The sequence below is a fragment of the Ascaphus truei genome, chromosome 8, assembly GCF_040206685.1.
Source record: "Ascaphus truei isolate aAscTru1 chromosome 8, aAscTru1.hap1, whole genome shotgun sequence".
NCBI lineage: Eukaryota > Metazoa > Chordata > Amphibia > Anura > Ascaphidae > Ascaphus > Ascaphus truei.
Window position 1 is genome coordinate 56,253,657 of NC_134490.1, and position 70,980 is coordinate 56,324,636.

Here is a 70,980-nt window from a genome sequence, read left to right on the forward strand (position 1 = left end):
GGCGAAAACCAAACACAGCATATCAGCACAAACACCTCATACCAACTGTCAAGCATGGTAGTGGAGCGCTGATGATTTGGGCTTGTTTTGCAGCCACAGGACCTGGGAACCTTGCAGTCATTGAGTCGACAATGAACTCCTATAGATACCAAAGTATTCTAGAGTCAAATGTGAGGCCATCTGTCCGACAGCTAAAGCTTGGCCGAATTTGTATCATGCAACAGGACAATGATCCCAAGCATACCAGCAAATCTACAACAAAATGGCTGAAAAAGGAAAGAATCAAGGTGTTGCAATGGCCCACTCAAAGTCCAGACCTCAACCAGATTGAAATGCTGTGGCTGGACCTTAAGAGAGCTGTGCATAAACAAATGCCCACAAACCTCAATGAACTGAAGCAATGTTGTAAAGAAGAGTGGGTCAAAATTCATCCACAACGATGTGAGAGACTGATAAAGTCATACAGAAAACGATTACTTCAAGTTATTGCTGCTAAAGGTGGTTCTACAAGCTATTGAATCATAAGGTATACCTAGTTTTTCACACATGGCTTCTCCATTTTGGCTTTATTTTTGTTAAATAAATCATGACACGGTGTAATATGTCATGTGTTGTTGTTCATCTGAGGTTGTATTTACCTAATTTTAAGACCTGCTAAGGAACAGTGGAATCCCACTTTCCGCTGAAACATAATTATAATGGCGACCAGCCACGAGATACGTGAAGCCGATACCCCCCCGGGCCCAAGACTTTCCAGAAGCCCTGCACATGGGCTGTCCGTTAATCTTTCCCGAACTGTCAATGCCAATAGCAACTTCCAGTCCGAGACTCACACCCAAGGTACCGTATCAAGTGTAAACTCCGCGTCCTTCCTATACCCCAGGGAAATCTGACGCCCTGCTCACGGGGTGTTCGTTACTCTACTCCGATCCACACCTACCCAGGGTAATTTTCAGTCTAGGGACAATGGTGGAGGCGCCCCTCCGAACCGGACCCTGCACCCAATGTATACCCCCAGAGAGTACGGGGCCAGTCTAGAATACGTCCCCAGCCGCCAGCCCGACTACCACCATCGCCTGTCTGTGGTAAACTCAGAATTAGGGGTGACCCTGCCACAACTGGTAGAAGCCCTAACTCAGTCATCCCAGTCTCATCACTATCGCAAGCTAGAGGCTTTCTCTGGGACCTGGCCTACACCGAGTTTGAGGAGTGGGGAGATCATGTGCTACAAGTGCTCCCAGAATGGTCCTGCCTGTATGCAGTAAAGAGGCAGCGGATCGTAGAGTGCTTGCGGCCTCCAGCCGCCCATATAGTGCGATTCTACCGTGAGTGTCATCCAGAAGCTGACCCTCAAGCACTAATCCAGAACTTAACCAAAGTTTACGGCGTTCCAGACGATGCCATCTCTCTACTGACCCGGTTCCACACCCTTACCCAGCTGTTCTGGCAAGAAAATTACTTGTTCAAGAGATTGATTCGGATTGTTGATCTCAGTCACGAATGCACACATGAATAACACCAACACCAGTTGTTATGAGTAAATATAATTTATTGGGTGCTTAGCTTCGGATATGCATCCACTTCACATTGCAACTCGCACACTGCCTGTAGCAGGATCCAACCCACTTGGCTTGCAACCTTCCGTTCTTGCCAGACCCTGATAAATCTAATCTTTTTGCCATGTCACTTAGGGGACACCAGCTCTCAGGGTGTTTTGGAAGCCCATGTTTACTCAGATCCTGAGCTACAGATATCAAATCAGGCAGTTTGACAGGGATGCTCCATCCCCCCTTTAGCAAAAATACCTAGTTTACTAAACATTTTGTAACAATAGCACACTATTGCAACAATCCCAAACCCAATACAATGCAATTATTACACACTCGAGATGAGGGACAATCCCATCCTCGTCGCCAAATATTCTGAAAAGAAAATTTTGTGTTCAAGAGATTGATTCGGATTGTCGATCTCAGTCACGAATGCACACATGAATAACACCCAACACGAGTTGTTATGAGTAAATATAATTTATTGGGTGCTTAGCTTCAGATATATTTCAGCATTCTATGGCACTCAGGATACCGCTCATGATGTCATCAACAACCAGGGGTCTCCCATCATCGGTTAAGATGAACTGCCTGGTCAATAGTTGCTATTCTGTGATCAATTTGTACTTTGCGCAGTCCTGACTATACTATCAGCTCTGGCACATTTGTAAACTGTAAAAATGTATCAGAGAATACATCCAGGCATTAAGGCAACGTCCGAGTTAGGCAGGCAGGAGGGGAGGCCCGCTCCCAGGGGACTCCCCCACACATCTCTGGAGAGCTTTCTCATAATAAAAGTAACTTTCCACACTGTATCCTGTTCATAGCAAAATTAACTACATTTAAGCATATCTGTAAGAGACAAAAGTTAACTCATCATGAACCTAGGCCAAGGGGTGAGCAAACTTTATGCCGAGCCCCCCTTTTCATCCATGAAATTTCTCGGGCCCCCCCTGCCTGATGTAATCAAAATCACATGACGTCAGCGCACGTGAGCTGGTTCAGCCAATGAGGGTGAACCAGCTTTGTGACGCCTCCGCCACGCGTCTACAAAAAAAGTATTTATAACACAAATGACATCACTAAAAAATAAATATTATATTTGTCTAATAGCGTCCCCATTTATGCTGTATTATTAATCTCTCTCTTCCTGCCACATTAGGACCTCTCAGGACCTCTCTTCCCTCTTCCACAGTCTCACACTCCTCTCCCAGTCTCTCCCTCTCCCTGTATTTCTCACTCCCCCTCCAGTGTCTCTCTATCCCTCCCCTCAGTGTCTCCCCCTCCCTCCCCCCACTCTCTTTCCCTCCCCGAGTGTGTCTCTCTCTCTCTTTCTCCCTCCCCCTAGTGTCTCTCTCCCTCCCCCCAGTGGCTCTCACACGCTCCCTCCAGCCATTGTGGTCTCTTCCTCCCACCAGTGTCCCTCCCTCCCCCCAGTGTCTCTCACTCTCTCCCTCCCCCCAGTGTCTCTCACTCTCCCTCCAGCCATTGTCTTTCCCTCCAGCCATTGTCTCTCCCTCCACCCAGTTTCTCTCTCTCCCTCCCGCCAGTGTCTCTCTCTCTCTCCTGCCAGTGTCTCTCTCTCCCTCCAACCTGTGTCTCCCTCTCCAGCCAGTGTCTCTCCCCCCCATCTCACACTCACTTCCCCTCCTTATGTCACACACACCCCTCACCATGTCCCACTCACACACTCACCCCCTCCCCAATGTCCCACTCTCACTCACCCCCCTCCCCATGTTCCACTCCCAAACTCACCCCCCCATGTCCCACTCACACACTCAACCCCCTCCCCATGTCCCACTCTCACACTCACCCCCTGTCCCCATGCCCCACTCACCCTCCCCATGCCCCACTCACCCTCCCCATGCCCCACTCACCCTCCCCATGCCCCACTCACCCTCCCTCCCCATGTCCCACACTCACACTCTCCCCCCCTCCCCATGTCCCACTCTCACACTCTCCCCCCTCCCCATGTCCCACTCTCACACTCACCCCCCTCCCCATGTCCCACTCTCACACTCTCACCACGCTGATGCAACAAGAAGGTGCTGCAGGAGCTGTGTAGCACAGCACCACCTAATGGCCGAAAGAGAAATTGCAGCTAGAGTCTGCTTTTTTCTCTGCTCCTGGCAAAATCGTAGCACGCTGCCTGCGCCCCCCTAAACAATCTTGTGCCCCCCCCCCCCAGTTTGTGCACCGCTGACCTAGGCCATCAGAAACAAAAGAAAACACCATTCTCATTACACAAGCAGCGGGAGAAGACGTGTCAGAGTGCCTCAGATAGCTTCAGTTGGCCCTATGGACCCTGGTAAATAAGGTTATCCGAGCGTCTGAGGCAGATGACTTCCATACCAAACAACTCCTGCGGGGAGCATTGCCTATGCACCCGGTCGCCATCTGAATCAGCTGCATCCTTTCTCCGGAACATCCTCTTCATTTTGAAGACCGAATGGATAGAGTGCAAGCTCAAGAGACCATCTTGCGGGCCCATCTTCCCAGAACGTCTCATGACTTTTCCAAAGGAGAGAGACATGCGACTCCCTCAAAGTAGTCCCACAAGAAAGAGACCAAAGGGGCGTCTGTTCAGAAGCCTACACAGACAGAAAGTGCCAAAGACACCCCTCCTTTAGCGGCGCCGGTCTCCCGGGTGCCTAGGAGGTTGGCTCCTAATCCTGGCCTCGACGCCAACCCCGATACCCGTTGCTACAATTGTGGCCGAGGTGGTCACTTCTCCAGGGACTGTTCAAAGCCAAGAAGACCCACAACAGGGGCCTCATCCTTCGCTGTGCAGCCGACAGAAATACCCTCCACATCATCGGAGAGCGACCCAGCAACCAGTCACGATGAAGCACCCCAACCGTATGCCTACAGTCGAGAGGGACCGGCAGCAATAAGAGTCCTCGTGGAAGGTATATACTCCTCGGCCTTGTTGGATACCGGGTCACAGGTGACCATTATCTACCGGCCCTTCTATGACCAGCACCTGAAACATCTGCCCATGCAGTCGGCAGAGAAGATGAAGCTATCTAGTCTTAGCAATGAAGACTAACCCATTAACGGTGTGGTGCAAGTAAGATTGAATATACCGCAACTGAACACCAACAAGACCCACCCCATGGAAGTGGAGGCTCTGATATGTCCCGAGTCCCGGGAACACCCAAGTTCCCCAATCATATTGGCGACCAAAGCTGATGTGGTGCGGGCCATGATCCAGGCTTATCTTCACGAGGTGTCCCACTCTCACTCACCCCCCTCCCCCCCCTCCCCATGTTCCACTCCCAAACTCACCCCCCCATGTCCCACTCACACACTCAACCCCCTCCCCATGTCCCACTCTCACACTCACCCCCTGTCCCCATGCCCCACTCACCCTCCCCATGCCCCACTCACCCTCCCCATGCCCCACTCACCCTCCCCATGCCCCACTCACCCTCCCTCCCCATGTCCCACACTCACACTCTCCCCCCCTCCCCATGTCCCACTCTCACACTCTCCCCCCTCCCCATGTTCCACTCTCACACTCACCCCCCTCCCCATGTCCCACTCTCACACTCTCACCACGCTGATGCAACAAGAAGGTGCTGCAGGAGCTGTGTAGCACAGCACCACCTAATGGCCGAAAGAGAAATTGCAGCTAGAGTCTGCTTTTTTCTCTGCTCCTGGCAAAATCGTAGCACGCTGCCTGCGCCCCCCTAAACAATCTTGTGCCCCCCCCCCCCAGTTTGTGCACCGCTGACCTAGGCCATCAGAAACAAAAGAAAACACCATTCTCATTACACAAGCAGCGGGAGAAGACGTGTCAGAGTGCCTCAGATAGCTTCAGTTGGCCCTATGGACCCTGGTAAATAAGGTTATCCGAGCGTCTGAGGCAGATGACTTCCATACCAAACAACTCCTGCGGGGAGCATTGCCTATGCACCCGGTCGCCATCTGAATCAGCTGCATCCTTTCTCCGGAACATCCTCTTCATTTTGAAGACCGAATGGATAGAGTGCAAGCTCAAGAGACCATCTTGCGGGCCCATCTTCCCAGAACGTCTCATGACTTTTCCAAAGGAGAGAGACATGCGACTCCCTCAAAGTAGTCCCACAAGAAAGAGACCAAAGGGGCGTCTGTTCAGAAGCCTACACAGACAGAAAGTGCCAAAGACACCCCTCCTTTAGCGGCGCCGGTCTCCCGGGTGCCTAGGAGGTTGGCTCCTAATCCTGGCCTCGACGCCAACCCCGATACCCGTTGCTACAATTGTGGCCGAGGTGGTCACTTCTCCAGGGACTGTTCAAAGCCAAGAAGACCCACAACAGGGGCCTCATCCTTCGCTGTGCAGCCGACAGAAATACCCTCCACATCATCGGAGAGCGACCCAGCAACCAGTCACGATGAAGCACCCCAACCGTATGCCTACAGTCGAGAGGGACCGGCAGCAATAAGAGTCCTCGTGGAAGGTATATACTCCTCGGCCTTGTTGGATACCGGGTCACAGGTGACCATTATCTACCGGCCCTTCTATGACCAGCACCTGAAACATCTGCCCATGCAGTCGGCAGAGAAGATGAAGCTATCTAGTCTTAGCAATGAAGACTAACCCATTAACGGTGTGGTGCAAGTAAGATTGAATATACCGCAACTGAACACCAACAAGACCCACCCCATGGAAGTGGAGGCTCTGATATGTCCCGAGTCCCGGGAACACCCAAGTTCCCCAATCATATTGGCGACCAAAGCTGATGTGGTGCGGGCCATGATCCAGGCTTATCTTCACGAGGTGGGCGAACTGCCCCAATCCACTCTGCAGATCCATCCAGTACTAAAAGAGTGCTATAGGATCTCGGCCCAAGAGAGATATGGTGAACTATTCAACAACGAGAAGGGGAGATTCCACCTGGGGGAGTGAGGCACATGGCCGCGGTGTGCAGCTATCCGGGCCGTGATGAGGCCGCCTGGTACTTCTCCCTAGAGACTACGCCCAAAGAAGATGCCAAGAGGGGGTACAAGATGGTCCCAGAGATAAGAGAGTGGAAGTCCTCAATTCCTGGAAAAATCACGGTGACCATCCAGAACATCTCACACCACAACGCGCTACCGTGCGAGACAAGCCTGCCAGGTTCCATTTTGACTTTGTGGAATCAACCCTGTCAGCAGACTGGAAGAACCGGCTAAATGCCAAATTGGAGGAGCGCTGGGAGGTGTTCTCCACCAGCGAGAAGGATGTGGGCTGCAGCAAGAGCGCCCAACACACGATCCGTCTGAACGACGCAACACCATTCCGGGAGCGGTCCAGGCGCATCACTCCCAGAAATGTGGAGGACGTTATTTACGTCCTATAGGAATTGGAGACGGCAGGCATCGTGACTGAATCCCGTAGCCCCTACACCTCCCCGATCGTGGTGGTACGCAAGAAGAACGGGTCAGTCCGCCTGTCCGTAGAGTACCGGACCCTGAACACGCCTACAGTCCCAGACCAGTATACTCTGCCGCGGATAGAAGAGATCCTCAACCCACTGTCAGGAAGCCAGTGGTTCAGCGTGCTGGATCTAAGATCTGGGTACTACCAGGTACCAATGAGCTCCGAAGACTAGGAGACAGCGTTTGTCTGCCCCCTCGGTTTCTATCAGTTTACCTGTATGCCCCAAGGCATTTGCAGGGCCTCGGCGACCTTCCAGAGGCTGATGGAGAAGACCATTGGAGATATGAATCCCAGAGAGTGCCTAGTCTACCTCTAAGGTATTGTGTTCGGAAGACATCTCGAAGAGCACGTGGAACGTCTCCTGAAGGTATTAGATAGACTGGGCAGCTGGCAGATCAAAGACCAGTCAGGTCCCATGCATCGGGGCCTCCGACACCAATCCCCTCACGCCTTAGGGTCCTGGCCTGTACACGCGCGGTGTGAACTCCAGTCGAAGGGTCTCACACCAGATCCACAGCAACAGCAGTCTCTTGTCACTGAGCACTATAGGGAAATCCCTACAGCTATGGGCAGTCCCTACAATACTTAAACCTGGGTGGCTCCGGGCCTATCTGGGGCCTAAAGGGGCAGTATATAGTCCTAGCCCAGGAAGCCACTAGCTCCATGGACATTACTTGCTCCTCGCTCCCCCGCGACCAACTGTCGCCTCTCGATTTCCGCAGAGGAGTCCTGACCCAGCAACGGCTGTTCGTACCTTTTTCCCCACGCGGGGATTTGTAGTCTTTGTACCCTCTCCTGAGATGGCCGATGCTCCGGGCGCAACTGCACATGCGCGCCGAATCAAAATGGCCACCACCACCACTCCTGCTCGATCCCGCTGAGCAATTCCCCGCTCTGGAGGCAGGGTAGGGGGACCGTAGGGGGCCTCCGCTACATATGTAAGAGGGTGTTCCTATTTGAAGTGTATAGGGGACACCTGATGTTTATGGGAGGTATCCTATTATGAGGACACCTGATGTGTGCAAGAGAGTGATACTTTTTTTACTAATATTATGACAACTGATGTGTACAACAAAGGAATCCAGTTTGATCATTATGAGGACAGCTGATTTGTAGCACCTAATAACGGAGTTGTGAGCTGTAATATTCAACAGTGGCACCATAACAATGTTGTCAGACATCAAGTTCTCTTCTGGGACCCGCCCCTTAGTGACATCACGGTGGTCTCTTGCCCTGCTCATCCACAATGCACTGCACTGGTCGCTCTGTCAGGAAGACGTGTTAGTACCGGCCCGCCCCCGAAGTCAACCCTTCGCTCTGTCTCTTGTTCGTCTCCCTCCCTGGTGACGTTCGGTTCCAGTGAGATGAGCGAGGCCGAATTCACTCCGTCCAAGCTGGGCACTAAGGCACAGTGAGTTGGGTGAAGTGAAAGGCATGTTGGGCGCCATGTTGGTACACCCGGAAATACGCGGTGGGATGCAGTGTTAATTGCACCACGTGTAATCCTTTTTTTTTAATTGGAAAGCTGCATTATATTTACAGCCGTCAAGGTTCTGTTGATTTCAACAGAATGTCTCAATATGACTGCAGAATAAAAGTCCATCAAATTTTGGGGGAGAGGGGGGGTGTTGTTCACATTTTTGTTACTTTGACTGTTGGACCCGAGCAGCTCCGCAGAATGTGCTGTGGGACACGACTTGGTCAGTATAGGATAACCACCTGACTGAACCTTGTATGTGACAAGCACAACCAGTCCTAAGGATGGAGCTTTCTGTCTTCAAGTTACCTGTCCCTGATACCTAGTAATGGTGGTCAATCCACTGCCGATGTTAAACCATGGGCAAATAAACAGAAGGTTAACTCCTCATTTTAGTCTTAGGCCTCGTGCATGGTCAGCGCCCGTGCTGAGGCGCGCTCACGCTTACCCTTGAGCCCCTGCAGCCGCAATGAGAGCGGCTTTAGCAGGGACTCGCGTACGCTTCAGCAAGTGTGCGGAAGCGTGGGTCTTAAGAAAATTTAAGTTTTGGTGCTCACGGGAGCGCAGGGCCGGTCATGTGAGCGATTCGCCCAATGAGGGCGACTCAGCTCCGTGACGTCACTGCCCCCCCCCCCCCCCTCCGACACGCCCCCCGGACGGCGCGCTAACCAAGGCCAGGGAAAGCACCCGCTTTCCCTCAGCACGCCTCCGCACGGGCTGAGTCACCATGGACTCAGCCTTAGATTTAGGCAACAGAAAAGCACTATACAGTTTGGTTAATATTAGATCACATACACAAATGTTTGCGTCATTATCCATTTCCTCTTGTTCATAAAGGCATAGGTAGCTAATCAGCAGGTCTGTCACCATTATGAACCCATGAGAGCTGACGGTGTGAGAGGTGCTGTAGCATGTCATGAATGTCACTCGTATGGACCCGTTGTCAGTAGAGGTGCTTCAGCCCTCTTCTGAATGTTAACGTGGGGATACTGCCCCCTCCTGTCTCTCTGCGTTCAATCTGGCAAAGAGATCAAAAACTTGTAATGTTTTTTTTTTTAATGGCAATAAATATCAGCAACCAAAAAAAGAGAGTGTACAGAGTACACAAAGATCCCAAATAATAGCGCACCGCAGACCAGAGTGGTATTAAATCGTGGTCCAGTATGTGCGGCTAAACAAACATTTAAAATAACTTTAATACAAATAAATGGATAAAACCGTGAATATTCCTAAATCTCTAGAAATAGAGAGAGACAAGCCTCTACCTAGAGAGTGTATGGGATCAAATAGACCTAGGTGAAAAGTGTCAATAATAATGCAATTATATGGTGCTTATCTGGTAAATCCAGAAATAGAACACAGTCCTGTTGTAGAATTTGTGGGGGGAGAGATATTAATATATCAATTTAATTGCCCGAAGTGTGTAGGAGGGGATGTTCCGCCATATATGGATCTGATAGTTAATCAGATAACTATAGGGAGTATGCTAATAGATGACTGCTAGGTCTATAAGGTAAGTAGGTATTGAAGTATACCTTAAATGAACACATTTACAGAACTAAAGATCTTCATGAATGGAAGGTGTATGGATCTAGGTACTACGTGTATCGTGTACCTATGATGTGCATAAGTAGTGACCTTGTAGAGGTACTGTACCCTATGGATCACCTATTTAGTGGGTACAGATACAAAGGACTAAACCTGTATCAAACTACTATAGCATATAGTTATATACGGTGGTATAATGTGAAGTGCGAATACTCTGCGCCTCTCATAGGTACCATAGATAAATACCCAGCTGCTATTGTAGGTGTATCTGATGTAATAAAGGAATCTAATGGTGAGCTGTTGCATCCGTGTGGGTATTCAGTCCAGGGAGAAATTCTCACCATTAATGTGGGAAGTAGACTCCATAGGGCCTAGTCTGCTATATTGATTCAGTGAGTTCACTGTGAGACACATGAATACCTATGGTACACTAGTAAAACCTTCTAAGGGTAGTAACACAGGTATGAGTAATCTGTTAATGCAAAGCAAAATAGTTTCTCTTTATTACTGTTGACTCTTAGGACATATATGCAACTGCACCAGTCTGGTGAATAGTGAGGCGGTGTGGGGAACACTGTTTAATGGTAGTAGAAACCCGATGATGGTGTGCTGAGGTCACAGCAGAGTGATAATGGAACACTGCTGTTTAAACCAATTCTAGCCGGAACCCTGTGCATGTTCGTGGAACTTCACATTCCAAATGGTGTTTAGTGTCGCAGCTTGAGGGACACTGTATGCACAAAGCTGGAAAACAGTGATATCTGCTGAATGACGGTGTGCTGCAAGTAGTGCAGGGCAAGGGGTAATGGTTGGTGTATATATTCTTATTGTAACAGTGCTCCTTGAATAAACCCCGAATTTCTACGTGAGTTCATAATATGCTGTGTACTGCGAGCAATACCCAAATGGCGGTATGCCACGGGTAGTGCAGGGCAAGGGTGAGTTGTTAGTGTGTATACTCTTGTTATTACAGTGCTTTATGGATATCCCCGAAGTGCTCCGTGAGTTCACGTGACCGCTCCAGGAACCGATTGGCGTCAGGTGCTTTGCATTAACAGATTACTCATACCTGTGTTACTACCCTTAGAAGGTTTTACTAGTGTACCATAGGTATTCATGTGTCTCACAATGAACTCACTGAATCAATATAGCAGACTAGGCACGATGGAATCTACTTACCACATTAATGGTGAGAATTTCTCCCCATTACAATAGCAGCTGGGTATTTATCTATGGTACCTGTGAGAGGCGCAGAGTATTCGCACTTCACATTATACCACCGTATATGCTATAGTAGTTTGATACAGGTTTAGTCCTTTGTATCTGTACCCACTAAATAGGTGATCCATAGGGTACAGTACCTCTACAAGGTCACTACTTATGCACATCATCATAGGTACACGATACAGGTAGTACCTAGATCCATACACCTTCTATTCATGAAGATCTTTAGTTCTGTAAATGTGTTCATTTAGGGTATACTTTAATACCTACTTACCTTATAGACCTAGCAGTCATCTATTAGCATACTCCCTATAGTTATCTGATCAGATCCATATATGGCGGAACATCCCCTCTTACACACTTCGGGCAATTAAATTGATATATTAATATCTCTCCTCCACGAATTCTACAAGAGGACTGTGTTCTATTTCTGGATTTACCAGATAAGCACCATATAATTGCATTATTATTGACGCTTTTCACCTAGGTCTATTTGATCCCATGCACTCTCTAGGTAGAGGCTTGTCTCTCTCTATTTCTAGAGATTTAGGAATATTCACAGCTTTATCCATTTATTTGTATTAAAGTTATTTTAAATGTTTGTTTAGCCGCACATACTGGACCACGATTTAATACCACTGGTCTGCGGTGCGCTATTATTTGGGATCTTTTGTGTACTCTGTACACTCTTTTTTGGTTACTCTACTTACTCCCAGGCAGCACGCGACCATTATCTGGGGGCTTGAGCAAGGTAACACATCTCTCGCAATAAATATCAGCAGCAGCACAAGACAAACCAGACTCCCTGAAAAATGCAGACCTCCCAAATCAGACTCTCAAGACATCACTGTTACAGATAGGGGAACTTACCAACATTTGTTTCACTGGGTTGTTAGAAAAAAACTTAAGAAGTTTAATTAAACGTTTAAACCAAGAATCTAATTTTCAAGAATAGATTTACTGGCAGAATTGTCCAATTTCTGAAAAATAGTAGGTATTTTTTTTGGCAGTATAATCAATGGTTTTCTTTATAAAAAAAACTAATAATAAATGTTGCCCTTTTTCAAAATGGATTTACAATTTTCTCTTAGTGGAACATTTAAAAAAAAAAAATAAAGATGAATGACAGATTTGACAAAATGTCAATTTTGTGAAATGTCTTCAATTTTGCCAAAGTTAGTTGGGAAAAAAACCCCACATGAATTCAGGGCAGATTCAAGCTTTTTCCCCATATCCAATTTCTACTTCCTATGTTAGCCTTAGTACTGAGTGTGGTACCAAAGTGTATTATTCCCATAATTGATGTAAGCAGTGGCTTAATAATGCATGCTTAAAAGCATGTTAGGCTAGAACATGATAGTGTTAGGTAGGATGAGTAGCTGTAGAAAACAACCTGTGTATTGCTTGGCAGAATGTGGTAAGAAAGAAGGGTATAATGGAAAAGGAGAGAATATAAAAAGTTGAGGTGGGTGGAAATTATTATCTTGAATTGTCCTTTACAGGTAAAATGAGCGATGGTGGGCATTGTAGTTTTGCTATTCTGTACTTTGTCATTGGTGCCTCCCTATTGTATTGGCTGTGTACTTATATGGGAAATTCATTTTACAAGGACCTGTCAGAGACAAATACAGGAGTAAACGCTACCAATGACATGCTGGTAGGTTGGCAATATATGGCATAAAAAGATGAGAGAAAGCGGCTTATGTCAGTTTATATGTATTTTAGCAAGGTGAATGGATTTACTAGGAAATTGGTTATTTTTTTTAACTCTGCGGTTGAGCCCTATATCTGAAAGCTTCCTTGTTTCCAGCGTTATAGTGATTCCAGCAGAATCACTCCACATTCTTGTTGCCTTCTCTCTTTACCCAGCTGGGACGCCGTCTACAGACGGGAACTTCGAACGTTCCAGGACTATGGTGATGAGGGCGAGATCTGGTGAGTGGAATGAAGAAGAAATATGATCTGTCTGAATGGTAATTTGCACAACATTGTATGTTTATTCAACGGGTTGTTTTATTTCCTTGTGTTGTGCTTAACAGAGGACACCATGGAAAATAGTAACACTGCCTCCCTTGTGACAGGTTTGGAGAAGGTAGTATGACTCGTATGATCAGGTGGCTGCATGCACGTAAGGTACCACTTGGTGCCTCAGTACTGGACATTGGCACTGGGAATGGCATGTTACTGGTGGAACTGGTAAGGATAACATGGATCATATAAAAGCTAAGTTCAGCACTCTGCAGCCCCATGCTCCATTATTAGTGCTTGGTCTCCCATTGACACCTTATTCTTACCCATCAGCATAGGTGCAGCTACTGTTGAGTACAGATGCTGTACATTTACAGTGCTATGTAGCTGTGCGGGGGAGGGGGAATGCATAACTGGGGCCGGGTATGAGCTGCTTGATACCGTCACTTCACTGCAGTCTGCCCTCACCGTAAGAATATGAACACTTGTTTGTCCTTCAGTAATCCCCATACCCCAAGATTATTTTCCATAGTTCATATTGTGTCCTAATTCTTTCATATTTAGATCCTCCCATTTCTGTTTTTGTATCGCGCTCCTTACAAAAAAGTGGGCCTATTTTGTAGCCTTCTGTTTTTCAGGACTCATCATTTGAGCATTAAGGCTTCCCCCTTCCAGACCTCAAGGGCCACCAACAGGTCAGGTTTTAAGGATATCCCTGTTTCAGCAATGGTGGCTCAATCAGTGGCTCAGTTGTTGACTGAACCACTGATTGAGCCACCTGTGCTGAAGCAGGGATGTCCTTAAAACCTCATCTATTGGTGGCCCTTGAGGGCTGGCGTTGGCCACCCCTGCACTATTTAGATTATACTTACCACTGTTCAACAAAATTAAATACTGCATCTTCTGTTGTCATTACAGGCAAAGTTGGGCTACAAGAGTCTCACAGGGATAGATTATTGCACAGATGCTATAGAGCTGGCAAGAAGCATATGTGAAAAGGAAGGTGTGTCCCAAGGTGTGCATCTACAGGTGAGATCACCGGTCAGCCCCGGTGCAAGTAAAAAAACCAAAAAATCCAGGTCCCTACCTGTGGTTGGGTTTTTCCACGGCGGCAGTGATGGAGGGAGCCCACCCAGATGGTGATTACAAAAGTTGGGCCTAACTTCCATGTTAGAACCACCTGAGAGGGCTGCCGCCGGGTAGGGCACCTTTAGAAATGTTGGAACACTCCTCAAGTAAGTGTCGGAAGAGCTATGGCTGGGCCCCTAAAGGTGGTGGGCCCAAGCACATATGGTCGTTCCGCCACTGGGCGAGATATAATGCCACCCTTGGGTGGGGGATATTGAGTGAACAGAGGTCACTAAAGGAACCATATAAGAATATATGTTCCACTGATCATGTGACTAAGTTCTACTCATAGCCAGACCAATAGACTATTTAAGTGCTGAAGGACCGTCCTGCTGGTTATCACTCTGGGTTAGTTAGAGGGGCAGGTAGTGTACAAAGAAGTAATTATGGCAGAAATTTTACCTGTGTAGGAGTTTTGGGGTTTTGACGTTTTATAGATACTCCGTATTACTATACGCCCCCAGCACATTCACTTTAATTAAATGCTGCTGTGACACATCTGTCTGTGTTGCATCAGGTCACAGACTTCCTGGACACCTTCTATACTTCAGAGCAGTTTGACGTTTGTCTGGATAAAGGGACGTTTGACGCAGTGAGCCTGGATCCCAGCAGAGCAGCAGAGAAGCGCAAGCAATACGTGCAGTCTCTCTGCCAGGTCTTGAAACCACATGGGCTTTTTATGATCACATCCTGCAACTGGACTAGAGAGGAGCTGCTGGAACAATTTGAGGATGGTAAGAGGCATATAAGGGTGCTGGGCATCACCAACCTCTCACCTTAACTTGCAATATCCACAATATTTGGGAGGACATGGTCTCCGATTCCTTATCTCTCTCTTAGATTCCTTATTATTATCCTCACCACCGGATTATTTTGTAACACAATAAAAGGCAGGGATGATTTTTCATAAGAAAAGAGAAACCGGAATATATATCTCCAACGATTAAAAGAGAATAGTTGAGGCATTTATTGAATGAATAGGAATGTTCTTCAGACATTTCATTTAAGTTCTAAGAGAGCGATTCCAAACCCCCTTTGCTTGTGGACTGTCTCACAGATAAGATCTTAAAGCTGCAGTTCAGTCTTTTTTTATTTATTTATTTTTTTATTAATTTTTTTACTTCAATAGCTTCATGTGGGCAATCTCTAATTACCTAAAGAACAGCATAGCTGCCGGTCAATTCGTTCTCCGTCTATTGATCGGCAAAGTTTGGCGACATCTTTAAATATGGGGAATGTAAATCGTTGCTATAGGAACAAGCATGCTTGTTAAAATAGAATACAAGAAAATTGGTCTTTCAAAGTTGTTTTTTTTAAAACAGAAAATGCTAAAAGTATTTTTTCTTACTACAGAACTGATTTATTAAAAAAAACCACACATGCAGGATATTGCCTGAACTGCAGCTTTAAGACTTACAAATAACAAGAAGCTATTTTATAGATTTTGTCTGGTCACACCCTGCTACAGCCCCAGTCACTTTGTGCGCGCGCGTCGGAGCGACTGGCGGCCCGTGCACCAGTTTCAGCCGTGGTCTGTGGTTGCGCATCAGGAGAAGAGCAGGAGATCGCGACGGGGGCGCAGCCATGACATCACGCGGCTGGTTCGCCCTGATTGGCTGAACCGCCGCCGTGACGTAGCTGCCACGGCAAAAGAAAAAAATATTGTCTTTTGAGAAAGGCGGTCGGTCGACATCGCGCTTTGTGCGCGCCCGCACACACCGACTGGGGCCTGCCCCATAGAGGGCTGTACTTGGTGTGCGGCGCAGCCACCGAGGACGAAGCCTTAGGCTAGTTCCCCGGGATATGCTGCAGCATGCGCTATGGCGTGCGCTGCAGGAACGCGAACTGCCCCTCAATTGGGCGGGGTCCACTAGCTGCCTTAGCCGCCGCGTTGCACGACCAGATTTTTCTGAAGACAGTAAAATTGTCTTCAGAACTGACGACGGAGCGCTGGGCACGCCCTCCCCCCCCCCACCCCTGGCGGTTCAGCCAATGAGGGTGAATCTGTCGGGTGACGTCATGGCCGTGTCCCCGGCCCCCTCCCCACCTCAATCTCCTGCAGCTCAGCCACAAACCGGAGATCACAGCTGCACGCGCCGCCAGCCTGCCAGGCGGGCGTGCAGCGCCGACACCGGGGCTGTAGCCATAGTGTTTGTCTTTGCCTGACTGTAATCACCAGCTTCCCTCACTGTGTTTCTTTGTCTTGCAGAATTTGAAATCACAGATGAGCTGCCCACACCTTCGATCAGTTACGGAGGGCAAGCAGGTCACAGCGTTACTGCGTTAGTATTTCGAAAGCGGACTGGCTCGTGAAATGAGGCATCTACTAGTCCCTGCGGGACAGGGGGATCACTGTTGCATTTTATTATTACCCACTCAATAAATACCGTTTTTCTCTGTTTATACTGTTACTTTGTGTGGCTTGCAACGAGACTGACAGTACGTTTGTACAATGTAATTTCCAGGGAATTAGACACAAGTTGGGTTTGGCATCTATAAATGTCACCTATAGCTGAGCACTAAGCACCTATTAGACTGTATTTAAGAGATCCTGGACAACGTAACATTCTATTGGTAAAACAGTAGGTCTCCATTGAAGTTTTTGGAAGCATGTGGCTGGGAAACTGTGAATGAGACTTCATAAGAGTGAGCACTAACCTCCAATTCTGGCATGAGGATACAGGATGGTTCCTTGGCTCCAAATGATCAACGACATGTTATTACCCCCTTTATTGCCTATATAATGTATTCGTGTTTTCACATCTGTTTGCTTGTGATATGTATGTATGTCTTTATTTACATAGCGCCATCCATGTACATAGCACTTTACAGCAGTAATATACGTGCCCTAATGGTAATAAGCACTTCACAAATAAAAGTAGACATTTAGGAAAAGGAATGTTTGCCCTGAAGAGCTTACAATCTAACTGATAAGTAGGGAGAACTAACAGAGACAGGAGGATGTTACAGAAAGTGCGTCTGCAAGGGGCCAAAGTCCGTGCATACAAGATATATAGTGTCAGCCAACGGAGCTTCCCACCTACCTCTACTCATTCCCCTTCTACCTTTCTCTCTCACTTTGAATCCTGGCTCTCTTTCTCTCCTCAGACTCCCCTGTTCTTCTCCTTGGGGACTTCAATTGCCACATTGATGACCCCTCTCTCCCTTGGGCTTCCCGCTTTCTTTCTCTAACCTCTTCTTTTGGCCTTCAACAGTGGACTGCAGCCAGCACCCACAAGGATGGCCACTACTTAGACCTGGTTTTCACTAAAAACTTTTCTCTCTCTGATTTCTCCATTCCCCCTTTTCCTCTCTCTGACCATCACCTCATCTCATTCTCTCTATCTCGCTTCTCCCCTTCTCCACCTCCATCTACCCCCCGGTTCTGCAGAAACCTGCGCTCTATTCACTTACCTGACTTTGAGTCCACTTTAAGCTCCACCTTCTCCTCTCTCAGCTCTGCTACAGACCCTGACAACCTGGTCAGGAACTACAACTCTGCCTTGTCCTCGTCTCTTGATCTACATGCCCCGCTTTCTCTCTGCCGCACTCGCCCTTCTAACCCTAGACCCTGGCTAAATTCCCACACGCGGATGCTGCGTTCCTCCACTCGTTCCTCTGAACGCCTCTGGAGGAAGTCTCACACTCTCGCAGACTTCCTTCACTACAAATTTATGCTATCCTGTTTCAACTCTGCCCTCTCGCAAGCTAAACAAGCCTATTTTTCTGCACTAATCAACATGCACAAGTCTAACCCACGCCGACTGTTCTCTGTCTTTGATACTCTACTCAAACCACCCTCAGCTGCCTCTCCTTCCTCTATCTCCGCTCAGGACTTTGCTGACTATTTTAAGGAAAAGGTGGAATCCATACGGCAGAACATCCCCTCTGTTTCTTCCTCCCATCCTACACCTCTTCCTAACTCTCCTCCTGCCTTCCTTGACTCTTTTTCCACTGTCTCAGAGGAGGACGTGTCGCTGTTGATCGCCTCCTCTCCCTCTACCACTTGCCCTCTTGACCCCATTCCCTCCCATCTCCTAAAACCTCTAGCTCCTACTATAATCCCTACGCTCACACACATTTTGAACTCCTCCCTCTGCTCTGGAACCTTTCCATCCTCCTTCAAACATGCAACAGTCATACCATTACTCAAGAACAACAAGCTTGACCCTACCTGTCTTTCTAACTATCGACCTGTCTCCCTCCTGCCTTTTGCCTCTAAACTCCTTGAACGTCTTGTATTCTCTCGCTTGCTCCATTTTCTCAACACCTATTCTCTCCTAGACCCTCTACAATCTGGCTTCCGCTCTGCTCACTCCACCGAAACAGCCCTCACTAAAATAACTGACGACCTCCATGCTGCCAAAGACAGAGGTCATTACACTCTGCTCATATTACTCGACCTCTCTGCAGCATTTGACACAGTGGACCACCCTCTTCTCCTCCACATTCTCCATACTCTAGGTATTCGGAACAAAGCTCTATCCTGGATCTCATCCTACCTCTCCCATCGTACTTTCAGTGTCTCTTCTGCTAACACCTCCTCCTCCTCTATTGATCTCTCTGTGGGGGTACCCCAGGGCTCTGTCCTGGGACCTCTTCTCTTTTCTCTGTACACACTCTCTCTAGGTGACCTAATAACATCTTTTGGGTTTAATTATCACCTCTATGCCGACGACACACAAATATACTTTTCAACACCTGTCCTTACACCTACTGTACAAACCAAAGTTTCTGAATGTCTCTCTGCTATATCATCCTGGATGGCCCTCCGCCGCCTTAAACTCAACATGGCTAAAACAGAGCTCCTCATACTTCCTCCCAAACCTGGCCCTACTACCTCCTTCCACATTACTGTTGGAACTACAATCATTCACCCAGTATCCCAAGCATGCTGCCTAGGGGTCACACTCGACTCCTCTCTCACATTCGCCCCTCACATTCAAAACATTTCTAAAACTTGTCGCTTTTTCCTCCGCAATATAACAAAGATACGCCCTTTCCTCTGTTGCTCGACTGCTAAAACTCTGACTCAGGCCCTCATTCTCTCCCGTCTTGATTACTGTAACCTCCTGCTGTCCGGCCTTCCTGCCTCTCACCTGTCTCCCCTACAATCTATCCTAAACGCTGCTGCCAGAATCACTCTACTCTTTCCTAGATCTGTCTCAGCATCTCCCCTCATGAAATCCCTCTCCTGGCTTCCGATCAAATCCCGCATCTCACATTCCACTCTTCTCCTCACTTTTAAAGCTTTACACTCTTCTGCCCCTCCTTACATCTCATCCCTAATTTCTCGTTATGCACCATCCAGATTCTTGCGTTCTTCTCAAGGATGTCTTCTTTCTACCCCCCTTTGTATCTAAAGCCCACTCCCGCCTTAAACCTTTCTCACTGACTGCCCCACACCTCTGGAATGCCCTTCCCCTCAGTACCCGACTAGCACCCTCTCTATCCACCTTTAAGACCCACCTTAAGACACACTTGCTTAAAGAAGCATATGAATAGCACTGTGGATATTCTGAACACGATACATAAAGCTTGGCCCCCTGCAGACGCACTTACCAGAACTCCCTCCTACTGTCTCTGTACGTTCTACCTACCAATTAGACTGTAAGCTCCTCGGGGCAGGGACTCCTCTTCCGAAATGTTACTTTTATGTCTAAAGCACTTATTCCCATGATCTGTTATTTATATTATCTGTTATTTATTTGATTACCACATGTATTACTACTGTGAAGCGCTATGTACATTAATGGCGCTATATAAATAAAGACATACAATACAATATGCTTCATTAAACAGGTGTGTTTTAAGATGGCCTTAAAGGTGAATAGAGGGTGATAGTCGGATATTGAGGGGAAGGGCATTCCAGAGGTGTGGGGCAGTCAGTGAGGATTTAAGCGAGAGAGGGCATTAGATACTAATGGGGTAGACCAGTGGTTTTCAACCGGGGTTGCATGGCCGCAAGGGGGGGAGAGCTGGGACAACTATCCCATGCTGTCCCAAGCCCAGCGACGCAGCGGCACCCCCACACAGTAGTGAGCCACAATCAGCAGCCGCTCGGTCAGTGCTGTACTTCATCTCTATGCCTGTTCCTGTTGGCGCCACTGACAGGGAGAGAGAGGAATTTGAGAGGGTGGGTGCTGAGAGAGAGATCACAAAAACCCTCCACAGCAAAGCAAATGGAAATATTACCGTATGCTCATTTGCATGTCTTAGACAGGTCTGCAACCCCGCCTTTCACCATTATCACACAGCACTTCCACTGCAGCAAGGGATTCTGGGAAATGACATGCAAATGAGCACACAGTGCCACCTTTTGCTTCAAAACCATTAACATGGTCCCCTATAGGCTTAAGCTTGCTGCAGGGTCACATCTTAGGGAGGACAGTCCAAGGGCATGCACCCTCGCCATGGCTTGGGCCCGATTGTGCTCATTTGCATGTTATTTCCCAGAATCCCTTGCTGCAGTTGTAGTGCTGTGTGCTGGGTGATAATGGTGAAAGGCGGGGTTGCAGACCTGTCTAAGGCTGCGTCCATAGAAGGACAAGCAGCGCTGAGGCGTGCGGACGTTCCGCGCTGAGCCCCTGCATCCTCAATGAGGATGCCTTGAGAGGGGGCTCACGTGAGCGTGCGGAGGCTTTGGAGTTTTCAGCCGAGCGCCAAGCTGAAAACATCCAATCAGCCTTAAGCAGCGTCAACGTCACGGCGCCGTGACATTGACGTCAGTGCGTCGCGGGCGATTGGCCCAGCGACGTCACTGCCCCGCCTCCAACCACCTCCCCCCGGCTCCCTTCGCACACGCTGGCTCGCCTGCAAGTCCGTGAAATCGCGCTGACTTAAGCAGGTGAGCCTCAGCGTTAGAGCGCATCCGCTCTCCTCACCCCTCTATGGCCTGGGCCTAAGACATGCAAATGAGCATACAGTAATATTTCCATTTGCTAGAGAGAGAGAGAGTGTGTGTGTGTGTGTGTGTGTGCGCGCGCACGTACCGAAGGGGGAGGGGGAGAGAGACGGGAATGAGGGTTGGGGTTTCCCAGAATTTCAAAATCGAATTCTGGGGTTCCCTAACCAAAAAAAGGTTGAAAATCACTGGGGTAGACAGAAGACATCCTTGAGCAGGACCTAAAGCAACTGTTCACGTTTGCAGGAATTATTTATACGCAGTTAAATTCTTTCGCACATTGTATTAGGTTATTGTTCCCCGGTTTGTAATTATTTTGAACCAAAAAGTGATAGGTCTCCATTCTCTAAACAAAATAGGTTTTTGGTCACTGGAAGTGAATAATCAGTGGGTGCTGCTTTCTACAGCATCACATTGCGTTGCAATCCAGGTTTAATTTATTACAGGATTGAAGCAGGGGGTCTCTGGGGCTGAACTGTTAATTTCTGATCACTCGGATGTCCTGCATCACTCATTCTTCATCCTGTAATATATGTTTTTTTTTCTTTTTTTAATGAAAGCTGGATTGCTGCTTTACAGTGGCAGCACCTCCTGCATGTTTATCTGTTAAAGATGTATTAGATACTGTTCAGTAGATTGTTTTCACCTCTGTAGTATTATCCCTGCTCACTGTTTAAGAAAAACAAAAGTAAACTATTTTATCCCTTCAAAAAAGAAAAGAAAACTGTCCCAACTCTAAATGAATATGGCTGCTAATCCCGTCTCACTTAGTGACATTAGCTGATCTTAAATAACCTTTTCTGAGAAGATTGCGAGATTTGTTTCTAATAAGATTCTTTGTAGTCTGCACAGAAAACAGCTGGAGTCTGCCTGAATTTAAATTGCCATGTGAACATTGTACTGCAGGCTTTACACCGCTTTACACCCTTTAAAACAAACATGAATCTAAAATAAAGAACAGATAGGTTAAAAAAAAAAAAAAAACCTAGAAATAAAGCAGGTAATCCGCGTTATAGGGTATATATGGGCAAACTGCACTTTTTAAGTCAATGTCCCTGTAGCATCATTAACTTGAATTGAAATATCATGTGTCCCCACCCGTCAGAAACATTAGCACCTTCTATCCCCTTCATACAAATCTCTTGTGAGCACAGTACAGCAGGGCCCCGCTCATACGGTGGGTTCCGTTCCAGGCCGCCATAAAGCGGTGCCCTACTGTACTGTATGGTATCTTTGAAAACAGAGATGCAGAGCTGTAAACCAACTGTTTCGCTGACAAATGGCATCTGACAAGGAGTTGTGCATGCACTAAAATTGTTGCTTAGTGACAGCCGGATACTTTGCTGCTGAGCACGTCATGCCGAAAATCGCCGGAAAAACGGAACAAGCGCCGAACCTAATGCATATGGGTATACATTGGGGACGCTGTAAATCGGAGCCCTACTGTACATGTCTCAACCCTACCCTTCCCAATCTGTTAGCATAGTGCGTCCACTAGAGCCAGGGATTCTGGGAAATGACATGCAAATGAACCCACACCTTTTGCCTCATGTCCATGCACCACCTTCAATCCAGAAGCAGTCAATGGACATGCCCATGTCTTTCAGAGACTTTTTTTTTTTTTTTTAAACCAAGTTGTTAAAATCCAAGAACTCCAGCTAGATACATGGGGGAGGACCTTGGGAAATTACTTCCACAGTGGGATAATCCTGGCTTCAGTTCACAAAACCGATTCTAGCCTGAGCAGCGTGAGACCGCCCACAAAACTACAACTCCCAGAGTTCCCTGCTCAGGGAAACGCGCGTGACGCCATGACAGGCCGCGGCGCGCAGCATTGTGGGAGGGAGCGGGCTCACTATCATGGCGGCTTCCATTTCTGGTTATACGTTCAGTTCCGTGTGTTATCACAGCGCCAACAGTGACTCGGACCACGTAAGTAGCGGGCTCTGCGTCATGTTTCTCCGGGGGCAGCGGGCCGCGCGTGTCAGGTGGAAGTGGGTGAGAAGGAGGGGATGGAAATTGATGCAGCTACTGGGCAGGGGGAGACCTAGTGAACGCCAGGCAAGGAGTGGCCATGAGTAGACTGTGTATGTGTCTTCCTGTGAGTGAGCTGTCACTGTGTCTTCCTGTGGGTGAGCTGTCACTGTCTACCTGTGGGTGAGCTGTCACTGTGTCTTCCTGTGGGTGAGCTGTCACTGTGTCTTCCTGTGAGTGAGCTGTCACGGTGTCTTCCTGTGAGTGAGCTGTCACTGTGTCTTCCTGTGAGTGAGCTGTCACTGTGTCTTCCTGTGAGTGAGCTGTCATGGTGTCTTCCTGTGAGTGAGCTGTCACGGTGTCTTCCTATGAGTGAGCTGCCACTGTGTCTTCCTGTGAGTGAGCTGTCACTGTGTCTTCCTGTGAGTGAGCTGTCACTGTGTCTTCCTGTGAGTGAGCTGTCACTGTGTCTTCCTGTGAGTGAGCTGTCACTGAGTGTAACTGTTTTCCTGTGGGTGAGCCGCTACTGTGCCTGCCCGTGGGTGAGCCGTCACTGTGCCTGCCCGTGGGTGAGCCGTCACTGTGTGTGTATGTGAGTGATGAGTAACAAGTTTGTTTATGTCAGTTAATGGTAAATTATTCAGTGTGATTTTGGAATTTGAGATGAAGACGAGCGTGTTTGAGTTGGAAGGTGTAAAATGAGTGTGGATTCTTCAGATGGGATATTGGATCTGGAGTGATTCTAGGCTGGAAGTTGGTACAGGATTTCTGCTGAATGAGCATAGTATTGCTTCTGAATTGGGGAATTTATCACAGCATTGATTTTGGATGGGCATGCTTCGTGAGGCTATAGGATTGATAGTTATGGCTGTAATTCTGTAATGAATTATGTGGAGCTGATGTGTGTATTTTGGTTAGAGTGACTTGTTTTTTTGATTAGAATCTTACTCGATTCTATGTCCTCTGAGTTAATGTAAATATGTAGCAAAGGGTTTTATTTCGGTTGCATGCAAATCCGATCGTTCATAACTTTGTTCCTTTTGTAGGAAGGGTTCCTGGTGGGAGAGGTGAGACAGGAGGAAACTTTCTCTATCAGCGATTCACAGATTAGTAACACAGAGCTTCTGCAAGTTATAGGTAAGTTCTGCCATAACTTGTACCTCTGCATAACTTTAAAGTTGGGGGCTGAGGCATCAACTAGTTTAGCCCCTCAGAGTATCAGGAGTACAAATAGTCTATTTTACATTTATCTAAATGTAGCACATACAAAAAGAAAAAGCGGAGAGAGTGCACTGAGTATAAGGTATATACATTTTTTTGTGTGTGTGTGTCCCACTGGGTGGATTACAACAGTAACAGCGTAGAAGATGAAAATGATAACAAAATAACTTACAAACTAGCTAAGGCGTGCGCAGGTCAAACCGGGAGATCCAGAAGCGAGATCAGGAGGGTAGATGAAAAACGGGTCCGGACTCACGATGCTCCATTGATCGCGTGCTCTTCTCTCCAACCGGTACCCCTCTCCAGCCGGTGGACGCTCACGCAGCAGCCCCTTGTTACATCAGCTCGAGCGCGGATTTCCTACCAAAAACTTTTCTTAAATGTAGAAAATGTAAAGACTTTTTCAAGTGCACTGTTTTTGTTAAAATGCACATTCCCAACATTGTAGTTTAATACACATTTAATTTCAGCCGGTGTCTTTATCTTTCAGAAATCCATAAACATCAGCCATGCACCAAACTGTTCAGGTAGGTTTTTAATAATCTGTGCTCTTATTCTGATTATATATTGTGATGAAGTATGAAGCCAATGTTGCTCTATGGAGGTAAATGCCTTAATCAGCGAGAGTAGACTTCTGGGTGTGCTAAATCGGGGGAGAAGTCAAGAATTGGTACCAGCTCTGTTTACGATTGCAAAAAAAACAAGTAATCTGCCCTGTAGCAGCAGTTGCGATAACTATTTCTGGGAAACTCTTTAGACTATCTTCACTTAATGGTTTTGAAGGGTTATATCCAGTGGTTGACAAATCACCCAAAAATCTACTCGCCGAACCAAAAAAATCTACTCGCCACCTAGTCCCCCACCCAATCCCGCCCTGCTTGGTGTCGGCCATGAGGAGGTCGCCACGGGGTCAAATCCAGTCGCCACGGGCCTGTATTTTAATGGATTTGTCGAACACTGGTTATATCAATCTGGCCCTGCAATGGCCTATAAGTACATTCATGAGCAAAGGAGCAATGTTACATAATAGAGAATCCCTGCCTAAAAAGCATTAAGGCTTTTCTCAATTAATGCTTTGTTTGCTATTAAAGCCAGTTATACAGTACGTGGATTGCATGCATAAACATTTCTCTTGTTTGCTGCTTGTAGTAGAGAGGATGGGGCCAGATGTCTGCCTAGATATAATTAGAGGTGTGATGTAGTTGATTCTCTTGCGTCTATAACAGTGTGTTCTCTTTGACAGTTTTTATGATTATGCGGGCACAGTGAACGAGGAAAGCCTTGATCAGATCCTCAAAGACAGACGGAAAGTACGATCGTTTTTTTCCTACTGCTTACTTTCACTTCACAGGAGAGACAATCTAGTCTTACAGCTTTGACAATTTAGGCAGGAGTTGGACCCAGGTTGACTGTAAATCAGTTTAAGGTTTACTGTTTGGTCAAGAGGCACGTGGCATTTAAGTCAAGGTATTGTAATATGATTGGAATCCAGGGCATTTTTGATGGTCAGCAGCTCAATATTTGAAAATTGTAGGCCAAAATATATATATATATATATATATATATATATATATATATATATATATATATATATATATATATATTTGTCTTTGTGTGCCAAAACAAATCCATACATGCATTTACAAAAACCTTCCCTAAAGGGTTCCTCTTACTTTAACTGAAGCTTAACAATGCCTATGTAGCAATGGTGTGTCGCTATATAACCAAGTATATTCTCTTCCTCATTCATCTCTACATAAGTGCTTGCAAAGAAGTTCAATCTTTTCCGCCTAAGATGTGCAGAAAAACAGGAAGTTATGTAAAATATCTCCCCCTCTGTGTATGGATTTATTTTTCCTGCAGCTGAATAGGCTTTCTTGTATTCGTGGCTCCCATATAGTTTTTGTCTCGAGATGCAGGATCTTTTCCTGGGATTTCTCTTTTCTTTGGGCTCCGACAGGTAGCTTACTTTTTTCACTTACTTTTTGCCCCGAAGGACAATAAAACGAGGCCAGAAAAGTTGCACAAAGCATTCTGATTTGTTTACTGGACAAAACAGGTTGTACCAAGGATTTCAGTGCTGGGTGTTATAGCAAAACACACATTTTAAAGTGGATTCCCTGAGCAGAAACACAGTATGCAATTTGTGAAGGAATTATTTTTTGTTTATGAGGAACATCAGATTTGTCTTATAAGCCATTCCATTAAAACAGAGGTAGCCAACTCCCAGTTCTCAAGAGCTACCAGGTTTTCAAGATAGCCCTACTTCAATCTTTGACTGAGCCACTGATTGAGTCACCTGTGCTGAAGCAGGGATATATTCTGAAAACCTGACCTGTTGGTAGCTCTTGAAGACTGGAGTTGGCTACCCCTGCATTAAAATTTACAACAATAATTTACATTGCAAGGTGTTTTAAGAGTTTCTCACCTCCTGGTCATGGCAAGAGCACTTAAGAAGATTACGATCTATCGTAAACGCTGCTGCCAGAATCGCTCTACTCTTTCCTAAATCTGTCTCCGCGTCTCCCCCGCTGAAATCCATCTCCTGGCTTCCTATCAAATCTCGCACTCAATTCTCCTCCTCACTTTTAAAGCTTTACATTCTTCTGCGCCTCCTTACATCTCAGCCCTAATTTCTTGCTATGCACCATCCCAACTTTTGCGCTCTGCTCAAGTATGTCTTCTCTCTACCCCCTTTTGTATCTAAAGCCTTCTCAATGACTGCCACACACCTCTGGAATGACCTTCCCCTCAATATCCGACTAGCACCCTCTCTATCCACCTTTAAGACCCACCTCAACACAACTGCTTAAGGAAGCATATGAGTAGCTCCATGGCTGATAATTAACACCTCATACATAAACCTTGGCCCCTTGCAGACGCACTTTCCAGAACGCCCTCCTACTGTCTATACATACATCCTACCAACCAATTAGATGGTAAGCTCTTCGGAGCAGGGACTTCTTTTCCTAAATGTTACTTTTATGCCCTTTGTGTTATTTATATTATTTGTTATTTATGATTGTCACGTATATTACTGCTGTGAAGCGCTATGTACATTAATGGCGCTATATAAATAAAGACATACATACATACATATTGCACTTTAGCGTTTGTGGAAGATAAGAGCTTACTGGGTGAAAGCAGCAGAGCTGGCTCTTGAAAATCCTTGGCTTTTCCTGATAGCTGCAGATCGGCAGGGTCAATTACTGACCCATTATTTGGATACAGAAAGGTGATCATTCATGTTATTACATCCCATCAAATCTCAATTGAGGTAGTTTATTTTACATACATTTCTGAGCAAAATATATATTTTTAGAAGTGTTTGAAAGATGGCGAATATGTCTCTATAAAGATCCAAAGATAATACATTGGTATCTACTGTGCAGGAAGTTATGCAACTATATACTTACCCATTTATGCTGCAAGTCAGTTCTCTCTCCTGTGTCACTAGCTCATATTAACCAGTGAAGGGGAAATGGGCAGTTCCACATGGCAAACAAAGGTTGTGTTTTTTTATTGTTTTTTTTTTTGTACAATTTATTAATGTAATGTAATTTCCTTAGATTTTATCCCTCTCAAAGTACAATTTTGACTTATTTTATTCTGGTGTAGAAATTAGTGTTTCTCTCCTCCCTGTGTCTGTTTTATTTAAATCACATGTCGTAATCAATGTTCTTTCCCAGTACCTCTTCAAACTAATAATAATGCCAAGCAAAAGAAAACGCCTGGATCAATATTTAGTGTGTGTGTGTGTGTGTGTATACTCAAGTTATGGTGGGTTAAAAAAGTGACAAAAACCCTCCACAGTAAAGCATATAGCAAATGGAAATATTACTGTAGGCTCATTTGCATGTCTGACAGGTCTGCAACCCTGGAAGTGCTGTGTGTTGGGTGATAATGGTGAAAGACGGGGTTGCAGACCTGTTTAAGGCCGTGCTTATAGTGCCGGAGACGCGACGTTGCCCGAAAACAAATGCATTGCCGCCGCCGCGTGCGCTTATAGTGCGCGCGATGGTGACGTCGCGAAAACTTGTAGCCGGCAAAATTTGATTTTTCAAGGGCTGTCGCATCACGTGACGGTCCTTGAACCAATCAAATTGCCGGAATCACGCGACGACGATGCCCAGCGAAATATAACTTTCGCCGGTGGAGACGTCACCCGTCGTGTCGCTGTCACCATCGACGGCCTAAGACATGCAAATGAGCATACAGTAATATTTCCCGTGTGTGTGTGTGTGTGTGTGTGTGTGTGTGTGTGTGTGTGTGTGTGTGCGCACATGAAGTTTACACATAATATTGCAAAATAGATTGTCAATATTGTAAAAACACTTCAAAGCACTGCAAGTTTAAAAATACTTCTAGTTCTCTGATTTTGTTTAAAAATTGCCAATACCCTTAGTTTGCGTTGGTCCTATGAGAGACTGCCCCTAAGAGTTACTGACATGATTCTGAGCATTATAGCTTTAAAACACGACCCTCCCATTCTCTTCTGACAGAACGTGATTGGCTGGTACAAGTTTCGGAGAAACACACAGCAGCAGATGTCATACAGAGAACAGATTTTACATAAACAGTTGACGCGCCTTCTTGGAGTCCCCGACCTAGTCTTCCTGCTGTTCAGCTTCATCTCTACTGCCAATACCTCCACTCACGCCTTGGAATATATGCTCTTCAGGCCTAACCGCAGGTACATTCCCTAGGGAGTCTATAATTACTGCAGTATGTACACTTGTCAATAACAACACAGGCAGAGACTGAAATATTGCAACCATCAAGTCAATCTGTGTATTTCAAGCCCCAAGGAACAAAAGTAGTTGGAGCAACATTAGAAGCATAAGATAAACATGCTTTCACTTTCTACTGTGTATTATCATGTAAATAATGATTGTTTACACTGCATCCAAAATGGACAAAAAAATGGGAATAAACAGAATTTGCCACTTGGACAAATGGAGAGCTGCATGAACTGGTGGCTTATACTGATACTCAATTGTAGGAAGGCAGCGGGCACTCGGTTGAAGAAAATATTTCTTTATTGAATATACATAGTCCTCCTACACGTTTCGGTCCCAGCTGCGATGGAAACGCGTAGGAGGAATAAGTATATTCAATAAAGAAACCCTTTCTTCAACTTTGAGTGCCCGCTGCCTTCCTACCATTGAATTAATTCACACAACGGGATCTACCATAGGATCAGACCCCTGACAGCATATCGTGCACCACCATTTATTTCTTCCGGTACAGTGAGTACGAAAAGGAATGCAATCTCTTAAATACCCTTTTTCTAATTATACTGATACTCGTTTCTGAGAAGCACAATTTAGTGTTTTTTTCCAAGGGTTTGCTACCTTTTTACCCAGTGCAGGCTGATGAGGACTGCCTGGCCTCTTTGTCCATATGTCATAATGTAATCTTATTTGATCTGAATGACATTCTTCTGCCTCTCCTCTATTTCCAGGTTTAATCAGAGAGTCTCACTCACTATTCCAAACCTGGGCACGACGAGTCAGCAGGAATATAAAGTGTCTTCAGTGCCAAACACCTCCCAAAACTATGCCAAAGTGATCAAAGAACATGGGTGAGTTAGCATATTGCAATCAAGTAGGTGGCACTTTGGGAATGCCGAGGCACGGATGAGTAGGTAAATGCTGTTTTCTGAATGGGAAATAGTGAGAGGTATTAATACACTAGGACTCTGAGCATCCAAATGATTGCAGTTTGACGTACTCCTGAAAGCCAAGAGGAGACAAACCACTGCAGGAGTGGCCTAACTCCAGTCCTCAAGGGCCATCAACAGGTCAGGTTTTAAGGATATCCTTGCTTCAGCACACGTGGCTCACTCTTCGACTGATCCAATGATTGAGCCAGAGATATCCTTAAAACTTTACCTGTTGGTCGCCCTTGCGGACTGGAGTTGGCCACTCCTGCACCATTGCTATGTGATGCCCTCAATTAAATGTGTGATTATTATTTCTCTTTACTAGTGGTCGTGATGTTATAGTACAACTACTTTTTCATTAACCCCAGAGGAGGAAAGTATCAACTTTGATCTCTCGTTATATCTCTGCTCATCTCCTGCGCTCTACCCATATTCGTCTCCTGTCCATCCCTTTCACCTCTACTGCTCTCTCTCGCCTTAAACCTTTTTCCCGTACTGCCTCTTACCTGTGGAACTCCCTCACACTCGGTATACGCCAAGCACCTTCTCTCCCCACCTGTAAAACAAACCCTAAAACCTCACCTCTTTAAATGAAGCATTTTAATAGCATAGACTCGTGGCTTCTGTCCCACACCAACAGTCGCTCCTATCTACCATTGTGACCACGCACTGCCATCTACTGCACCTATTCCCTCACCTGCTGTCTCAGAGTTTCCCAACATACCTCTTAGATTGTAAGCTCTCCGGGGCTGGGTTTTCCTTTCCTATTGTCTGACTTTGTTGCACTTATTGTACTATAATTCCCAGTACTGTTTTTTTTGTCTTTATTGTAAAGTGGTGAGTACACTGTGGGAGCTACATAAATAAAGGTTATACATACATACTGTAAAAATAATAATCTGTCCATCGAGTTCTACCTGTGCTAAATGTAGAGGACGGATACTTATCCTATGTTTTATATTTACAGTATTTTGATCTAGAGGAAGGCAAACAATAACTCCAGTGATACATTATCCAATTATGTCTTATAAGAGGAAAATAATAAATTCCTGGCTCAACATCCTTCCCATGTTTACTTATTTGATATATCCCTGTAAACCTTTCCTTCCCAACCTTTTTGTGAAAATATATATAGTATCTGCCATCACAGTCACCATAGGTAATGAATTCCACATGTTAATTGCCCTTACTGTAAAGGACTCTTTCCTTTGTTGCTGGTAAAATCTATTTTTCCTCCATAATGACTGAGCCAACTGTGCTGAAGCAGGGATATCCTTAAAACCTGACCTGTTGGTGGCCCTTTTGAGGGCTGGAGTTGGGCCACTCCTGCAGTGGTTTGTCTCCTCTTGGCTTTCAGCAATACGACAAACTGAATCATTTGGATGCTCAGAGTCCTAGTGTATTAATACCTCTCACTATTTTCCATTCAGAAAACAGCATTTACTTACTCCTCCGTGTCGCGGCATTGCTAAAGTGCCACTTTCCTCCAACCTCAAGGGATGACCAGGTGCAGTTTATACTGCCCTTGGGATGAATTGTTCTTTTGAAAGCTCCTTGTATTGTCTCCAATTTATATTTGTATATAGTTATCATCATATCCCTTCTTAGACGCCTCTTTTCTAATGCAAGCAAATGTAATTTAGCTAGCCTCTCCTCATAGGTCAGATCTTCCTTCCTGTTCACCTGGCAGCACCATGGGTAATGGGCTCCAGTCCTAAGGTAGGACAGCAAGTATGTTGCACGTGTCCTATATAGGGAACTTTTCCCTTTACCTGTGTAGTGTTTTTTCCTGTCCTACCTGGTGGTAGGAGCTTGCACTAAAGAAAGTGTATTATTTTTATAAGGCTTTCTCAGGGAGTGTCAAGCAGTCCGTTTCCCCATAAGGGTGGGTTACCTGGGGGGAAAAAAGGGGCTACAGCCACCATTTTTCTGGGCACAAAAGCAGCAGAGGCTGGTTCCCCTACAGAAGGCAGAAGTCGCTCATCTCTTTGGGGGCTTGTGGCAGAGATGTCGGCAAGCGTCCCCAGGACCTGCTGAATCTGCGTGTGCTCCAAGAGGCCATCGAGTGGAGGAAGGAAGGTCCAATATTGCGTCACCACGGAGGCGCAGTCTGGAGGTGTCAGACGAAATCCTTTTGCATAGCTGAGGCCACTTGAACACAGGACGGTATCGGGTGGAGGCGAAGCGGCTCAAGTCGCTACTGGTCGGCGTGTGCCACGTGGTCGGCAAGGGCGAATTTAAAAAAAGAATAAAATGACAGGAGACGGACGGATACTGGAAACAGAGTGCGGAGACGTAGCTTCTGAACAGATTGAGCCTTCACCTGCTGTCAAGTACTGGAAAGGGAATGATGCAGGGAAAACGTTTGAATCTGGTAAAACTGGGAGGGGGATTACTTTTTTCTTATGATATATTATGTATCCCACGGATGTCGGCTCCTCACAATGCAGGGCCTGAAGCCCCTCAATAACCCAGTAAAGGGGAGGTTAGACCCAAGAAAGTATTCACAAAGACAAAACATTTAACATGTGCAGGATATTGAACAACCTTTACCTGACGAGCATAAGAAAATATTATGCAATGCCTGCCTAAAACAACTGGCAATGGGAGAAAATCCCATCCACATTCAGGGCTTCCTGGGGTGGTTTTACTCAGCAATGCAGCCGATATTTCATAGCTTTAAATCTATCCATTTATAGATGACATGACTGCTTATGAACAAAGAGACTAGAGGCGTTACTTGGCTTTCTCAGGAATTGTACTAAAAAGCCTCAATAGATGCATGGCCGACTCGACAGTGGCCCGCAGGGCACTGTATCTTAAAGCTTGGATAGCAGATGCAGCTTTCAAAAGCTAGCTTTGTTCCATGGCAGGCGAAGTCTCATTATTCAGAGCAGAATTAGAGAAACTTGTGGAAAGATTAACAGATGACAAGGTGTGAGTGTTTCCCCAATACAAGAGGCAGACCAAGAGCCACAGATTGTTTTTTCGTTGCTCAAGACCTCAAGAGAAAGCAGCCTTCTCGAGGAATACAAGTCAAACAAGAACTTTACAAGGTATTTATCTTCCTCCACGACTAGACCAGGGGGAAGATCAGTGGATTTCTCAAATTTCCAAAGACCATCATCCATCTGACGTCAGATTTCCAAGAATCAGTCATCAAATAGGAGAAAGACTCCACCAGTTTGCAACCAATAGGCCTCTGATAAAGCGATTTGTCCAAGCCATTCAGAACATTAGACCTAGAATCAGAACCAATTCCAGCATGAGATTTGAATCTAGTACTAAATTCTGTGCAATGCACAGGAAGCATACATTAATAACCGGTCTTTTAAAATGGCGTGCCCAATCCCAGTGACGTCTGCTAGACGAGTCGGTAAAATACAGACCTTTCAATAAAGGAACCTTCTATGTCAAGTCACGAAGACCAAGTGGTGCTGAGGACAATTCCTCACTTTTGGCAAAAAGCATCATGTTTTTTTTTCCACACACATCCCGAGTTTATACTGCCTACATTGTGGAAACATCCAAAGAATGAGAAGGAAAGGAGGAATATACATTCACTGGATGTGAAAAGATGTTTAATGGAATACCTGCAAGGAACTCGGGAAGTCTCAGAACCTGTTTATTTTGTTTTCGTGGGGAAAAACAAAGGAGAGAAGGCTTCAAATAGATCTATTGCAAGATGGATTATACAGACTATACGCTTAGTGTATAAAAAATCCAACATGCAGATACCAACAGGCCTAAAAGCTCATTCTACAAGAGCGGCAGCAACGTTCTGGGCAGAGAAAGCACAGGCGTCCGCAGAACAGATCTGCAAGGCAGCTATATGGAAAAATATCCACACCGTTACCAAACATAAATTGGACGTACAAGCATCCCAAGAAGCAGCCTTCGGTTTTATAGTCAAGTTTTACAGGCTGTAGTAAATGAATTTCTTATTTGGTTTCTATTGCTGTAATAAGTCCCATGGGGCTGCCAGATGGACGGAAAGGAAAGGGAAAATTTATCTTACCAGACATTTCATTTCCTTCAGTCCATCAGGTAGCACATGGCTTTCCCTTCCCTCAGTTTATGGTTTAAAATACTTTTATGTTGAAGGGAACCATGTGTCTGAAAATGTATTTATCTAACCATGTATTACTATCAACAACACTGCACAGGTAAGGGGGGGGGGGGTGCCCCATACAGGGCAGGTGCACGTTACTTCCTCTCCTACCTCCAGGAGGTGGGGCCCATTACCCATGGTGCTGCCACATTTCCGGTAAGATAATTTTTCTCTCTCATCCCTTTTATAAATTTGGTGGCTCTTCTCTGCACTTCTTTCATTTTTTTTTTTATGGAGTTGTGCCTAAAACTGTACTCTATATTCAAGGTGTGGTCTTACTAATGCTTTATACTGTACAGTGTCAGGTTGAATGCAAGCTGTGACATTGTGAAAAACCTATTGGGCGGTGAATAATTACCACTGCCACCTAGATGTCAAAGTAAAGCTACAGGTGGTTGTTGTACAGTGTTGTTTGTTACCATGGTTACCAATTTCTCTGAAACGGTTCAAGCAAATTGGCTGAATTTAGTACAAGTTGCAAAATAATACATTTCATGTTCAGGAATCCAGTCGATGAGATGTACCATCGAGTTTAAAAAACATTTTGTTTGTTTTTACCACTTAAAAAAAATAATTCCAAGATGGGAAATGCACCGATTTTTTGGTTTAAACTTCTGACAGATTTGAGCTAAAATGGTAGAAAGTTACCCTCAAAATGTCATCAATCGGTTAAGGTGTTTGGCCTGTGGTGAGAGAGCACACAAACAAAAAAACAAGCACACACCCAAAGTGGCAACAAAATCTAGTTGAAGTGTTCACTTCGCTCATCCAAATACGGTTAGAATAGCTTTTCTCAACATTAAATAATTCTAGTGTCTTTTTAAAGTCAGAGAATCCCAATTTAATTTTTTAATCTCTCTTACAACTGTCACGTTGTGCAGAATGAATCTGCTTGGCAATAGGGACTTTTTTTTTTTTTTTCCCCTTCAAAAGAAATAACCGGACGAAAATAAACAATGTTAAAAATAATGTAGTATATGGGCGACACTTTAAAGCAGTCATTGTGTATGTTCTGAAATACCACCATGCGTTTCAAACTGAACTGTTATATTGTCTTTTCAGTACCAATTTTTTTGACAAAGACGGTGTGATGAAGGATATCCGGCTGATTTATCAGGTTTATAACGCCCTGCAGGAGAAGGTCCAGGTCAGTAGCTATGAGAGGAGGTTAGGGTTGGGTCCTGTTCGGGCAGAGCCTGCAGCTTCATGTCAGACTTGTCCCACTCTCTCTCAGGCTGTCTGTGAAGAGGTGGAGCAAAGCGAGAGGGTTGTTGAATCCCATCAGGCAGACGTGAAGCAACTGCGAGCTCAAGTTTGCCAGAGGAAGGAAGAGAAGCACCGCGAGCAAAGTGAGTTCCCTTGTCCTGGTTTCAGAAGGGAGTTGAAGTTAGATGATAATAATATTATTATAATCACAACTGAAGATCTGCTGCTTAGGTTTTCTGCTTCCTATTCAGCACTGCAAACCAAACATTCAACAAGTGTGTCCATAACAGAAATGGATAATGCAAGTTGTGCAATGTATAAATCGGGTAAGTTTGACCCACTTGGTCAGGGCATCTTCAACTGGCAGACTAAAGGGCCTTCATGTGGCCCTTGGACTTTCTGCTCCTGCTAATTTCATACTTGTTGCTTAGGCGGCTATTTTTCACACTGAAACTCACTTGTAACTAAGTTAAGGTACAATCTAAGTGGTATGTTGGTCAATTTACAAAGACAGCAGGTGAGTGAATAAGTGCAGTAGATGGCAGTGCTTGGCCACAATGGTTGTTAGGAGTGACTCTAACCATATAGTCCAGGCTATTTGGAGGGTGGGGAGAGAGCGTGCTTGGTGCCGAGTGTGAGGGAGTTTCACAGGTAAGGTGCAGTGAGAAAAGGGTTTAAGGAGAGAGCTGCAGATGTGAAAGGGGTGGCAAGGAGACCATTATGGGTAGAGTGTAGGAGACAAGCAGGGCATAGCGAGAGTTCAAAGCTGATATGTAGGAAAGAGCAGATGAGTGGAGAACCTTAAAGGTAAGGAAGAGAACGTTGTATGTGATCTGACATTTGATGGAAAGCCAGGTGAGGGATTTTAAGGAGAAGATGATTGGATACTGTTTTGGAAGAAAGTGAAATTATTCTAGCAGCCAACTGTTGGATTGATTTCATCAAAGAAAGATGTGAGGCAGGGAGGCCTGTTAGCAGTATGTTACAATAATCCAGACGGGAGAGGATAAAGGCATGCATTAGAGTTTTAGTAGTAGATTGACAGAGGAAAGAGGAAGAAGTGACACATTTTGGTTGTACCGTGAACGTGAATAGGAAATGGAAGAGTCAAATGTCACTCCTAGGGAATGTGCTTTGGCGACAGGATAGAGGGTAGTACCATTTACTGTGATGGAAAAGGGGGATAATTTGCCAGATTTAGGGGGAAATATGAGGAGCTCAGTTTTAGACATATTAAGTTTAAGGCACCATCCACGAGGATATAGCCAGGAGGCAATCCGAGATTTGGGACTGGAATGCCGGAGTGAGGTTAGGGGTGGATAGATATATCTCTGTATCATCTGCATAGAGATGATACCTAAGGCCAAAAGAGTTGATGAGGTCACCAAGTGATGGTGTCTGTAGAGAGAGAAAAGGAGAGGTCCCAGAACAGACTCCGGAGGAACACCAACAGACTGATCAACGGGACGAAGACATGTTGGAAACAAATGGTACAGATGTTATACATGTTTGCAATATATAATCATTTGCAATTCTTTAAACGTATCTAAAATTATATTGTATTAAACATGGCATTTCCAAATGTATTCTGATCTGGCTCATTTTGTAGAACAAGCAGAAGAGGGCTGAACTAGGTCATGTCAATACTAAGTGTGTGTGTGTGTGTGTGTGTGTGTGTGTGTGTGTGTGTGTGTGTGTGTGTGTGTGTGTGTTATTCAAAGTATGAAGCTATCATGAGTTGCAGAGTACCACAACTTGATTTTCATTTACAAGCCTGTGAAAAGGTATTTGTTTTACAAATGATCTCTCCATTTGTTTTTAAATAACAAATATTGTACAAATGGTTCTAAAAGGTAGATGAACAGAGCTTTTCCGCAATGTTAAACACGAGTGAAAGTGAGCACAATTCAACTACTGAATGAATACATTGTCATTTATTGTTGCAGTTTGTACTATAAATAGTACTTTCTTTACCCTGTGGGTGGTGATATGGAGTGCAGGTTTGCAACAAAACGTGGATCTGTGCTTTTATTTAATCAATAGCTGCACAAGCAGAAGGGAAATCCAGTGGAGCCTGTTTTAAGAAATGTCTTTTTCCCCAACACTGTCATTACAAAACATTGGGTAACCTTTTCACCAAGGATGTGGACATTCCCATGAGCATACTCGCTCGTACAAATTCCAACCCCATAGCACTTAAAAGCTCTGCACTTCCCAAATATAGATTGGGGCACATCAACCCAATGTTAAACCTTTGCTTATCCTTTTTGTAATTAAAAGTAGCAAGTATTGCAGGAGAGCGCCATTTGCTATTACCACATCTGTACGTCTCATTGCACAAACCTCATCAATATTTGATTGCTGGGAGAAGGAATGAGATTATGCAGATTATCACTGACTGGAATGAACAACCTGTAATTTATATACTGCGACGACATTGCAAACTGACATATCCTATTCTGCCTGTTACTTGATGGATAATCGCCAGTGTCACCCACTATATTGTTTATGTAGGCTAACTCGGGGGGTCCTCAAGAGCTCCCTACTTAAGCACAGGTGGCTCAATCAGAGGCTGTCTTTGACTGAGCCTCTGAGCCACCTGTGCTGAAGCAGTGATCTCCTGAAAACCTGACATGTTGGGGGGGGGGGGAGTTCACTACCCCTGGTTTAAATATATTTAGTTATTATCTGTTGTGCGATGCATAATGTGTGCCCTCCTTGTGGTGGTTAAATAATATACATCTCTGATCCCCAGGCCTGCGTCATGCCTTATTGCTGAGGACTGAGGAGACGGCAGACTGCATGTTGACATTACTCAGTGGACACTGTGCAGCTGCTGCTTCTAGACCTAAGGACCTTCCCCCTCCATACTTAGCGGAGAGCACAAATGCAGACGACAGCTTAGGGAGCCCACCTGACATGCCTCGGCCCCAGGCTGTAGGCTCTTCCTGCCACATCCTCCTAGAGCTCAAAGATGGTGGGAAAGGTGCCTCCAAGACAGCGGCGAGTGAAGATGTCGAGGAATCGCAAGAAAGTGACTATAAGAAGTTACGGCACCGCACAGAATCTCCTGACAGCGATATGGCAGAGGATCCGTCCCACCTGCCCAGCACACAACTTGATGCGGATTTAGCACAATACTGACTGCCCTTTCCTGTGCCAGAAACCACAACAGGAAATCCTGGCAATATGGAACATGGGCATCGTTTGGGTGTCAAAACAGCCTCCCAGCTGTTTACGTGCAGTACTTTTTTTGTTTTTTTTCTTCCTCTCAAACAGCTCCCTGTAATCACCGACCTCTGAATAATTAGCGCTTCTATGGAGCTGGAAGAGTAGATGGAGCTGCATGTTGTGTGTCTATGTAATTTTTGAGCCAGTACTGTGGACCTTGGGGAGGAGTGGCGCAGATTGAAGGGATCATTTAGGTATGAGCGAAAGGAGGGATGTCTAGAAGCTCACACTGGGCTCTGACCTAGAGACTCATTATAAGATAAAATCCTTTCAAATATCGATTTTCCTCCCCATAACTTAAGCAGTTAAGGGGGTTCAGACAAACTCCAAGGTTTAGCTAACTTGGAATGGTGTTTCTTAGCGATGTGCATCAAAGAAGACGATGCTACTGGAATATGTCCACCCATATACTGCACACTTCCCCATCTTCACCTACCTGATCTATGTATCGCTTTATTACTATCTCTCATATTAACTCTTTTTCTGCAAGTTTATCTGACCCCTTCCTGTTTTTTCAACCCGTAGGGTCTATACATTGAATGCATCGTGCACAAATATTTAACGTATTTACCCAGCTAAAGACTAACCCTTCACTGCATTGCACGCCATATCTTCACCCCCTCTTGTTCTGTAGATGTAGGATTTTATATGCTCATTAATAGCCCTATAACTTTAAGGAGTTAGGCTACAATTATATGTCCCAGTTTCGAATGCCTTATTGCTAAACAGTTTGGGACTTTTTTTTTTTGTGGGGGAGTGGGTTATGCATAGTTTTAATATATATATATTACACTACCTATCTTGGAAAACAAAGTGAGCACAGCTGCAAAAAATTGCAGAACCTCAACATATTGCCACCTACAATGCAGTGAAAACCAAAGTAACCGCACCCGGAGTAGCGCATAAAGACAAATGTTGCGATAATACAATATGTTAATGAGTGATCTAGCACCTGTCCTAGGGTATAGCTTCAATAAAAGAAAGGAACATGTTTTGGGGCAAACCTAAAAATAAAATCATTCATAGGCCTAACCTTTGGGGATATGCTTTCACAACGTTATTGACTCTTGTTATCCCTGAAATATTGCTGCGAGGTACCAGTGATTTAGCTGCTGGGTTTGCAAAACATGGCTAAAGGTGCAAGAGCTGCCTAGCACTGTAACAGGGAAGCTGTTAAATTACTATCTTTGTTCACTCACCATAATACAAATTCTAACATTCACTCCCAACTTCTTCTCCCAACATCCATTATGTGACTTGCCAGTAGTGTGGGAAAATGTTATGATTAGCTGCACTTTTTAATTTAATTTTTACTAAAAAAAAAAATGTACATTTTGCCTATAAATGTAGATTCTCTGGGGGGGGGGAAAAGGCTTGGGGGTGTAGCACTTAATTTTGCAAAGGGACATTCTGGATACAGAGGAGTCGAGTAAGGTTCTTTGCTGAATAGATTGCAGTGTGATGGCAAATCTATAGTCTCTATTCCTGAGTTTGCTGCATTGATTGCTCACACCCAGCAGGCATGGAAAATCACGTTACATGCCGATGAAACTTTTTCCAGGAAGATCGTAAAGGAAATGTTCATCCCGTTCTCGGGTGCAAGAATTTTCAGCCTTAAGACTGGTACAAATGTTGCAATCAGACGTAATAAATGTGCTTTCGTTTACCAAACCCGTGCCAGTCGCGTTCTATAGCAGGTGCTTGTGTGCTGTGTTACTTCTTCATATCAGAGAGACATGATTCAGTGCCTGCACAGATTCCAGCAATTCGGAAGAGAGGCCATTTACCACAATATTTTTGCTTATTTTCCCTACTAGTTCTAGGTTTTTCTTCAGACACACTGTGTCACTTATAGTACCTGTCTAGTAGGGTTTTACTTGAAGCTTCAGATGGTGCATTATCCATCTTGTACTGCAAAATCTGTGGTCTCTCCGGAGTCTTCACCCCACAGGAAGACATCTGTGGATTCACATGGACTCATCAGCTGCAGTTGGGTTGCAGATAAAAGATGCAAACTAGATTGTGTTGGCTAAAAAGAATTAAACTGTAGAGTAAAGAACTAAACAATATATATAATTTAACCTGAAGTTATGCGTGGGCATGCAAGTGAGCTCATTAAGGCCCAAAGTTAATAAACCGTCCTAAACCATCACTTTTAAGTTCCATTCACCTACCAAACAATGAAAACCAGGGTGCTTATAAATTACACATTAAAAACTGCACCAGTCTTTGAAATGTAGAACAACAAAATGCTATTACAGAAATATTTTTTCTTGTGTAGCTGTGTATAATGCAGAGCTGTACATAGAATTTGGCAGGGAAAATAGCCCTTATTCTATAAAGCGCACTATATCCCTGGAAAGTCCTATTGAAGTCAATAGGGTTTTTCATGCGATACTGCGAGATCTACACAATCACACATTCTTGAATAAGGGCCAATTAGTCTTTGCCCCAAATAGGCAAAGTATTGAGTCATAGGAAGATAATGTGACTTGGTCAAGGTTGTAAGAAGAGCCGACATTGGGATTTGAACAGGCTCACCAGTTTTAAAGACCAGTGTTACCACGAACGGGGTAATTCTATAATGTCCACAGCGGTCTGACTTCGAACAATATAGTATTTGCTATTTTAGCGCTAGCTATTGCAATCGTAGTTCTGGTATAGGCCTCTCCAGATTTCTGACTCCTTTGTGTTTACCTGAAGCTGTTTTCTGTTGTGTTTTCGCACTACCTTTGCTAAATGATTATGAGGCTATGTCTAAAGAATACCTTTTTGAAAATTAATTGAACGAGTACATTGCGACATACTCTTATTTCTCATCGACAATCATTAGTGGCATAGTCGCTATGTCGTTATTCCTGTTGTTACATTTGACGCACATTTTATAATGCTTTGTATGGTGTGCGTCGTTCATACATGTGATGCATTCAGAATTGTTTGCGTCTGCTTGCATTTGCTTCACGCCAAGAAAAAGTTATTGGACAATTTTGATGCATTTATGGCAGGGGTGGCCAACTCCAATCTTAAAGGGCCACCAACAGGTCAGGTTTTAAGGATATCCCTGCCAGAGCCACCTGTGCTGAAGCAGGGATATCCTGAAAACCTGACTTGTTGGTGACCCTTGCGGACGAGTTGGTTACCCCTGGGTTATGGTGCATAATAGTGCTGCATTCTTGCTAGTTTTTAATTCATATTTACATGTGTGCCCCATCAGCAACTTCTAAACTCCACCTCAATCACCTTTTCTTTAGTGAAAAAGAAGTTGAGGTATATACACAAAAAAATGGTTCTATACATTGCTGCACCAAGATGCATGAATTTGTTACTCTTCTGTGCGTTACTTTTACACCATAATTGCTTGTAGCAACACTTTATACATATGCCTCTGTGCTTCCACTGCCTCGTCTGGGAATAGTCTTCCCACACACTTAAGCAGTTTCATTTCAGGACTCTGTTCTACCATTTGTTTTTCTTTGCAAAAAGTACTTAATTTGTACCTTGAAGATGTTAGAAACTTAAAGGTAATTACTTTTTGGATAGATATTGCACAAACTTGTTAGTATCTGCACTTCAAAACTATAACTTACTATCTTTAAATCCTTTTATCTAAAGAACATTCCTGTAACAACATAGGATAGACATCACTATCACACCTAATTATGCTGTGTCAACTTTAACTGAGTGCTGAAAGTCATATCTCTGTCAGCAATCATGAGAATTTCTTATATATTGTTGACCATGAGGCACTTAACTGTATTCATCTAGAAGTAATTAATGTCTTGGATGAAGAGGGATAAGAGCATTAGACATTATTAATTCATATGAAATGGTGATGCTATGCTCAATAAACAGCAATACAAGGATGGGTGCTATTGGGCTGAACAGTGTGTACTGGGTTTCCTACTATTGGTGCACTTGAGGCCAATATAGTGAATAGATGTTAGTGCCCAAGTGAGATCGACTTCCAATCAAATCGTGAAGCTCTACAGTGGAAATGTGTTGTTGTGTCTTCCTGTGCTATGCATATTTTGGTGCTTCCTGCATACTTATGTCGTCCTTATTAATGTGCATTGTTGATCAGTATTGCGTACCTAAATGTGGTTTATGCTTGTATTTTTTGTATGCTGGAGTCACTTGATATGTGTATACTTTTGTTGTCTTCTGTGCATATACCTGTGTCGTATCTTCATGTTGCTACTTGGCATTGTATGCATTTTAAGTAATTACTTGTGTGCATGCTTGTGTTATATTGTATACACGTTTGTGGGTACTTGTGTTGTGTACAGGCTGGTGTTGTTACAGTGCAGTGTGTATGTTTGTGTTATTTACATGGTTGTATAGTTCTTGTGTGTTGTGTCTGGGTGGTGTTGCGTTTGGGTGCTTAGGTTCTTGTGCCTGTGTGTTGTGTTCCTGGCAGTGGTGTTTTTCCTAGGTGGTGTGTATGTGTAATCCCTGGCTGTGGTGTTATTCCTGTGTAGTCCCTGGCTGTTGTGTCTGGGTGTCTCCCATGATTGGCAGCTCCTGTTGCCATTAGGACAACTGAGTTGTTATGCTCCTCTCCTGTGCTGCTGTCATGACGTCACCTTCCCAGCCGTTTAAAGACGCCGCCTCCCATTGGCCGCCCCCTTCCAGCAGCCCAACCTATCACATGGCGCGCCGGCCCGAGGTGCAGTGTGACGTCACGCGGTTCCCGTCTGCTTTATTTTGCTTCGGTCTCCGGAGCCGCCATTATAGGAAGGACTGGACCGAGCCGAGCTGGAGAATACCGGGCCAGAGCGGGAGGGACCGGGCGAGAGGCACCGAGAGAGGTCCGGTCCCGGGGGTGAAATGAGCTGGGCAGGGAGCCCGGCGGCAGGATAAAGCCAGGTGAGTCCTTATCGCGACATTGAGCCGCCGGTCGCGACATAAACCCAGCAGTCGCCCATATGAGGCAAAACACACATTCCGGGGGCCTACCCAGACCCTCCTCCAAGTCACTCCCACACCTCACTATGGCGCATGTGAGATTGCAAGCTCCTTGGCCCAGCAGCCTCCGCACTCCCTGTGGGGAGACGTTTATGTGTACATCCCCATACTGTGCTGCGGGGACATATATATATATATATCTATCTATCTCATCTAGTTAAGAACTATAGGGTCTGGGTCCCTGGGCAGCCCCCGTTGGGGTCAGTCTCATCCCTAGTTACAGCGATTGTAAATGCCAGAGGTTGTGTGTCCCCAGCGCTGCAAGGGTTAAATGATGAGAGGGGGGCGCTCTGTAGTGCGTCGCTGGCGCTGAAGGGTTAATGAGGTCCGGTCTATTTCCCACCCATGGGGCAGGTAAAGGGGGCAGCCTGGTAACGCACAGCCAGAGGTTCCTTCCTGACGCCGGCCAGGCCCTGTGTTTACACCAGGGGGGGCTTCGTGCTATTGTCATCACCTTCTCTTTTTTCATTTTTTTTTTATAAGCTGGAGTCCTGTTTCAATGTCAGGGTCAGCTGCTGGTGACCTTGGGCAAGTCTGTTTATCTTCCCTGTGACCCAGACACTGTCAGCATTATATAGCAATACGGCTATTTTTATTAAGTCTAAGGGTTATGGACTGATGCATGGTTCACGTTATCTGCTAATATGTTGTGTATGTGTGGTCTTCGTGTTTGGAAGACATGTTTGAGACACCCTGGCCATACATTTATTTAAAAAAATTAAATTAATACATAAAAATGTAAAGCTAGGCTATATTAATATTTTATAAATGCAAACAAAAGGTAATATGTTCTTTGGGATCTTTTAAAATAAATTTCAAATTCTATATCCATGTTCATCCCAAGCCCTTGCTGAATTTGCTGCCTCTATGCTTGTGTTGACAGCCTATTTCAGTAGGAGGAGGGGCTGGTTGTAAACAGTGTATCCTGCAGCTTCCACCCAGTATGACTATTGTGTGAGGGAATGAGAGAATCAACACACACTGTGACCCCGGCATCTGCCTCTGTTATGACATCTGATACAGCCTTGTGCCCCACTGTTATTTTACCCATAATGATTTATCTTGGCCTGTGCAATCCTTCCAGGGTTTAGCTTTCTGCTTTTAGCCTGTTTACAGAGTGGATATTTTAGTTCATTATTTATACCCCATGCCAATGAACACGTCAACTTTATATATTATGTTTACTGTGCAGTTATTGCCATTGAGTATTTTATCTGTTATATTTTTATGTTGTGATGTAATCGTGGTGAATGGCTTGTGACTCGATTGTAATCATCAGTAGAATATTTGCAGTGTAATCCGTGATCTGATCCTGCTGTGACTTGTACACAAATGGGGCATCTTTAGGACTAGCGCCTGCAGTGACCGTTCTTGGTATCCTTTCATTGGATCATTGCCGCATATGACTATCCTGGGCAATTTGGATGTCACTTGTTGCTTTGATGCTTTTTACGTCAGTGAAAAAGATTGCTTACGTGATGGCATTTATCTAACATAAACAGAATACTTGTTGTGCGTCGTACTTAATGGGTGTAACAGAACATAATCATTGTCATAATCATAATCAGCCCTCACTAAAATAATTAATGACCTCCATGATGCCAAAGATAGGTCATTACTCTGCTCATATATTACTTGACCTCTCTGCAGCATTTCATACTGTGGACCACCCTTTTCTCGTTCACATTCTCCATACTCTTGGTATTCGTAACAAAGCTCTACCCTGGATCTCCTCTTAACTCTCCCATCGTACTTTCAGTGTCTCTTCTGCTAACACCACCTCCTCTATCGATCTCTCTGTGGGGTTACCCCAGGCCTCTGTCCTGGACCTCTTCTCTTTTCTCTGTACACACTTTCTCTTGGTGACCTAATCACATCTCTTGGGTTTAAATATCACCTCTATACTGACGACACACAAATTTACTTTTCAACCTCTGACCTTACACCTGCTGTACAGACCGTTTCTGAATGTCTCTCTGCAATATCATCCTGCATGGCCCTCTGCCGACTTAAACTTAACATGGCAAAAACAGAGCTCAACCTCCTCCCAAACCTGGCCCTATTACCTCCTTCCACATTACTGTTGGAAGTACTGTCATTCACCCAGTAGCCCAAGCACGCTGCCTAGGGGTCACACTCGACGACTCCTCTCACATTCAAAATGTATCTAAAAACCTGCCGCCTTTTCCTCTGCAATATTACAAAGATACACCCTTTCCTCTGTAGTTCGACTGCTAAAACTCTGACTCAGGCCCTCATTCTCTCCCATCTCGATTACTGTAACCTCCTGCTGCCTGGCCTTCCCACCTCTCCCCTGTCTCCCCTACAATCTATCCTAAATGCTGCTGCCAGAATCACTCTACTCTTTCCTAAATCTGTCTCGGCGTCTCATCTGCTGAAATCACTCTTCTGGCTTCCTATCAAATCCCGCATCTTGCACTCAATTCTCCTCCTCACTTTTAAAGCTTTACACTCTTCTGCCCCTCCTTACATCTCAGCCCTAATTTCTCGCTATGCACATCCTGACTCTTGCGTTCTGCTCAAGAATGTCTTCTCTCTCCCCACTTTGTATCTAAAGCCCTCTCCCGCCTTAAACCTTTCTCACTGACTGCCCCACACCTCTGGAATGCCCTTCCCCTCAATACCCAACTAACACCCTCTCTATCTACCTTTTAAGGTTAAGTCCCCGCTAGCGCTCAGCGGGCGGCGCTTGCGGCTGGGACTTACATATATAGATATATGTAACGCACTTACCAGAATTCCCCTCCTACTGTCTCTGTACGTTCTTCCTACCTACCAATTAGACTGTAAGCTCTTCGGAGCAGGGATTCCTCTTCCAAATGTTACTTTTATGTCTGAAGCATTTCTCCCCTTTGTGTTATTTTTATTATTTGTTATTTATATGATTGATTGTCACGTGCATTACTACTGTGAAGCATTATGTACATTAATGGTGCTATATAAATAAAGACATACATAGTTACACAGCACTGCATTATTTATTTATTCTCTTTTTTTCAGACACAAGTTCCTGCCCATACAGCTTACAACGTAATATTTGGTTTGCCGAGTTACAGAAAGAAAGTAAATTGCCCAAGGTCAGTTAACGACTTAATTTACCCTTCGAGTGCTTAAGAAGCCTTTGCATGTATTTCTTCAGGGGTTACAAACTCGGCAAGTGTGGAATGGCTCGTCCTTCTCTGGCACCTCCAGCTCTCGATAGGTTAAAGATGCATATATGTGGAGTTGTCCTTGGCAGTGCCACCACTGGGATTGCAATTGCTTAGTAACATAGTAACTGAAAAGCAAAGTCCCACAGTGCATCAGGTCTGTCCCTCCCATTGCACTCTGCTTTACTGTACAAAGAATGTTCCGCAAGCTTGTAAATAGCAAGATGATGTTTCACAAATTCCGCCCCCAGACTTTCTTGGGCTCGCATCAAATTCCTTCCTACACCGATTCTTTTCATCTTGGGATGAAGTGAATTTAGTGCTGGAGTGCCATCCACAATTTGTGTGAAAATGATCACTATACACACACACACCTGAATCATCCAAACATATTGGGTGAGAAGGAGATGCTCGCTGTGTGTGTAATACAGTGTAGGCAACGAATTGGCATTCCAACCATGAGAAAATCGCAAACTGCAATCCTTCCTATTTCATGAGTAAAGAAATTACCTATTTTCTAGTAAGGCTCTTTAACTAGCCTTTCTATTGTTTTCTGTTGCAGCAGTCATACATATTGTTTTTTTTTTTGTAGCCTATAATATTATTTATTATTCTATCATTTGAGAAGACCCATTTCCCCTCAAAACACAGAACAATTTGTTTATTGATGAAAGAATGTATCATGCTGGTCACTAAATTGTACTTTCCTGAGTATTCCACACTCCATTGCTACAGCATTCTTTCCTCTGTTACATGTAAGCTCCGACTTACAAATGTTTTATATTTCATATTTTGTGGTATGTATGATTGGGATGTGTGGACTTGGGAGTTCTCAATAAAAGAGGTTGGACATACATGAATTTAAAGCTGCAATCCTGGCGCTATAGATATATATTTAAAAAAAAAATGTAATCTTGCCTGAACCACGGCGGTTCCCCGACATCCGGGTTATACGCTGATTCAGGAGCTACGCAGCAAACCCAGGCTGGACCAGATGTCCACCAGGCAAACTGAGAAAACAATATGGCTGCCAGGGTTCGTTCCAGCTGCCAATAGAAAATACTTTCTACTAGTGAACATGGCGGCCATGTTTGTAGGTGTTTTGTTTTTTTTCTAAACAGGACCCGAAAACTAGAAATATAGATCTCCCAGATCACCAATGAGCAGGACCACCACTGAGCTCCAGGGGGCCCCCTGGTACAGGTAAGATTTACTCATTCATCCAAAGTTTTGCGCCAGAGAAATTCTACAAATGTTGCCAAAGGCATGGATAATATGTTCAGAAGAGTTCCAAACATTCCTTGTTGGGTCCTGAGGACTGTGATTACAAGCAAGAGCATGATAAGTCTAGATGACTGACATTAATCTTCTGATATAGAGTCATAGAGAAATCGTTTGTCCGATCCGTGGAAACTGTTCAGCTTTTTATTCGAACTTTACGCGAATCAAGATATATTTTTCTTTCCAAAGATTGTCCAGGCTCTGTAGGGCTCAGGACATTATTTGTATGTTGCTTCAGAGCATGTGATTACCAGATGACAACTGTAGTAAGAAAGCTGCCTGTCGCCAGTGGAATGAATTCTAAGAAAGGAACGTGGTCTTCGAATTACTTGTCGCCTTCATCTTGCTTTTCCATAGAGTCCAACACAGGGACTGAAGTCTAGGGATTTCTACTCAACAGTTCAAGACAATGGTGCTGATTAGCGAGGTTGAATTAGTCGGGGGGGGGGGGGGTTGTTTTTGTTTTTAATGTAAGTTTTAATTTTCTTCTTTTGTGAAGTTCTCCAATAACTTCCTTTTTTGTAGAAAATTTGATTTGAAATCACTTCACGGGGAGATTTTTAAGTATGATTGGAATTGTCGGTTGCTAAAAATCTGTTTTCTAACAGAGCTCTGGTCCTTGGTATGTATTGTAAACCCTGAAAGATCCTTGTTGATGCTTTTCACAGTATGCAAAGAAGGCAATGATATCCTAACATTCACATATGAAACATGCTTTCTCTTTATTGTGTCATTATTGCACAGTAGAGTGGAGCTGCAACCTGCGTGTTACTGGCCTCTTTGGCACCCGAGGGGTTAAGGCTTTCATCTTCCTTTTTTGGTTTTATTTTTTTCCCCGTATTCTCTGCTTCTGTTCCTGAAAAATCTCTTAATGTGCTTTTTGATTTCCAAAAAAAAAAGTTAATTGTGTCAGCCTCACAACTGCATCCAATAGGAAGCTGTGACATTATCCGGGAATGGCGCTGCCGCTTTCTATTGGATAACCCCAGACACCATCTTGTTTCCTTAATTCCTTTGGCAAATTACAAGCTACGTATCTCTGGAACGTGGTCGCCCCTATAGAGTTCAGAATAGTGCAGTTCAACACCCAAGCCCCTACTTTATAAAGACCAAGATGGGGGAACTGCTGCTTTTAAAGGCTTCCCGACGGGACTTTCAATTGTATGTCTTTATTTATTTGGTATGTTAATTCCAATACAGCTAATAAAAACCCGACAGGCTCGTGACTCCATTACACACACAGAATACATTTTACATTATTATACAGGTAAATCATTTCAACAGGTTTTGAGAATTTCTTGTAAGTGCTCTAAATATTAAACGGGTTGACTTATCACAAAATGTGTACACATATAAAGCAGCAATGTGATTTATTTATTCCCCCCCATGAGGAAATATATACATATATCTGTCTATATCTTTATTTATTTTTTTTCTCTGTGGAAAAAAGTTGATTACTGTTAAATTGTATGTATTGTATGTCTTTATATAGCGCCATAAATGTACATAGCGCTTCACAGTAGTAATACATATCATATAAATAACAAATAATATAAATAACAGATCATGGGAATAAGTGCTTCAGACATAAAAGTAACATTAAGGAAGTGGAGTCCCTGCTCCGAGGAGCTTACAATCTAATTGGTAGGTAGGGAGAACGTACAGAGACAGTAGGAGGGAGTTCTAGTAAGTGCGTCTGCAGGGGGCCAAGCTTTATGTATCATGTGTCCATGATCATCCAGTGCTCTTCATATGCTTCTTTAAGCAGATGTGTCTTAAGGTGGATAGAGAGGGTGCTAGTCGGGTATTGAGGGGAAGGGCATTCCAGAGGTGTGGGGCAGTCAGTGAGAAAGTTTTAAGGCGGGAGAGAGCTTTAGATACAAAGGGGGTAGAAAGAAGACATCCTTGAGAAGAACGCAAGAGTCGGGATGATGCATAGCGAGAAATTAGGGCTGAGATGTAAGGAGGGGCAGAAGAATGTAAAGCTTTAAAAGTGAGCAGGAGAATTGTGTGAGATACGGGATTTGATCGGAAGCCAGGAGAGGGATTTCAGGAGGGGAGATGCGGAGACAGATTTAGGAAAGAGTAGAGTGATTCTGGCAGCAGCGTTTAGGATAGATTGTAGGGGAGACAGGTGAGAGGCAGGAAGGCCGGACAGCAGGAGGTTGCAGTAATCGAGACGTGAGAGAATGAGGGCCTGTGTGAGTTTTAGCAGTTGAGTAACAGAGGAAAGGGCGTATCTTTGTGATATTGCGGAGGAAAAAGCTACAAGTTTTAGAAACGTTTTGAATATGAGAGAGAGGAATCAAGTGTAACCCCTAGGCAGCGTGCTTGGGCTGCTGGGTGAATGATCGTATTTCCAATAGCAATGTGGAAGGAGGTAGTAGGGCCAGGTTTGGGAGGAAGTATAAGGAGCTCGGTTTTTTCCATGTTAAGTTTCAGTCGGCGGATGGCCATCCAGGATGATATTCCAGAGAGGCATTCAGAAATTTTGGTCTGTATAGCAGGTGTAAGGTCAGGGGTTGAAAGGTAAATTTGTGTGTCGTCAGCATAATGGTGATATTTAAACCCAAAAGATGTGATTAGGTCACCTAGAGAGAGTGTGAAAAGAGAAGGGGTCCCAGGATAGAGCCCTGGGGTACCCCCACAGAGAGATCAATAGAGGAGGAGGTGTTGGCAAAAGAGACACTGAAAGTACGATGGGAGAGGTAAGAGGAGATAAATAAAAGATACTGTACTTGTTTGGGCATTTCTTTGACATGGTTACCTTGCACATTATTAGAAAATATTGTCTGAATACTACTGTGCAGTGAAGGTGCTTTGCTCTTCTTTATTTTTTTTTTTAGATTTTTTTTTTGGGGGGGGGGGGTTATTGGTAGAAAAAAATGGTATGATTTTATAGCAAATGTTTCATTTATTTTTCTGACCTTTTTATCGGTGTCCAGTATTGGTAATCGGTCTCGATTTTTTTTAAATTCCCTTTTATGTCTCACAAAGGGGCCTGTACGGGTTAGAGCACCCAACTACCACCACAGGCAATGGGTGTTAATGCATGATCGGGTCTGCTAATCCGTACCAGCACTTGAATCTGCCCTAAAGTTGTAGTAGATGCATTGGCCCTGAAGAAGTGTGGCTATGACGTTGGTAGTGATGCATTGTTTTTTGTGGCCAGATGCGAGTTCTCAATGGGTGAAATAAGTGATCAGAGCTTTTGAAACCCCTAAAACTTCCTCTACATGTGTACATTGTTCCTCTCACTCAGTGATGTGTTGCCCTTGATCTGTTGGAGGGATTTTTTTTTTTAATTATATATTTTAGCCCTTTTGTGCAAGTGTGGATATGAAATGACATTTCACTACCTTTTTAAAGCAGCAATCCACCCAACACACTTTTTACAATACTTGTTCTTCTGCCCTAAACTAGGGGATCTTCCTGAGCTCATCCATGGTCCTCCAACCTCCCATTCCCAAGCAACACCAATAACAAGTGGCTTGCTTTTTTGTTTTTTTTGCCACCACCGTGAGCCTTGATGGGTTTCTATTTTGTGTCCGCTGGTGAACAAAGGGTCTCATTGCTTGGGAACTGGGGGTTCTGCTCTGATGGACATTCAGGTTAGTTAAAAAAAAAAAAATAGAATAATTGCGAGAACTGCCGACTGCTGCTTTAAGCCACTGGTCACTGTATTGATACTTGGAGCCATATTTACAGAGGCTGTGCCATTTAACTGCACAGTATGTGACGTATGGCTTAGAAAATATGGCCATCTAGTGTGTGAGCTCTTTGTGACCTTAGATAAGCTGCTTTATCTGCCTGTTAATCAAAATCTGGCACATTCATAGACACCCAGCGATTTCAAGTACAAGGTGTAAACAATGACTGTTTTTCAAATCCTATTAGGTGTCAGATCTGTATTCACAAAATTTGGGTTTCAGCAATGAGAGGGTTGACACTTTAGGCATATCTTTGCCTCGGCTGCCAAGTGGATCTTTACAAATGTCTTTGTAAAATGTGTGTCGTCATTACTAGATGCAGAAAGCAGACGGAAAGCTTTACTGGAAGCCTATCAGCACACAAGGACGTATGTATAGGCCTCGATGTTCTAGTTGTACAGTAGCAGTGGTCTCACTTTTATACCATGTTTGATTAGCAGTTAAGTGAAAGCACTTTGCCATGTAACCTCTTCTCTACTATTCTTTTGCCGTTTAACATTCTTTATCTGTTTTTCTTAAGTGAGGGTCATTTTAGTTAAATTCTTTGGCCAAAGCATGTTTAGCTTAAGAGGGGATACCTTGGTGGGGGTTGCAAAGTCCTAACATTACTGTACCTACAATAGGCTCTCATAACCTCTCATGGAGGGAGAACTACCTTTAATAGATTGGTCACTCACAGTTGTGTAACAGGAACGGCAATGTAAAAAGGTGGGATGAAGGTGCTTGAAGCCAGGGGGGTATGGGGGGAGTCACAAATCTCCATTGTTTACCAGTAGAAATTGCAGTCCTTGTGAAGGACCAGTCTATTCTCCCTCCATTAGAGTTTGGGGGATTTTTTTTGTGGGTACTGTAGTGTCAAGACTTGCAAAAGTGGTGTTACCATGGCATGGTTTGCAAGCTTAAAATGCTTTGACCAAATAATTTATCTAAATGACCCTCACATATGAAGAAAAACAGAAGTATTTAACTATATGATTTGTCATACTGCGTGTAGCATTGAGGCTTTTTGTCTTTTGTTATAGTACTTGAGGTCACACTCCTTTTTTGACACGTGGTGGGTTTGGGTTTTTGAGCTTAGAGGCTGTGTTTGTAAGACTTTGTATCTCTACACACATAGGGGGGGGGGGGATTCTCTTATCTCCATTAATGCACCGAAACCCTACCTTAGCTGCCATTGATCGCAGTACGTTAACCCGTACCAGATGTTGGTGGATCTCCCCTTAGACTTGAAAGTTGAAATGTGAAGATGGCAAAAACAAGTATAAACTATACAATACTCTTTCTAAAATGGAGTACCTGTCCTTTTTAAGGCGTCGTTAAGAGAACATAAGGTTTTGCAGCAAAAAGTTTACAGAAATGGGACACTAGTGAAGGATTCTGATTTGGGATGGAAAAGGGACTAGCTAGTGGAATTGCACCTATAAACCCTCAGACCCACATTCTAGTCAATTGCTTGTATCTAACTGCTGTTGAAGCAAATATTTTTCTCATGCCTTTAACTCTGATGCTGCCAGCAGTCCTCTGCTTTACCATGTATTGCAGGCTGATGGACAACCAATGAGTTAAGACACTGTGCAGGATACTAAGCTGCATGAAATCTATAGAGGTAGCTGCAGCTGAGCTGCTTTCTGCCAGCTGTGCCACAGATGGAATCATAAGCAGCCAGCTTTGGACCAAGCAACTCTGACTATATCGCTAGCTCATCTAGATCAGTGGTGCTCAACTTCAGTACTCCAAACCCCACAACAGATCAGGTTTTAAGGATATCCCAGCTTCAGCACAGGTGGCTCAATGAAATTGAGCCACCTGTGATGAAGCAGGGATATCCTGAAAAACTGATCTGTTGGGGGTCTTGAGAACTGGAGTTGAGCAGCACTGATCTAGATAATCTGTGTATTCTGTTTTCTCGTGTATGTCTGATCCTCTTTCACCAAGAATGAAACACCTAGTCTGTTAATCTACTGTTCTGTTATACTGAGCTTTTAAAGTAGCAGGTTGCTTGAGGTCACCTTGCGATTATGTAAAATTTGTCATCGGGTTGCCATATTTTTTAATTTATGAACTCTAAAACATGAAGTTTAATTTTGAGTTTGTCATCAAGGTGTGTCTTGGCAGGTACGTCTGTAATGCTTATCTTCAGTTACTCATGACATTCCTGTAGGTGCTATAAAAGAAAGAGTATGTATATTAAATAAGGTCTCAAGTTTTCTGTTCCTCTAATAATGCAACACCACAACTGATCAAGGATGAATTTGAGAATGTGAAAGGTTCATTGTATGACACGGACTTTGGAATGGTTGGAAAGGTTTTGTGGAATGTTGGACAGCAGAAGGTGCTGAGGAAATTGAGCTCTCTGTCCAGATGCACACTATCCATGGAGTCACTGATGGAGTTGGAGGGACCTTCGGGGAGAATTAAGACCATAAAAGGGAAATAAATCTGAATGAAAAGGAGGAGCTGCAGAGTATAGTGATAATAAACAGGCAATCCAAGCGGCACTTTAAAACACATTTTTTTTTAATTTATTATATATGCAGCCTTATTACCTTTTTGAAAACTAATTTCCTAAGCTCCCGATCGATTAGTTCTCCTGTGACCGATCAGCAAAGATCCTGCTTCCCAGGGTTCACTAAATGGCTGCCTTTCCGTATCAATCCTTCAGTCAGTGTAACTCAACAGCTGCAATGTATCCTAATACTACCAAGGTAACAATGTTTAGATAATCTATTGCAGTTTGCAGCTCAAACGCCTGGGAATATTGGCAACACGTTACCACAAACAGGAAAGTGTTGCAAAGATGTTTCACTGCTGGGGAGTTGTGCTAAAGCTATAGAAATCAGTGGGTTATCAGTATATTAAAAATAGCATTGAGTTGAATTTAAAAACTTAAAAGGTAGTAAGCATTATCTCGAGTGTGCAAAGGGGCGGGTGCAAGATTTTCTTGGGGGGGTGGGGTGAAGGGGGGCGCGGTTGTTAGAGGCCCCGCGCTTCCCCTAAAGCATTTAAAATAAATGCCGGGGATAGTGTGAGGCCTCTGCAACTTTTACTTTCCTTCCAACGACGCATCTCCATGGCAACCCAGCATCAAATTACATCACATGACCCAGCAACGTCCTTTGACACGAGCCGTGAAGGGAGGGGGGTGCGAGCCGGAGTGGAGATGAGACGGGGGGCGCATGTAAGAAACTTTGCGCACCCCTGCATAATCTAATACTACAGACCTGATTTTAATAAATAAATACGGCCTATTGCATGGATTGTTTCTTTGTAGTGAATACACATTATTTCGGGTAGTTGCTGATGTAGTTTATTTGTTGTGGAGTGAATGTTTTCTCATACAGTACTTGTAAAGAATCTTAAAACCGATCGACAAGCCATTGTAGACTCTTAGATGCTTTGGGGGTCCTTTGCAGCTCCTCTGTGCCCGATGTTGTGTGGTTTCTTCTTTTTTTTTTTTTGTGGGGAAATACATTACATCAGGGATACAGTCACAAATACATTGGACATGTGCTGACTCAAATGTACATTTCCATGTATTTATAGCACCTTTACACAAATGATTAATTTAACTATTTGTCGTGTTTATTATGGTTGAGATTTCCATTGCCACATTATTTTCTGTTCTGTGGTTATTCATCATAAACACATGGCTTTTCCCAGTAGAGCTGCATTAGAAGCAATTGGTGGAAATTATTTAAATATCTTTGCACACAGCGAGCCATATGATCCTCATAGCAGGTAAAAAAGCTAAACCTAAATCGCCTAATAAAACCGATTCAGCTGATATATTAACATATGACTGTTATTCCCACATCTTCCCAGAGAAATAGGCTTCATTTAAATAAATAAAAAAAATTGTAATACAGTATCTAGCATTAGTAGTATTTCTTGTTTGTCATATGATTTGTATGTATTAATCATGCGATATAAAGAAGTGCGCTCTGGTATCAGAACCTATAATGCTGTGCTCCATGTGACACTAACTTTAAATTATAGGTGATGTGATCGTTATGGCGTCTCTTAAAATGCGTGTGTTCCATTAGCATGTTGCAGTTAATGATTTGCTTGTCAACAAGTAAAATGTTGGTTGCTGTTGGAGCCTTGTACAGGGATGGAGATAGATAGATTTTTTTTTTTTTTTTTTAATTACAAATAGCCACAGCCCAACAAATCACTCCAGCAAAGACTCCTTCCTTCTAAACCTCTCACCCATTCTTTACTAGGTACATGTAAAGCTGTATTTAACCAATTTATGAGATGACAAAATAAATAATGTATAATACGGTTCTGGACATAATCTGTTTACAGCTGCTGGGTGGGGTTGAGCTCTTAACCTATTTGAATAAATGATTCAGCAGTGAGGCCCATAATACGAACACATTGTGCTGAACAAAGATCACATCTTGTTTGCTGTGTGTGGTTTTTATTTTGTTAATTTTTTTTTTTTTTTAAATGTTATTTATTCCTTCTCTTCCCTTTAAGAGATCCTCTTGTCTTGTCCTTGTCTTAAATTTTTTAATCTGGTTCCCCGTTCACGACATATAAGCATATGAAGTGTACGGGATGTTAAAATTGAGCTCTCCCCAAAGCCCAGTGCATTGGGGAGGTTACGTTATCATGGTAACGAGAAATAAAAAAATATTTATATTTATTATTTTATTTTTACATTTTAGTAGGCCCTGCTCGGGGGGAGCAAGATGCTAACCTTGCGTTAAACTCCTAGGTTTCTGGGAGAGGGGGTTGTTACTCCGATGCGTTTACAGAAATGTATTCACGATTACCTGACCAATTACAATGGGAGCAGCTCTTGGAGGTGGATGACAGACCTTTGTTTTTATCCCCTCCTGTACATGGTCACCCACTGTTAACAATCATTTTATTATGTTTTTAAAAATACCACCCTATGATTCAGTGTGGTGTTTTTTATTTATTTTTTGTACCCAAATATTAATCTGATCCAGAATCTACTGGATGATTTCGCAGTTTAATCTGTAATAAAGTCCATAGAATGATTGTAGCTTGGTAAATTACTGTAGGTTTAACAAATGATATACATCGAGCAATCTTGCATAAGGTCAAGGCCCCACAACGTGACACTCCCTTTATCCATCTGTACCTGACATCCCAATATACATTTTTCTATTGCTCATCAACGAAGAAACTGGGATAGGAATTACAGTGGCGAGTACCACGATTTGCCTTGATCTTAAATGCAATCCAAGCATTAATAGCCCATTTACCCCTTTCCTGTCGCACTGCAATTTGTGGCTGGTCCCTCTGGCAGTGACTGGGTTAAGTGAGTATTTTCAGGCTTTTCTTCTCATTTTCCTGATTTTGCCGATGCATGCAAGTCAGAGCCATCTGTGTGCCATGCATGGGTCAGTTTGCAATTCCCTCTATTATCCCGAGCTATGCACGATCTCCTAACAGCCCTACTCTTCTTCTTACGGCTATAACAAGCTGAGGATCTCCGTACAGAACCTGAGACGCACAGAATGGGGGAGGGAACCCCAAGGGCGAGTAGATTGACATAGAAAATTAGAATGAAAGACGACCCGGGACCCATCAGTCTTTAACCTATTAATGTCCTATATGTGTACAAAAATAAACCCTGCACAGCAGCCTTTGAATACACAGTAACTACATAACCTCCATCCTGGGTCAATATAATCCTGCTCTAGTAGTTTTATTTGCCTCAAATGAATACCCCTTCCTCTCTTTTTTATTTTTGTTCTGTTGATATGTTAATTATGACTAGAGCACTTGGTCTGCTATGTTTCCACAGACATTTAGTGACATTACTGGAACCCATCATCCACTTTTGTGCATTGATTAGTTTGTCTGGTCGCTTACTAACTGCATCAATCCCAATTGTTCATTCAAAGGTGCATTACAACTTGCTCATTCTGCAACTTTTTCTCTAAAATTCGACATTGATTTCATGTTTAATGTTTGTCAAATACTATTCTGTTTTTGGAGGAAACCCATTTAAAACTCTGCCCCCGTTTTGTATTGTTTCAAACTTCTATTGGTTAATTTCTTATAATACAGCAACTTTGGGCATTATAGCAGTGTTCTAGGTTTGTTTAATAGCTCCTAATTGGCCTTTAATAAAGTGAAAGCAGCAGATAGTCTATATTTTGTGCTATTTGCTTTTGTACCTTCACAACTAGGGTTTGCAATATACTTTGGATATCTTTTAAAATGGTAGAATAGTTGATGCATGGCTGACGACTTCACTTTATTCTAATATGGCAAATACTTTCTTGTGTTCAGTACAGGCATACCCCGCTTTAAGTACACTCACTTTAAGTACACTCGCGAGTAAGTACATATTGCCCAATAGGCAAACGGCAGCTCACGCATGCGCCTGTCATCACGTCCTGAACAGCAATACCGTCTCCCTACTTGTACCGAAGCTGTGCGCAAGCAGGGAGACTATAGAGACTGTTACAAATGCGTTATTTACATCAGTTATGCACGTATATAACGATTGCAGTACAGTACATGCATCGATAAGTGGGAAAAGGTAGTGCTTCACTTTAAGTACATTTTCGCTTTACATACATGCTCCGGTCCCATTGCATATGTTAATGCGGGGTATGCCTGTATCAGACGGCAAACAATCCCCCCCCTCTTTTTTTCCCCCCTCCCTGTCCTTGCAGCCACTTGTCAAGTTTCTAAAAGTTATGTTCACCTTCATTGTACAGGTGCTGTATATAGAAAGTGCCCTCCATGTTAGGAGCTGCTATTGGGGAACAAAGTAAGCGGACATTCACTGCTTGCCCAAATCTTGTTTTTCACTGACAAAAAAAGATTGTCGGTTGCAACAACACATAACTTTGTCAAACTGTTGCATACTGTTCCAACCCTATGCCCTAGTTGTATGGATAAGTCTTTCAACGTAAGAATGTGGATCTTATTAATGCTGTGGATGGACTCTGTTCCCTTGAATGTTGGCAGCGTAATGATCATTATTGCACTCTGTCTGGGCTCTACACCGTATCACGCCCAAGTTATGATTTGGTCCACAGACAAGTCTGTTTTTAAAATCGTTTTGGACCGCGACCGCTTACGTCACACGTTGCCATCGCTATAGTGATAGTTGCACTTTTGTGCAGGAGGGCGACAGGGGAGGTGGCCCGTGACGTGGCCCGTGACATCACGCGAGCGGTTCACCATTAATGGCTGAACGGCTTCATGTGACGCTGACGGCACGCAGCCGCCGCACCAACACAAAATCGACTGACTACAGCGATGTTGGTTGCCATATTGCTGCACAGCGCCGCCGCGTCCACTATGGGCACCCGTGACGGACTTCATGTCTTTGTTTTCGGGCTGTGTGGCCTAAGGTGTGTGTTTGAAAAGCCGCTAATTACTTAATTCTCAAATGAAACTGAACAAGATGGTGGTTTATTAAATTCCACAGATGTATTACTTGGTATTTAAAATGAGAAACATTTCAATATGATTTTACATTTTAATTGCCTTCATCCATTGTTGGAGTAGAACTTGTTTAAAGAGATCTCCGGCTTAATTCTGTAGGTGTGTGTGTGTGTGTGTGTGTGTGTGTGTGTGTCATTTAGCTTGCCTTTCGACCTTGAATGCTGTTGGGTGAGACGTCTCCATTGTTGGGTGGGTAATTAGTTAAAGGAGGAATGGATCATACAGGTTTTTTGCATTAAGTGAGCGTGTTTGGGTGTCCTATGATTTGCGACTAGCTTCTATTTTTGCTCCGTGAAGTAGGTGTATTGTAATTCAAAGGATGACATTCTCTTCTGGTGATGGACACGCCACTTTCTATGCCTGTGTAACTTGTTAATTGTGAATTCTACCTGTACAGGTTGCTGCTCTAGCTATTTCCCCCAGCTGGTGTCCCTAACTTTTCATCTCTTCTGCAGCTTCCTGACTGCTACATACATCCTTACTTGCAAGTGTCACCATGACGGAGCATGGCATAAAATGGGCTTGCGAATATTGTACGTATGAGAATTGGCCATCTGCTATCAAGTGCACCATGTGTCGCGCCCAAAGGCCGAGTGGTGCCATTATAACGGAGGAGCCATTCAAAAGCAGCACCCCTGATGTGGGTACCATAGAAAGAGGAGGTGGGAGCCCTTTGATATGCCCCGATTCAAGTGCTAGACCCCGTGTGAAAACTTCATATACTATGGAAAGTGGCAGTAAATGGTCATGCCACTTGTGTACCTATCTGAACTGGGCTAGAGCCATCCGATGCACACAGTGTTTGTCCCAGCGCAGGACACGCAGCCCTACGGAGTCCCCTCAGTCATCTGGATCTGGTTTACGGTCCATCCCCAGCCCCATTGATCCATGTGAAGAATATAATGACCGAAATAAACTAAACACTAAGGGTCTGCACTGGACTTGTTCTGCTTGCACTTATGAGAACTGTGCCAAAGTGAAGAAATGTGTTGTCTGCGACCACCCTTCTCCCAACAATATGGACGCTATAGAGCTGGCTGATGCGGATGAAGCCTCCTCCCTTATAAATGAGCAGGACCGTGCTCGCTGGAGAGGCGGCTGCAGCAGCAGCAACAGCCAAAGAAGGTCCCCACCCACTTCCAAGCGAGATTCTGAGATGAAAATGGATTTTCAGAGGATTGAGCTTGCCGGGGCAGTGGGCAGCAAGGATGAGCTGGAACTGGATCTCAAAAAGTTAAAGCAAATCAAGAACAGAATGAGGAAGACTGACTGGCTATTCCTGAATGCATGTGTGGGTGAGTGATCCCTGTTCTATTTTTAATCTGTAATAGGGAGTATTACTTTTGTCTCACTTTCCAAGTAATCTGCAGGTCAGTAGTAGATAATTATACACACGTGTCAGAGAGCTCGTTGTATATGCCACGGTGTTTGTTTCTATACATTTTGGTTTCCCTGATGTAACCCCATTTGCAATAAGCAGACTGGTGGTAGATGCTGCTCCTTGTCAATGACAACACCCACCACTTAGTGTTGTGCATAATAGAATAGTGAGTACATAAAGTTCTTTCAATGAACAACTGAAAATGTAAATTCTTCTTGGAGCAGGAGTGACCAACTCCTGTCCTCAAGGGCCACCCACAGGCCACGTTTTAAGGATATACCTGCTACAGCACAGGTGGCACAATCAGTGGCTCAGTCAACTGAGCCACTGGTCGAGCCACCTGTACTGAAGCAGGGATATCCTTAAAACTTGGCCTGTGGGTGGACCTTGACTGGAGTTGGCCATCTGTCTTGGAGGTTGCTGGCATTAGATTTCTCATGTCATGGGTGCCTTTTTGTACAAGGCTTTTTATCCTCTCTTAAGATATTTCCATTTTAAAGAAGAGTGTTTCTCTGCACTTATCCCTCCCCCAAATCATTGTGGCCAAGCAGGTTGAATGTCTACAGAACTCGGTATGTTGATGTAATAGGTATGTGTTAAGGAAATGTTCACATCCTTTTGATGTGCTTCCACCCTCCTCCCCCCCTCCCCCCCCCTCACACACCTGCCCTGGGAGGTGCTGCTCTTTAAGGTTAGGCCGTCCTCCAGGAAACACATTACAGTACTGCATTTCAGCTGACTGAGGGGTAGATCCTGCAAAAAATGATGTGTGGTCTGATCTCTACTTGCTTCCCAAGTTCATGTGCATGTTGGACCTTGTATATCATTTTATACATCTGTAGAATATGGTAAAATGATATACGTTTGTCAAGCCTAGAAGCATAACGAGAGGAAAACTTGTAACCGTACAGAGCGGTGTTTGTACTGGATGCAGTCTCTTGGGCTCCTATAAATATCTGGTGTCTGATGACTCACCAGGCCTGCCAGTGTGAAGTGTCTGAGCAGGCTTTGCTATTGGTTTATTTCCATGTTTTTCATCAGCATTTAGTGCATGTTTTGTAGATGGATTTGATATTGATCTGTTTTGCAAGAATCATAGTCCCACCTCTGCTATTCTTGCATTATTCTCTGATCACAGAGCTGTGCCGCTTGCTGACAGTCAGCTACTCGGACACACTGCCCATGTATCAAGTCTGAATCTCATCTAAACTGCAAAGTGGCTGAGTGTTCCTGTCTCCGACATTTTCTTGGGTTGTTGTATTTCATTTCTTATCTCTTCTATACCCCTTTGACACCTAATCTCCTACATAGAAGGGATGCTGTATATTAATAGCCCAGTGTCTCCACATCCCGGTCAGCAGCTGCCGGGAAGGTGCACAGAGGGGAGACTAAGTTTTGTCAGTCATCACTTGTCGGATACAAGCAGTAACTGAAATAGCTTTTTCTGTCTGAAATCCGTGCTTGTCCATACATATCAAAAGTTCCTGGTGTTGTAAACATTTCACTTGCGGACACCAGGCTTTGAGCTGGACTCTCACTCCCTGCTCACTGACACAATATACAAACTCATGTCTTGGCATAAAGGAAGCTGTGCAGCTATAACGGGCTCCCTTGTTCATGTGCTGTCATTACGCTGTGTCGGGTGGCCAACTCCAATGCTCAAGGGCCACCAATGGGTCAGGGTTTTCAGGATATCCCTGCTTCAGCACAAGTGGCTCAGTGTAAGACTTGGTGCTGAAGCAGGGATATCCTGAAAACCTGACCTGTTGATAGCCCTTGAGAAATAATTGGCCACCCCTGCACTATGGACTTTCTAGGCAACCTCATAGGTTTATTATTCACTAAGGTTGGGATTTTTCCAGTGTATCCAGGTCACATGGTTACAAAGCTCTAACCTGCCTATTGTTAAAGCCTCGCCTTCCCCCCCGCCCCCCCCCCCCGGCCTATTGAATATTGACGTGATATTTTAAAAATGGATAAAACATGTAAAAGTAAAAAAATATATAATGTATTAAAACTTTTTTTAAAGTACTAATAGTGTATTTAAATATTTATTTTCTCCCTTTTTAGGAATTCGTTTGTCATCTAGCTTTGAGATTAAGAGGCTATAAATGTGGGCTAGGTTTAATACGTGAAATCTTAAACCTTTAAGATTTTGTTTGTGCATTTAATATGAAGGCGGCTGGTACATATGAAGTTAATAATTTAGTAATTATAGTTTCAATGTTTTGTAACATTGCAATGACTTAAAACAAGATGCATCACTGCTTAAGTGACTATCGTTAAATGGTAACTATAGTTCAAGCCTGTTTTTGTACAGTAAGTAGGCTTTCAAATGATTATATCAACAAAATGGTGTACTTTATATAGGTACATGAAATGGGAAAACTGATCAAGATCATTTTAAATAAAGGATTTCTGTTTAGTAATCTTTCATTGTCGTGTCTTAACTGTCATCTATAGCCTGCTGTAATGAATTAAATCCAGGCATTGCCTGTTCCTATAATAGTAGTACGAGGTGCTCACTCTTAGGGAAGATTCCTTTTCTACAGTTACCTGTTTGCTGGAATTTGTAATGTTAACGTGTGCGTTCTGTCCCGCAGGGGTAGTGGAGGGTGACCTATCTGCTGTTGAAGCATACAAGTCCTCAGCAGGAGACATTGCACGGCAGCTCTCTGCAGATGAAGTTCGCCTCTTGAACCGTCCATCGGCCTTCGATGTGGGTTACACTCTGGTGCACCTGTCTATTCGCTTCCAGAGACAGGACATGCTGGCCATCCTCCTGACCGAGGTGAGTGATTCCCGGCCGGTGTCAGGACCTGGTTACCTCCTACACACACCACTTCCACCGAAGGGACAGAATGCCTCTAAGATACCTGGATACCTGCTCATTATTTGCAGCTATTTCTATGCTGTTTTGTAGGGGGGTACTGTAATCTGTACAATTCAGAAAAGTGGCATTTCGCAGATTTATTGGACTTGGTGGGAGTTTTTGTCCCCAACTTTGACCACTGTTCCTGCCATAGTCTTGCCAGGCCTCAAAAAAATAATTTTAGGAAGAGATACATTGAGATATTTCAAATATGTGCTTGATATTTCATGCAAGTCCTGGGACATATAATGGCAGTTGTGATGAGTAATGTAACCAGGAAGAATTGGTGTTGTGTACAGCAGGAGTGCTGGAAAAGGTGTAATCCAAAGTGGGTCAAACAATTATTTCCAATGGTGGTATTTTAATTAAAGGGTGGCCAGTTAAATTGGAAACTAGATGCCCTTGTGATGAATGAGGCTGTATTGGCATACTTAAGAGACGAGTATTTTGTTGCAGAATTGTTGGAGCTTTTTCTAATTTCTAGGTGGCTCAGCACGCAGCAAAATGTATCCCGGCGATGGTGTGTCCAGAGCTCACAGAGCAAATCAGGAGGGAGATTGCAGCTTCCATGCACCAGCGGAAAGGGGACTTTGCCTGTTACTTCTTGACCGATCTGGTAACTTTCACGCTGCCTGCGGGTAAGTATCTAGGTGAGGAGTGTTGGAGAGTGGTTGTTGGCAATAGACGTTGTATATGCGTTGGGGTCTGCAGGATGGTAATGACATTTTTTTTTTCTATGTCTGAGGTTCTGGTGTTTGCTTATGGAGGGTATTAAACAGTGTCTGGTGTGGGAGTTTTGGGGGGGTGGAAAGGTTGGGAATGCAGGTGAAATATTGGGTTGGAAGTTTGCGTTTGTATTGGCAAGGTGTTTGTCTGACATTTGGGTTTTGTTGGGTGAAATGCCATGTAGTTTATGGTAATTTTCTAGTACTGTGGATTTTGTAGAAATTAAAAGGGTAAGATGGAGCGCACAGTGGTGTATTGCTGTATTGCTCCTCTTTGTTCTTCTGGTGAATGATCAGTAACCGTCCTCTGTTTTGTGTAGATATTGAAGACTTGCCTCCCACAGTTCAGGAGAAGCTGTTTGACGAAGTTCTGGACCGGGATGTGCAGAAAGGTGATTAATGCATTACTGTAACCAGGGGCAGATGTGGGGGGGAAAAACAAAATTCAAGGCTCCGAACAGTCTGAGACTCTGGGTAACATGATGAGCTGAATAGATCAACTAACATTTTTAACTTCTCCATCCCAGAGTTAGAGGAGGAATCGCCCATCATTAACTGGTCACTGGAGCTGGGAACTCGTCTGGACAGCAGACTGTATGCACTTTGGAACCGCACTGCAGGCGACTGCCTGCTGGACTCCGTACTACAAGCAACATGGGGCATCTATGACAAAGACTCTGTGCTAAGGAAGGCTTTGCATGACAGCCTACATGACTGCTCCCACTGGTGAGTGCCTCATGATGGCCAATCTATTCTTTTCATGGAATTTTAGGTTCTTTTTCTGTGGGTGTTTTATTTTTTATCTACGGCGCCCACATACTTGGTATATATTTAAGTGCTGGTGCCCAAAAATATGCAATAAAGGTGATTTAAGGATAACACTTTTTTGCCATTGAAATAATAGTGCATTTTGCCCTTTTTGATCTAGTGCAGGGGTGGCCAACTCCAGTCCTCAAGGGCCACCAACAGGTCTGATTTTCAGGATATCCCTGCTTCAGCACAGCATTGAGCCACCTGTGCTGAAGCAGGGATATCCCCAATACCTGTCCTGTTGGTTGCTCTTGAGGACTGGAGTTGGCCACCCCTGATCTAGTGGCTTCACCTGTCTACTTGGATTTCTTACTGTTTTTTTGCTTGCCTGGATTTCATGGTCTGTTAAACATTTTCTTGCCTCTAGCCGACTCCATGTATCTGCTTTGTTGGCTCTGTTGCAGGTTTTACAGCCGTTGGAAGGAGTGGGAGTCGTGGTACTCGCAGAGTTTTGGGTTACACTTCTCTCTGCGAGAGGAGCAATGGCAGGAAGATTGGGCTTTCATTCTGTCACTGGCCAGCCAGGTGAGAGCAGCGCTTTATACCACGCACACTACCTAGCCTGTTATGGGAGAGGGATGTGCAATGAACTTGTGACTGGGTATTCTGATGCATTCTTAATCGTTTCTCCGTGATATCTATCTCTTCCAATATGATTCAGAAACACAATCAATAGTTACAGATCACACCGTTTTGAGGTCGTAGAGGCCAATGTTATTTTCTGAAGCTGCTGGAAACATTTGGTTCATCTGGTGAAGTACTGTAGGAATGTGGAGGCAGGATAAACAGAATGGACAGTTTTTTGTGGAAGTTTTACACTTAAAATACTTTTGATGTATAATCTTAGGTGATCAGCATAGGACACTTTCAGATTATAAATTACTTTGTTTATTTGGGTGACTTACTAAGAACTTATTTTAAAGTGCTCTAGAATCAATGAGGATTTCTGGCAACAAAGCGTTTACCGTCACAAGTATCTGTGCTTTTCATGGTGCCTATATTTATTTTTTTTATCCTCGTCACAGCCAGGGGCAAGCTTGGAACAAACACACATCTTTGTCCTCGCGCACATTCTTAGAAGACCAATTATAGTATACGGAGTAAAATATTACAAGAGCTTCCGCGGGGAGACTTTGGGCTACACTCGCTTTCAAGGTAAGACACGGAGTCGCTGCCACAAATTATTATGGCCCATGAGAGCTGCACCATTGACGAGCAAAACATTGATACAGTGTGCAGACAACAAGGCCTGGTTTGTGTAAATGAGGTGACGCTTTTCATGTTCCAATCCTCCGTCTGCATCCACATTATGCTGCCATTTGCTGCATAGGCACCTCACATTTAAAGGGTTAATCAGGTTCATTGCACCCAATGATTCCGGGAAACCGAGGGAAAAGACTTTCTTGGATTTTGTAGTGTCGAGTCAAACTCATACAATTTATAGGTGAGGGCAACTCTTCTAACTCAAAAGGAGTCGTACACCTATTTAAAAGAGTCTCACAAACTGACTCTAGGTTTTAGGCTTTTAATTTATATAACAAATAAACTCTAGCGAGCAGTTTTGACAGGTGACTGAAGCTTTGACAACTATCTGAGCCAGTCGGGTGTTGTGTGCTGCATATTGCAGCTGCGCATGGTGAAGTCTTTGGGAGGGTGACAGTGGGTGTCCACACACAACATCATGGAGAATTGAGTGGTTGTTTACCTTCCCTAATTCACACAACCATCTCTCCTTTCATGGTACAATGGTTTTCTGGCCCACTCCAATGAAGGGGATTACATTTGTGTGTGCTGAAGTCTATAACCCAGTCGTTCTCCAGTCCTCCAAACGCCCCGCCCCTCTCCAACAGGAAGTTGTGAGGATACCCCAGCTTCAGCACAGGTGGCCCAGAGCCTCAGTCGATGACACTCTGAGCCATCTGTGCTGCAGCAGGGATATCCTTAAAAACTTGCTTTTTCAGTGCTCTAGAAAAGAGCCACCTGTGCTAAAGCTGGGATAACCATAAAACCTAACCTGTGGGGGGGTGTCTAGAGGATTGGAGTTGAGAACCCCGGTGTTACCCGCTTGTTGGAGACTGAACACTGCCAGTGTTAGAGCAGGGTCTTGACGGCAAAGAAGCATGAGATAATTTCTGTTTTACTGGTCCGGTCCCCAGAAGAGGGCCACCTTTAAGGTTTTCACCCTTCCACCAGCGCTGCACCCTGTGAGTAAGAGAACCTTTTTGCTCAGTATTGAATAGGATTTCAGCTCATGTTTGGGCAGGTGAAGGTAACTGGGACTTCACTTGCATCTTTCTCAGGAGTGTATTTGCCTCTGCTGTGGGAGCAAAGTTTCTGCTGGAAAAGCCCCATTGCCTTGGGCTACACACGGGGCCACTTCTCAGCCTTGGTGGCCATGGAGAATGACGGCTATGACAATCGTGGTGCTGGCGCAAACCTAAATACAGATGATGACGTTACGGTTACTTTCCTGCCGCTGGTGGACAGCGAGAGGAAGCTGCTGCATATTCACTTCCTGTCTGCACAGGAGGTGAGACCTTGACCTTTAGGGCTTTAAAAAAATGTATATTGGGTTATTCTTAGTTGGCTAATGCAATGGTGTGCGCCCCCTCCCTCTTGTGGGTTGCTGGCAAATTTCTGGGGGCTGCCAAAACATTAGAGAATTCTCTGTGGGTGTCCCTGCTTCTGAATGGGAACCCAGCAGCATTAATCTTTTGACCGAAACTACAGAAACTAACTTGCACTGCAGCCCGTCTCTCTGTCTTCCCAGCACATGCAGTCTCTCCGGCTCAGTTCAGTCAGCCTGGATGACATCGTAGATGCCAAAATATGAAGATGCTTGAATAGGGATACGCCCATATTCGGGCATCTACGATGTCATCCAAGCTGACTGAACGGAGCCAGAGAGACTGCTTGTGCTAGGAAGACAGAGGCGGGCTGCAGTGCAAGGTAGTTTCGGTCAGAAGATTAACGCTGCGGGGATCCCATTCAGAAGCAAGGACACCCGCAAAGGTGATCTTTACTGTTGTTGGGGGCGGCTCCCATAGCTGACATTTAAGGGTGGCAGCTAAAAAAAATAAAACAAACTTAAAACTTGCGTACCACTGAGCAAATGGAAACGCACTTTAATTTCCTTCAATCTTCAGGTGTACTTAGTTCCTTGTGTGTGTGTGGTGCCTGACTAACCTGCAATAATCAGACTGAAGCAGCCTTCCCCTCAGTTGCTTTTGACTGATGTCTGGGGAGGGAGTTAGGAAGTGTATGGACCAAGCAGTTGGGTTGAGTGCTATTTATTATATTGTACAGTGAAGTTTAAGGAAATGTAGGAGGAAAGATAGGGAACTGGAATAGATTCAATAAAAGAAAAATATTTTAGGATCAAATGTTAAATAAAATAAAACCGCCTGAACCTCCAGATGCTTTTCTATGAAAAGTACATTGCCATTCTTCTTTATTAGTGTTTTGGGGTACATTGAGTAAACGTTATCTGTCCATGCTGGATATAAGGCACATACAGTATAAAGAGAAATAGAATGCTATATTTTATTTATCTTTTATCCCTACTATTCTGTATTTGGATAAAATGATGGCTTTTTAGCAGAGATACACCTCTCTGCTAACCAACCCTCCCTTACTAACGGAAATAGGGTATGTCTTGTCTTAAGCTGACTGCTGTGTTAGCAGTGACATACCTTGGTAACTTAAGTTGTGAGTTACTATTGATCTATGCATCCTGTGCCACAAACTAGTGTTTTTTTCCCTCTGCAGCTTGGCAATGAGGACCAGCAGGAGAAACTCCTGCGAGAGTGGCTGGACTGTTGTGTGACAGAGGGTGGTGTCCTAGTAGCCATGCAAAAAAGTTCTCGACGGCGCAACCACCCACTGGTGACGCAGATGGTGGAAAAGTGGCTCGACGGTTATCGACAGATCCGCCCATGCACGGCGCTGTCAGACGGTGAGGAGGACGAAGAGGATGAGGATGAGTGAGAGGGGAAGCTCATGCATAGCGTCTGGACAGCCTGCGCTGTGTGTCACGACTGGGACCTCAGTTCAAGGGATCCTTCCTCGTCTGCCTGGGACGTGCTGCGGGGAGTGATGCTCCATCCCGCCCAATCCCTGAGGAAGCACCACCTGTAGCTCCAACAAAAACATCCTTTTATTATCAAGACTGAACACTTTTTTTTTTTTTTTCTCCCCCCTCCTATTCTGGGTTGTAAATCTCTTGGCGTATAATGCATGTGTTCTGCAAAATGGGAGAGAAAACATAGGTGGAAAAATCCAATGGCCAACCCAACAGATAAATGGGTTGGCCACTTCCTGCTTTGCTCCTAGTTCCTGACCTTTCCGTTTTATTGCGAAGCTCAAATTACTTCACTTTGTTTTTTTTTTTAATGCCCTTTCACGTCATTCCTTAACCCCGGAATTACTAGACAGACCCAGGGCTGTATTGCACAGTCATAAAGTAATGCCTTGTGGTTGTCCCAAGCAATAAAGGAGTTAAGGATACATTTTATTTTTATTATTCCATACACAAGTAGTCAGAACACAAATATAGGCCTTTTTATAATGTTAGTCCCCCTGACCGCCCCCCTCCCCCCCACAAGCAGCGATTAGTCTCGGATGTGAGACCTAGATATTTTATTTTATATTTCCTTTACAATCCCCCGTATGATGACATGAAATCGCTTGGGAATAAGTGGAGGAAAAACCTGAAGACTTTGTATTTGTTTGCCCCTCCATGCCTGCTTTCTGCTTCCCATTTCTCCCTGGTCACCTAATTATTATTTGTTTTTTCTTTTCGAAATACTTTATATATTTATTTGTTCAGAAACACTTCTGTTCCTTCCCCTGCCCCCCTCACTCATAATATGCAGGAATTAGGCTCTAAAGCGATTGTGTGCAGTTTGCCAGCTTGGACTTGATTGCGAATGTGTCACAAATACATAGTCTTGCTGTGAAACCACCTACTTTTGCAATGCTCTTTGTGTCGCTTTGCGTATATTTTTTTTTTTTTTGTTTGAAATTTTCCCTAAAATGTACAGGAGGATGATGCTGCTGTGGTAGTATTAATACCTAACGAAAACACTTGTCTTCCCACAGAAAAATGACAGCATTTAAGCAGAATAATTAAAACGATTGGGAAAAACCCAATGCACATTACAGTTCTTTTCAACAGGGTCAAATGTTTGAGTGGTGTGGTCGGCTGCACAGTGTTCCTCCCAATAAGAATCATGCCTGTGCGTTCTCCAAACCATTCGCTTTTAAATTGATTGTAGGAAAACTGACTGGGGCACCCACCTTTAATTTGTATATATGATGTTGGTTTTTGGGGGGCAATGCAGTAAGGGGTAACAGAAATGGAATGCCATTGTTTACATCTAAATGACAAAAATCTAAATCATGAAGAGCAGTCTTTTTATTTAAAAAATAAATCAAATAAAATGTTATACGCAACGTTCCAATGTGGCTTCAATAATACGTTCTAACTATCACTCCCAATCGTAGGAGGCAGAGCAATTTTTTTCCTCTCCAGAGAAAAATAGTTCCTACTTTTTGTATGGTCTTCTTTTCACATCCTTCCCAAAGCAGTAGATGGGAACTGAAAATTTCCAGATAATATAGAACATTTTTATTTATTAAAAAAAAAAAAAAAACAATTCCATGACATATTACAAAGCGCTGCTATAACTGACCGCATATGTGCTGAAACTGGTCACAAGATAGACAAGCACACTGTCTGTTCTATGATCTTTTATGCAAGATGTCACGGAACTTTTTTTTTTTTAATATTAAAAATGCACATTTTTATCTGACACGTTTTTTTTTTTTTTGGCTCATGTCTACTGCTTTGGGACGGATGTGAAAATGAGAACGTTATGAAGGATATGGGAACATACAAAGTAAGAACTATTTTCCTCTTAATAGAGATAAGCAGAGTGGTTTATCTCACAATTGTGAGTGATTTGAAAGTATTGTTTACATCTAAAACCCCCCACTTTAAAACAAGCCTGA

The 70,980-nt window shown here is 44.1% G+C and overlaps 4 protein-coding genes across 7 annotated transcripts in view; 3 read left to right on the forward strand and 1 right to left on the reverse strand.

Moving 5' to 3' along the window:
• The first annotated feature begins 8,173 nt into the window (after nucleotides 1–8,173).
• Nucleotides 8,174–16,697, forward strand: EEF1AKMT2 (EEF1A lysine methyltransferase 2). Of its 2 annotated transcripts, XM_075612163.1 has the most exons (6): nucleotides 8,174–8,362; nucleotides 13,070–13,135; nucleotides 13,282–13,396; nucleotides 14,087–14,197; nucleotides 14,814–15,030; nucleotides 16,506–16,697. In XM_075612163.1, the coding sequence occupies exons 1-6, from the start codon at nucleotides 8,316–8,318 to the stop codon at nucleotides 16,607–16,609; spliced, it is 660 nt and encodes a 219-aa protein (XP_075468278.1). In that variant the 5' UTR covers nucleotides 8,174–8,315; the 3' UTR covers nucleotides 16,610–16,697. The 2 variants fall into 2 exon arrangements, with proteins under 2 accessions (XP_075468278.1, XP_075468279.1); XM_075612164.1 differs by lacking the exon at nucleotides 8,174–8,362 and having other exon boundaries at nucleotides 13,240–13,396.
• Nucleotides 16,698–22,992: 6,295 nt separating this feature from the next.
• ABRAXAS2 (abraxas 2, BRISC complex subunit) lies at nucleotides 22,993–39,972 on the forward strand. Its single transcript, XM_075612165.1, has 9 exons — nucleotides 22,993–23,132; nucleotides 24,221–24,311; nucleotides 24,886–24,922; nucleotides 25,639–25,705; nucleotides 28,898–29,088; nucleotides 29,860–29,979; nucleotides 35,234–35,318; nucleotides 35,406–35,520; nucleotides 38,133–39,972. Exons 1-9 carry the CDS (start codon nucleotides 23,061–23,063, stop codon nucleotides 38,519–38,521), a joined length of 1,167 nt encoding a protein of 388 aa, XP_075468280.1. The 5' UTR covers nucleotides 22,993–23,060; the 3' UTR covers nucleotides 38,522–39,972.
• A 3,299-nt stretch (nucleotides 39,973–43,271) lies between these two features.
• On the forward strand, nucleotides 43,272–70,128 carry ZRANB1 (zinc finger RANBP2-type containing 1). Of its 3 annotated transcripts, XM_075612173.1 has the most exons (12): nucleotides 43,272–43,474; nucleotides 46,595–46,671; nucleotides 47,865–47,946; nucleotides 59,636–60,475; nucleotides 63,165–63,352; nucleotides 63,918–64,071; nucleotides 64,479–64,550; nucleotides 64,686–64,884; nucleotides 65,373–65,493; nucleotides 65,994–66,123; nucleotides 67,269–67,498; nucleotides 68,737–70,128. In XM_075612173.1, the coding sequence occupies exons 4-12, from the start codon at nucleotides 59,677–59,679 to the stop codon at nucleotides 68,953–68,955; spliced, it is 2,112 nt and encodes a 703-aa protein (XP_075468288.1). In that variant the 5' UTR covers nucleotides 43,272–43,474; nucleotides 46,595–46,671; nucleotides 47,865–47,946; nucleotides 59,636–59,676; the 3' UTR covers nucleotides 68,956–70,128. The 3 variants fall into 3 exon arrangements, with proteins under 3 accessions (XP_075468288.1, XP_075468287.1, XP_075468289.1); XM_075612172.1 differs by lacking the exon at nucleotides 47,865–47,946; XM_075612174.1 differs by lacking the exons at nucleotides 46,595–46,671; nucleotides 47,865–47,946.
• Nucleotides 69,093–70,980, reverse strand: part of CTBP2 (C-terminal binding protein 2) — a 51,911-nt gene continuing 50,023 nt past the window's right edge. Inside the window, exon 9 of the mRNA XM_075612171.1 lies at nucleotides 69,093–70,980. This exon is cut by the window's right edge and continues 964 nt beyond it. The gene's annotated coding sequence lies outside the window, so the exon portion shown is untranslated.

Coding starts and splice junctions, on each gene's coding strand:
- ABRAXAS2 (XM_075612165.1), top strand. CDS start 23,061: ATGGCGGCTTCCATTTCTGGTTATACGTTCAGTTCCGTGTGTTATCAC. Junction 24,923..25,638: donor CCATGCACCAAACTGTTCAG/GTAGGTTTTTAA, acceptor TCTCTTTGACAG/TTTTTATGATTATGCGGGCA. Junction 35,319..35,405: donor CCCTGCAGGAGAAGGTCCAG/GTCAGTAGCTAT, acceptor ACTCTCTCTCAG/GCTGTCTGTGAAGAGGTGGA.
- ZRANB1 (XM_075612173.1), top strand. CDS start 59,677: ATGACGGAGCATGGCATAAAATGGGCTTGCGAATATTGTACGTATGAG. Junction 64,551..64,685: donor GGACCGGGATGTGCAGAAAG/GTGATTAATGCA, acceptor TCTCCATCCCAG/AGTTAGAGGAGGAATCGCCC. Junction 67,499..68,736: donor ACTTCCTGTCTGCACAGGAG/GTGAGACCTTGA, acceptor TTCCCTCTGCAG/CTTGGCAATGAGGACCAGCA.
- EEF1AKMT2 (XM_075612163.1), top strand. CDS start 8,316: ATGAGCGAGGCCGAATTCACTCCGTCCAAGCTGGGCACTAAGGCACA. Junction 8,363..13,069: donor AAGCTGGGCACTAAGGCACA/GTGAGTTGGGTG, acceptor CTCTTTACCCAG/CTGGGACGCCGTCTACAGAC. Junction 14,198..14,813: donor CCCAAGGTGTGCATCTACAG/GTGAGATCACCG, acceptor GTGTTGCATCAG/GTCACAGACTTCCTGGACAC.